Genomic DNA, 71910 nt, shown 5'->3' on the forward strand with positions numbered 1-71910 from the left:
TGTTAGAGTGTGTTTTCTCCGGCTTCCTCCTGTAGGTTAGGTTAATTGTTGACTCTAAATTGCCCGTAGGTGTTATGATGTATGGTTGTCTGTCTCATGTCAGCCCTGTGATAGTGTGGCGACCCCCGTGACCCTGAATAGGATAAGCGGTTACAGATAATGGATGGATGGAGTATAGGATGACGAGGGAAAAGAGAGCGCTCCAGATAGATAGATTGAGGAGGAAGCTCGGGAAGGACAATCGTTGAACCATCTCAACCACCCATGAAGCTATAAAATTTAATTTAATCCCCCTAAACAAAAAAAAAATCAAATACACAGATTGATAGAATAAAGGTTTATTTCTTTCCCTATACTGCAATCATCTGATAGGCACCATCTCCCTGATAGATCAACAATGTGTTGATTAGTCATACTTTTACTGTATCTATATCTATGTGTCAGCCCTGTGATAGTCTGGGGACCTGTCGAGGGTGTACCCCGCCTTCGCACAATGTCAGCTGGGATCAGCTCCAGCCCCCCGCTACCCTGAATAGGATAAGCGGTTACGGATAAAGAATGAATGAGTATTAAACATGAATTATTATTAGTTATTCTCAGACGGATATTGCTGTTTGACGTGTGTAGAGGTGCGTGTGTTTACAAAAGTGCGGCAGCGACACTGTCCTGGGTACTGAAACGGGGGCGATGGAGCCAGACACACAGAAGAACATGTCAGCCTGCTGCGCCGCAGCGAGAAGCGAAGCTTCGAATAACTTCGACTATTACTCACCGAAGCTTCGAAGCCCATCATCTATGGACAGCCCTAGATGTATATTGACTTACGGTGGACATGTAAAAATATTCCTTTTTTTGTGCCTATAACTTTACTTTATAACTAAAGTAGTTAATTTTACTGAATAGAGTGACAACTGGAGGCTGCAATTTAAAAGCAGCAAACAAACAAAATATGTTTTTATATAGAATTCATAATGTTATAATTGAAACAGGAGGCACATGGTTAATTTCCTCTGCTGCATTCTCACTTTTGTACAGCAGGGAGAGTCATTGCACATTTATTTCATGAGGGCTTCGCACTGCACTCTTTTATGCTATTTGTTTCAACTTGACAGAGAGAAGATCCAACAGTTCAAGACAGAGGAACGTCTTCTTTGACATCTGAAGAGCGACACAGTGAAAGTGAAATGTCTAGGTAAGTCTTATTTGACACTCTGACCCTGCGCATTGAACCCTTCTCGCTAGGCTTTGGAGTGTTTTCATGCTTGTTAGACCATATGTCTGTGCAGACATATCTGGCAAATACATGCATGCAAACACACAAGTCCATGCCTTTTTCCTCCTCATAAACACGCTATTCACACAAGCATGTGATCCCATGACGGGTCAGAGAGTGCGTACAGAATGGTGATAATCGCTCTCCTCGGGCTATATGTCTGGGGTCATCTTGATATGGACACAAACCATCAGAGGGCAGATGTTATGAGCAAAAGGAACACTTTCATCTCCTCTGTGAAATCTGTGTGTCCAATCTGGTAATGACACAGGGACACACTTTGCACACACTTAAAGGCAGGACACAGGAAGAAAGGAAATGTATCCTGGAACTGTCTGTCTATGGGTGACCCCGTCTCTCTTGACAGCATGCACAGCGGCTAATGGCTGTTCCCTTAGGATCCACCTATGACAAACCACTGACCAGTGTCATGTGACATGTTATTAGGGTATTTACTTAATGATGTGTTTCTTGCTGCTCTCAAAAAGACTTCCACACACTGAAAAGACCAAAATTAGAAGATTTAAATGAAATATCTTTTGCAAGAGGTGTCACGACAAGACGTCACTGTTGCATTCCAATCTTTTAAAGTGAAACAACTAATAACTTTCGAGCCCCTGGCTGATTATGAAGCCCCTTGACGTCCAGTTGGATTTATAGGGAAAAGGGGGGGAATGGGTTGCAAGGGGATTAGAGAACAAAAGGATCCTTCTCTGTCATCAAAGAGGATCTGCTCCCCAACTCATCCCCTGCTCTGTGGCGACAGCTTTTTATTTTTCGGGAGAGGGAGTGACGGCTGGAGAGAGGGAGGAGAGTTTAATGGTAGAGGATGCAGATTTCAAAGTAATCTTTAACTTTAAGCCCTGCAGTCCCTGTGAAATGAAGCCCTCTGCCCCAGACACAGTGTTGCCTATGGCTCCCAGTGGAAGCCTGCCACCCCTCCTTTTCATTCTCAAGCTTTTGTCACGGTGGCATTTAAGTGGCATTACTCACCGACTACTGGATGACCAAGTGAAGGAGTCCCTTTGAGGGACCTGAAAGAGATGGATTTTAACTCCCGAGACCGGTGTCGCCTCTTAAAACAACACTAAGTGGAGATAAATACCCACTGTGTTTTTGTGATTCAGATAAACTAAATGGAGACATCTTTCTTGAATCATAACTGATCTAATAACCCAAACAATTGATGTTAGTCTCATTATAATTTTTCTTAAACATAGGAAATGATGGGTGAGAAGAGAATGTGTTTTTGAGGCCTAATTTATATAAAACAAATCCACAGAAATTTAAATAACCATTCTTTTATTGCACACTTCCCTTTGAGAGTGATCTGGGCGTGGACCATAGTTGATATGTTCTTGCAGTTTATATCATTGTGAAAGGAAACTTAAGCCCATCATATGATTTAAGACCCCTAGATCTTCTGCTCTTCCATTGTCTCACTACTTTACAACATTTTGGCCCCCTACCCCAAAGTTATTTCTCTCATCATGTGAAGGCTCACGTCCCCTCAGGGTCACTGGCCTGGGATCCCCTGCTGATCTGGTCCACCACGGGGAGTCAGTGTAATCACACTCAGGTGGTTATAAGTAGGTTCTGTCATTGGCACAATAGGTCATGTTGTTAGTGGCACAAGAAGATTATAATAAATCAGTCACATAAATACAGTACACATACATTATACATTGGTAGCTTCCCAAAGCACCTTATGAAGCCTGTCATGTAAATAATTTCAGTGCAGGAATGAACACGTGTGGGAGGAGAGAAGGGGAGGATACCGCTGTAACGAGCAATCTTCCCATTATTCAAGTCTGCTAATGTTGCCATTAGCAAGACAAGTAAAAAGTGCTCTTTCAATGATTTTCAGTGTTTAAGCATTTGTCATGACATGCCTGTACAAACAGTTGCATTGTACTCAAGTGCATTCCCTTTAAAAGTAAACATAAAGACAAAAGGTGCATTCTGTGAGAAAAGCAAACAGTATGGGAAGGCATTGAAGCTTCACATATACTGTATCCAAACTAGGGCTGCAACTAATGGTTATTTTCATTGTCGATTAATCTGTTGATTGTTTTCTAGATTAATCAATGAGTTGTTTGGTCTATAAAATGTCAACCAGAAACCAGAAAAATATTCACATTTAAGAAGCTGGAATCAGAGAATGTTTTCCTTTTTTGTCTTTAAAAAAAACTATTAATCGATTATCAAAGTAGTTGTTTAATGGTTGACAAATAATCGATTAATCGAATAATCGTTGCAGCTCTAATCCAAACATATCGTATAGTTTACTTTTACTGTACTGTATATACTGTAAATATAGTTTAAATGTTTTATGGACTACATACATTAGATAGTAGCCAGGTTTTGCTTGAGCCACGATGCTCATACAATCATACCAAACTATAGGCCTTTTTCACAGCAGACATCTGGAGTCATATCAGACAAAAAGCACAGATAATAACAATAATGATGTCTCTGTTCTATTCAAGTGTCCCAGTAAGTCATGGCAGTATGATAGTGAGCCAGCACGCACAATACCGACGTTACACCGAAATCTGTGACCGCAGAGAGCCGGCAGCAACACATCGGGTCACCATTTCTTGCGGCTGTCGTCAGAAAATGTGACCCCACTGTACCTGTCTTTTACTTTCTTTTAGAGTTTTGTGAATATATCTTTAAATAAAAAATAGTTGTATGTTTTTTAACCATTTAGTTGTGTGCGTTTTCTGTCACTATTTGCCTCATTTATTATACAGGAACAGTGGGGGTCTCATTTTCTGACATTAGCCGTCAGAAATGGTGACCTCATATGTTGCTGGCTCTCTGCAGTCACAGATTTCGGTGTAATAGTGGAGCGGAATGTTTTTCTTAAGGAAATGCATGTAATTGGTCAATTTGAATGAGTGATGTAGAGTTATATGTTTTCTGGTATGCTTGATCTAATTTTTTACAGCTTTAACATCCTACAATAAGTTTTTTCTTACTTTCTGGACGTTCACTGAGTCTTTGCTTTGTGTTTTTCTCGGCTTGAGAGTCCACAGTTCCAGTTCTAGCACCTGGTGTTGGATATGGAGCTTTTCATATTCCTGCTTATCCGGTCTTTCAGGGAAGGAAACTTTGGACTACTGGTCCCCTACTCGACCAAGTAGATGAATTTCTATGAGAAACCATTGTTGGCAGGTCAATTTGGCCATCTTGGATTTTCAAGTGGCCAATCCTTCATATTTGCTAAGCGTCCCCTCGGGAATCATCATGCCACATTTGGTGCTTGTATCACTATTTGCACGATTTGATTGAAAAATGTATGTTATCCGCTCCACTATTACACCGAAATCTGTCACCGCAGAGAGCCAGCAACATATGAGGTCATCATTTCTGACGGCTATTGTTAATGAAAATGTGACCCCCACTGGTTCCTGTATCATAAATGAGGCAAATAGTGACAGAAAACACACACAACTAAATGGTTAAAAAACATAAAAGTATTTTTTAATTTAAAGATATATTCACAAAACTCTAAAAGAAAAGTAAAAGACAGGTACAGTGGGGGTCACATTTTATGACAACAGCCGCCAGAATGTGTTGCTGGCTCTCTGCGGTCACAGATTTCGGTGTAACATCGGTATTGTGCGTGCGGGCTCACTATCATACTGCCATGACTTACTGGGACACTTGAATAGAACAGAGACATCATTATTGTTATTATCTGTGCTTTTTGTCTGATATGACTCCAGATTTCTACTTTAGTATGATTGTATGAGCATCATTGCTCAAGCAAAACCTGGCTACTATCTACTGTATATGTAGTCCATTAACCATTTCAACTATATTAACAGTATATACAGTAGAGTAAAAGTAAATTATACAATACGTTTGGATTAGAGCGTCGACGATTAATCGATTAGTTGTCAACCATTAAATTAATCGCCAACTATTTTGATAATCGATTAATCAGTTCTTTTTTAAGGACAAAAAAGCAAAAATGTATTATCTATTTTATGATTTTTCCACTATCCGCTCCACTATAACACCAGGACCCTGAATTCATTCGTCCATGTTCACAAACAGTGACTAAAAGACATCTTTAAGGATGTCTATATAAGCACACTGAAATAAATAACCAGATTGCCCTTTAATGATACTGACCAGGCTATATAAGCTCTCTGCAGCCAGCCAGAGGATCACATAGAAGTGAGGGAACTGAAGTGGCTGGCTTCAGTTTCAGGTCTGTATTTCAACATGCACATTAACCAAGTGAGAATGAGCGAGAGCAGGGCGAGGACACTGGCGACAAACAGACAGACTGGTCCGACTGGCCACGTCGTGTGATTGAAGTTGTGCACAAAGATGAGGCCCAGAAACAAGAGCACCACCATGGAGAGGAAGGAGAAGATGGCGCACACGCAGCCGGTCATGAACGCAACTTGTTTGCAAGTCTGACAGCTGCTGTCGTTGCTCTCTCCGGAGGGAGCCGAAGAGGAAGAGACGGCTGGACCTGAATCTGTGTTTATGGATGAGTCCAGAGGCTTCTTTTTAAGCGGCAGCGACTCAGTCAGCTCGCTGTTGTCGGGCAGGTTGCGAACCCGGTACTCCGGCACCGGGGTTCGGTGGCGACACAGCGGGCAGCCGACTCTCCATCCTCGACCCTCCCGGAGGTGCAGCGCTTCGAGGCACTGCTGGCAGAAGGTGTGCGAGCAGGAGAGCACTTTGGGAAGGTGGAGGTCCAGGTCGAAGTAGTTGTAGCAGATTTTACACTCGTATTCGTCGCTGAGGAACGAGTCGGTGTCGTCAGGTGGAGCTGAAGAGCCACAGTCACCTCCTGCTGTGCTGAGCGCCTCCTCCGCCATGATCCGTCTAATTGGGCCACAGAAACAGCCTTATTATTCCACTATACAATGTATGTGACCAAGAGCATCACTATTTCCGGATGAGAAAAATGCCCGGATGGTAATAAAAACGTTGTAAAGTGAGAAAAAAAATATCTCCCGAGTCAGTCCTGTCAGCTGTCGTGGATCCATCCGGTTGTGCGATCACAGACTTGTTGCGTAACCGGCCCAAGACTGGGGACAGCCTTCATCACGATCTTATTACCTAAACTATAAAAAAAAAACAGTTTACCGCAAAAAACACCCTCAAATTGCTCAAATTGATTTTCCAATCCGGTCTGTGTCACCTGGTTGATTTGTCACAAGTGTGGGTCATGTGTATGAGGTGGATTTAATGCCCCTATTTAACCGTATAATTAGAATTTAGCGCCTGCAGCGACAGTAAAGAGCACCGTGTGTTTTTTGTGTCCCTTTGCTTTTCAGCACCACATGCAGTGGACAGCTCCGATCAGCAGTGACACCCTCAGCTGCAGCTTAAATACCATCAGAGATAGAATTCTGTGTTTGATGTCTGTGATTCGTGCTTAACTTTAACATAGGCAGGACAGGTATTTGCAAATGGTCTTTGCCTTTCATGCCATGAGGCCTCATCTTCCACACACTTTAAAAGTCACTTCACTTCCCGTAGCTCAGTAACCTCAGTCTGCCAGTTAAAACGTGATTCCACATCTATAAAAGACTATCTGACCAGCACACACAGACTTATTTATGTTAAAATCGTATCGGCATTAACGGCAAGATTTAGGAGACCCTGTGTTTGCCCCTGTTGCCAACGAGCCATTGCTCAGATACTACTGACAAAACAGTTTAATGTCTAGAAATTTTTTGACAACATCGGCAGCATCCATACCATAAATAAACCACTATCACATTACATCTATAAATATGGCTTTGTGGGCAATAAAAATGCACTCAGGGGTGGAATGTAACTAATTTACTCAAGCACTGTACTTAAAGCTGCAGTGGGTAGAAATGGAGCAAATATGATTTAAAAAAGTTATTTTTATAAAACGATAACTACATCCTGGCAGTAGTGCAGGAGACAGGTAATCTGAAAACAAATCATGTGCCTCTGTGTCCTCCGGTGCCCCTAATGGCATCTGCAAGATTTAACAGACCGGAGGAAAACAACCAATCAGAGCCGAGCTGGAGCCTGCCGTCTCTGAGCAGCTGTCAATCACTCGGGAACTCCGATCAAGCGGTCAAACTAGGCAGCGCTGATCAAATATGAATCAATATTCTGTTAGTGTAATGCCTATTTCTCGCCTCAAATGTTCTCAGAATCATCTTGTAGTGTATTGTTTAGCTGTAAAATGAGAGGTTGTGACCCAGCCGCCATGTTGAGATCAGTTGAGGAAATACCAAGCACCGCCCACCAGCCGGAGCACACTGTCTCATTTTACAGTTAAACAGTACACCACAAGATGCCAAAAACATTCTGCCTACTGCAGGTTTAAGCACAATTTTGATTTACTTGTACTTCACTACTCCACTACATTTTGGAGGCAAATATTGTACTTTTTAAGTTACTTTTCAGTAACCTGAAAAAAATCATGTGCCTGTGTGTCCTCCGGTGCTCCTAACGGCATCTGTAAGATTTCACAGACCAGGAGGAAAACAAGCAGTCAGCGCTGATCGGAGTTCTGCTGTCCATCTGCGTTCTATGAGAGCCGGCTGTCAATTACTCGCAAACTCCAACCAAACGGTCAAACTAGATAGCGCTGATCAAATACTGTTGAGCTGTCAAATGAGAAAGTTTGTGAGGCGGCAGCCATTGTTGAATCTGTTGAAGGTGAGCCAAGTTCCGGTCACATGACCGGAGCAAAGCCAATAGGAACGCTCTCTCTCTGAAATGACCTGTGTTTGTTCAAAGTCTCCCTTCACGGGCTAGATTTTTTAAAGACTGAAAACAGAGCCATGAGGAGGTGCAGAAGTCTAGTTATCTCTCAGAATACTTGGATTATAATCTGCTCAACGGTTATTATGGAATTTTTGCCCAATGATGCCAAAAATATACTGCCTACTGCCACTTTAAGTAAAAGATCTGAATACTTCTTCCACAACTGAATGTATTCTGAAATATTCTTGTGAAAACAGAAATAATCTTAAAAATGGATTTCGCTGCTGGAAAGTCAATCTGTGGTCAAGTAGTGTGACACCTTCCCCTTGTCAGACATCCTCTTCTCTTCTCTTCTCTTCTCTTCACTGACTGAGAATTAAAACCTTGTCTGCTAACTAGTCTGTGTACAAAAGTCTGCTGTAATAGCATAACTATGTCACACATGGAAGCACAAAGAGAGATTTTCTCTGTCTTTAAAGAATTTCATTGAGTCAGATTAGATAAATATCCCTGTAAAATTTGAGGTTGGTGGGTTTCATGGTGTCAGACAGACTCTAGCTGCAGGATTTGTCCCAGTAAACTGAGCTAACAGGTGCCCTCCTGTGGCTGAATTTATGCATGCATGTTGGTACAGTGATAGTAGCATATTATGTCTAACTGGATTACAGTCACATACAATTACATGCAATTCATTTTAACAGTGTAGTAGAACACTAATGAGTTACAGTTATTAACCCAAACAGAGTAATCGGATTAAAGATGCTTTTGAAGGTACTTGTTAAATTAGGCCTCCTTTAAAAAGTGAAAAATGTTGGTAATACAAATTATCATATGTTAATTGTGGAATTAATGTTAAATCTCAAGTCAAATAATTCACAAGCAATCAAATGTAATAATAGTATGGAAATTCTGGATGCCATAGGATGGAAATGTTTGATCAAATAATAACTGAATATCTGAAAAGAGAAACATAGCCAAGATGCCAAGATTTTTAAACACGTTGACTAAAATGTTTTCAAATAAGCTCCAAAAATGTTTATGTAATAGCTGTTTAATACTATGAAAACAATTCAATCTGTCAAGAGATATTTGATATGTTTTATTATGTTTTCTAATATATATATATATATATTTATAAAAAGACAAAACTTAAAGACATCAAATGTTTGATCCTTGAAATTATGTACTTGACCTGGCAAATTGCAAACATTTTCAGCAATGGACCGGCTTGTGTCATATGTATTTTGTGACTTCAAAGTAAAAAACATTTTGCATAAAACACAGCCATTTCCACATCACTTATCATACAGTATTTTTCTCAGTTGCATACGTACTCTTATACTGTACATAATGTTGTACTGGATATGTCTCACATCTAGAATATATTATTGCGCTTTATCAGAGTGGGGGAAGTGTGAAATCCACTTCAAGGTGTTGTCATAGTGTATTTGTAGGAAAAATAAGAATCTCACAGGAGGTAACGCTGTATATATTCATCATGGGACCATATTCACTATTTTCAATCCCTACTTGCTTGACATTACATGCAATTCATTTTAACAGTGTATAGTAACTGTTATGAGTTACAGTTATTAACCAAAACAGAGTAATCAAATGTAATCAGGTATGGAAATCCAGGATACCATAGGATGGAAATGTTTGATCAAATAAAATAAAAAACATAGCCAAGATGCTAAGATTTTTTTAAAAACGTTGACTAAAATCTTTTCAAATAAGCTCTAAAAAGGTTTACTTAATAGATGTTTAATGCTATGCAAACAGTTCAATCTGTCAAGAGATATTTGACATGTTTTTTTATGCTATGTTTTCTAATATATATTAAAAAATAGACAAAACCTAAGGACATAAAATGTTTGGTCCTTTAAAATATATACTTGAAATGGCAAATTGCAAACATTTTCAGCAAAGGACTGGCTTGTGTCATACGTATTTTGTGATTTTCAAAGCAAAAATATTTTGCATATTATGGCCACGGTGTTGTTTTTCACGGTTGCAAACTTACTCTTTACATAATATTGTACTGGATATGTCTCACATCTAAAAGATATTATTGCGTTTTATCAGAATGCATCTTTGAGTAAGTGTGAAATCCACTTCAAGGTGTCACAACGTCAAATACGATGTCTTTCTTCCCCCTACACACACCCTCATGCTGAAGTAAAGGCGTAGTGTATTTGTAGGGCAGATAAGAATCTCCCAGGAGGTAACGCTGTGTATGTTCATCATGTGACCACAAACTATTAGCTCACCATTTTCAATCCTCACTTGCTTGAACTATTAAAGTACATGCCCCGAGGCTGTATGGTTAACAAATGCTCCGCTTCTCTTTTCCTTTTCTCTCTCTCACCTGGGTGCACCTTGTGGCTCTTTGTTATGATAACTGCACTCAGTTTGAGTTCCCACTGAAGTGTTGTGGGTCATATGTATTTGATAAGATCAAACACATGAGGGGAAAACTGTGCCTCTTTTTGGAAGTGCCTTGTAACAGTAACATCCCAAGGCTACTAATCACAGAGTGGATTTCCTTATTCTGGAGAAGCAACGTTTTCCCAGATGCTTATCTAAATGTCGGCCCGGCCATTCTTCTAATCTGTTTCTCCTATTTTCACACAATGTCCGCTCTGTAGTCTTTGTGATGCAAAGCTCTTTTGAATTGTCACCGAACTGCTGCAGGCTAATAAAGACAAAACATCAAACATATACTGATGATATATCACAAGCACTGAAACTAAAATCAGATGTAGACCAATTTATTTTTGATAACCGCACTTCCTGGTCACCTCTGTCTAGTGTTAACATAAAACACAGTGTGTTGTGTTAAGATTTAATACATAAAGAACTGCAGAAGTGATCTTGTATGGCGTTTAGACAAAAACAATAAATGGAAAACTTGATTTCAACGAATACAGTGAGACCGCAGCTTTATTTAGAAACTGTGTCTGCACAACATGTGGCCAAGAAATAGCACAGTGCACTATTTTCCAAATCTGTGTTTAATATTGCAAAGAAAGAATTGGCAGAAGTGATAGTCGTGTGTCAAAGCCTGGACTATAGTTAGATCTCTGTGGGCGACTGCAGTATAGAAACAGACATTATGGCACATTATTCAAAATTCCCTCACAGCAGTGGCACGATTCTCCCAAGACCAATAAAGGTTAAGCACACGCTGTTTTACAGTTGACTGTTATTTTAACATACTAAAACCTCTATAAAAACCCAATGAATAATGCAAATAAATGAAGGTATCTGTCATTCTTGCTTGTCACAGCGGTACTTTTCCTGCTGCAGTTACAGCGTGTCTTTTACAGTTAGGAATGCATGACAATCGAAGCTTCTTAGTATAGATGTTTACCCATGGTCACATAATCACTGTGATGATTTGATTGCCTACAAACGTCTATTTGATCTGATGGTGTGTTGTTAATCGTGAATACTGAGCAGTATTGTAAGAGTCGCTCTGGAGAGAATGGAGATTTTTACAGCGCTCTAAATAGGCCGCAGTCTGATGTTGGACCTTATCGCTATAGGGCCAAAGATCAAAACTGTCTATGGGTTATCAGGCTTTTAGACTTACTTTATCTTTAGTGGACGCACATAATTATTCAGTTTTTTCTTTATGTGTACGGTTTCAGAAATACAGCCTCAAAAGCCCCTGGCTTATTCTGTGCGTATGCCTGGTAAATTCAACACTATTTATTTTTTTTTCCGGGGCCATTTTGTTCTTTATTTTCGATGCATTTCGTCCACCACCACCACGCCGCATTTCTGACTCAGCTTACCCCACTAATTGATTTGACATGGTAGATCCAATATCCTTTTCATGATAGTCAAACTTTAGTATGATAACTTTCTTTCCCTCCCTCCCCATTCCTTCTTTTATGGACATATAATGTTTCCACATGTTCTGTGTGTCCACTGCACCATGCTTTTTTTTTCTACATGAAGTCTTACAGGGTGGAATAAGAAAATATATTGGGCCACAGGCTGTGGGATACTGCAATGTCTCCTGCTATAATGTTGGGTCGAATTATAGTAAAAACATGGATAAACAAATGTCATCATCAATGTGCCCCGTCCACATTCGGAGTCACTTTTTAGCAAAATCTGTCACAACAATAGCACCAAAACAGCTGGCTTTGCTTATTCATATCTATTATATTATATATATTTATGAGGTTCCATTCATCCTCTAAATGAGGTTATGACAATAATCTTTTCTTGATCATTGTTATGTTTAGACAATAAGGGCAGCAAGTGTTGACAAATCTGATGGTGATCAATTAATATCCCTGCCATAATGTCAGCTTTGATGATGCATGAGTTTGTCTTCAAGAGGTCAGGACCAACCAGTTCACTCCTGGTATGCAGGTTGAGGCCTCTGAACACAATCAGCCAGTAGCCTATATGGTCTTATTCCTGGGGGGATAGGGAACAAAATGTATCGGTCTATTAAACACGCCTAATTATCATAATTATCACAAGTCTACAAGCTTGAGAAAAGTCAAATGATCCCTCATGTGGTTGTCTATAATCGACCATTTGCACGGATGTGTTACACTGCCGTGTGGCTGAGCCACGGGGCCCAGCAGCACCTATTGTTATACATCCACACAACTGTTAGATGACCGTGCAGAGCTGTAGCGTGGGGTGTGGTCGTGGAACTCGTGGTAAAAACATAGATCCTCCTCTCCGCATCCATGCTATCTCTCTCTCTCTCTCTCTCTCTCTCTCTCTCTCTCTCTCTCTCTCTCTCTCTCTCTCTCTCTCTCTCTCTCTCTCTCTCTCTCTCTCTCTCTCTCTCCTGACCTCCATTGTGTGTGTTGTTATGTCTTCCACTTTTGGTGGTTAAAGAAAAAATTAACCACTGTATGTTGCCCGAATGGACTTTTCAGTATATAAAATAAAGAACACCTTATGCAAACCAATCATATAAAAAAAAAAAATGAAATAGTTAGCATCATATTCAAGATTCAAGATGTTTATTGTCACGCCGGTTGTACAGGTACAACGTGTGAAATACTTTTTGCTGGGAAGCTCCATTAAAATAATAAGTTATATTACATTTACATTACAATTACATTACAATTATAAAAGGAAATACTTTGTACAAGGGTATATTAAGAACATATACAGGCATATTAAGAACATATATATTAAGAATATATACAGTATAAGATATATTTTTGTGTGAGAATGTTTCGAATGAATTATCTATTTAAAAGTCTGATGGCCTGGGGGATATATGCCATTCATGGTGCATTTACAAAAGTAACACATTATACAAAGCTTTTTCACTCATTCACAGCAACTGAATATACAGTACAACTGTTGCAATAACAACAAATGTGGTTGATCATTAATAGCTATAATAATAATAATAATAATAATAATAATAACAAAAATGTATGAGAAGAACTTCAGGATGTCATACTTTATTCTACAACACGGTTGATATGGGTCATTTAAATAACCGTTAAATGCTATTATAATATTCCCTGTTGCAGACTAATTAAAATTGAAGTCGATGGTGAACATTTTCCCACGTGCTGCTGCTGCTGCTGCTGCCTTTCTTCGCAAAAATGAGTTCGCATAGCGAGCACATGGGATGCGGCACATACTGTAGTTAATGGGGTGCTCAGTAGCTATTTCACATGGACATGCCTTCTCTCTGCTCTACAACAAATATAATTGGAAATAAAATCCTGACCGCTGATCTCTTTTAAGTCTAAAAAAATATATTAAAAAAAATATTTCATTCCATTTGTCATTTTTAAAGTAAATGTTTATAATAATAATAATAATAATAATAATGATAAACACATAGGCTAATAAAAACAACAACTTTAACTAACTACAACTGCAATTTGTGATAAAAATGTCAATAACAAGACTCTTTTTTCTTAATATGTTTAAATAAGGGAAATATTGAATATGCAGTAGCCCAAGTCTGTCCCTGTTTTTCATATTTTCTAACATGCGGTAGTAATTTGTTATTTTTTTTTATACTTTATGTAATTCAACATGCACTGTTTTCTTTACATCTTCGTACATCATTAAACTTTCCAATGTCCTGATACCTGCACCTATACAATGATTACAGGGCATCATACTGAATAATATAATCATATATATCTTCACCCAGGCAGTTATTTATTTAATCAAAGTTGTGCACTTTAGTGTAAAAGTTTCACGCAGCAGCAGCAGCAGAAGCTTGCGACACCATAATAAAGTGACCTCGTGAGGTCAATGCAGACAGAAGGGGAGCTCCCAGCTGTCCAATCAGAGAGCTCCTCCAGCCTCCCAACGTCCGGGTCTCTGACCAATCAGGAGGCTTAGCGCGGACTCAGAGGAGGACAGCGACCACAGATAAAATGTTTGACTTTCCATCCATCCTCTCAAAACCAAATCCTCCCAAATGCTCGCAGGACTTGTTAGAGACCTGCTCTTTGATTTAAAAAGTCTCACCTCAGCTCACATCAACTCACTGGATACCAGTCAGCAACACTTCATCGTCTTCTTCTTCTTGCAACCTGTTACTGAAGGAAAAAGCAGGCGTCCGTAGTGAAGTGCGAGATACACAAACAAAAAGGGTGTTTTGTGGGATTAAAAGCGACAAAGAAAAGGCAGCTTCGTTTCAAGTGTTACCTGACAGAGAGTCAGGGATCATGACAGCGCTTACAGGAGGTTTACAGAGGATGATGAGACCGACTCCCCACCAGAACTACCCGCGAGGAGGATACTCTCTGGAAGGTAAGACACCACCAGTTGCTGCTCACAACCGATTAACTTCTGCAATGCTGCAAAACTCAACTTCTGCAAAAAGTTTTAAACATGCAAATAATATTATTATTATTAACGACTTCTTTAATCTTGTATTATAGGATTCAAAAGTTTTAAATGTCATTTCACATAATGTGAAGAAAGACAGACAATTTATATGAAATTCAGTGGTAATTTTAAAGATGTTGATATGTGATTTAAATTCCAAGTTTTTTACTCTGTAAAATCTCATTTTTAAAAGTTTACAACCCCCACACTGTTTGGATGTGAAACACAATATAGGCTAAATAATAAAAACAAAGCAAAGCTGATTATATTACAACGTGAACACGTTTGACTTTAAGATCCTATCTTCTAAGTTAAATAATGTTTTGAATGTCATTTTTTAACAAAACAAAAGGATTAAGTCTGGTCTTTATTTTTCCAGTGTCAACAAGATGTGCTTTTTTTAATTTCAATTTAATTTATTTATTTTGTAATGTATTATCATGTCTCACACTATCACATTAATTGGGAGAGACATGATTGACAATGGTTGGAAAGAAAAAATATTTTTTCTCATGGCCACTTGCAGAAATGTTCTATTTCTTTTAAGACAAATTGATTTTTTTAAGGCTGAATATTTAGCCTCTTAGATGAAGGACATTCATTTTTAACAAATTAGGTATTTGATTTTCCATATTTGATTGCAAAGTGTAACTGCTTGTGCATGATATCCAACAGGTATTATCAGGATAAGTTGTTTCTCATCACTACAAATCATTTTTGAATATTTAAACCAAAAGGCAGCACACATTGTTTAGTCTACAAGTTATTGAGTGTTCAACTAACAACCTGACCTGCTGTGCAGTGTCCACTCCGTTGGGACAGGGTCGGGTCAACCAGCTCGGTGGTGTCTTCATAAACGGCAGACCTCTCCCCAACCACATCCGACATAAAATCGTGGAGATGGCGCATCACGGTGTCCGGCCGTGCGTCATCTCCCGTCAGCTGCGCGTCTCCCACGGCTGCGTCTCCAAGATCCTGTGCCGGTACCAGGAGACCGGCTCCATCAGGCCGGGGGCCATCGGAGGCAGCAAGCCAAAGGTGAGAGATGATGTTATGGTAATTTCACATAATGTGAAGAAAGACAGATTTGAAATTCAGTTCAATGCTGCAAAACTCAAATTCTGAAAAGTTTTAAACCTGCAAAAATATTATTATTATTAAAGACTTTAATCTTGTATTATAGGCTACAAGTTTCTAAACGTCATTTCACATAATGTTAAGAAAGACAGACAATTTATATGAATTTCAGTGGTAATTTTAGAGAAGAACCATGTTGATATGTGATTTAAAATTCCAACTTTTCTACTCTGTAAAATCTCATTTTAAAAGTTTACAACCCCCACACTGGATGTGAAACACATAGGCTAAATAAAAAAAGAAAGAAAAGCTGATTATATTACAACGTGAACAAGTTTGACTTTTAAGATCCTCTTCTAAGTTAAATAATGTTTTGAATTTCTGTATTTTGCATATTATGCATTTTAACAGTCTGGTATATTTTTTTGTACTTTGTATTTTTGCACTACTAACTTTTTTTTACTGCCTTTTTACTAACATGTTTTGCACTATGGAACTGTGATGTTGGAAACTTGAATTTCCTTCGGGATCAATAAAGTTACTATCTATCTATCTATCTATCTATCTATCTATCTATCTATCTATCTATCTATCTATCTATCTATCTATCTATCTATCTATCTATCTATCTATCTATCTATCCACCCAAACTCTTAAATGTGGCAACTTATAATCAAACTTTTTGGAGAGACCTTGAATCTATAAAAAAAAAGTGACAAACTCCTTCTTTCCTTCCCCCCATTGAAGCAAACCGCCTCTCCAGAGGTGGACAAGAAAATCGAAGAGTACAAGAGAGAAAACCCGGGCATGTTCAGCTGGGAGATCAGGGACAAGTTACTGAAAGATGGAGTCTGCGACAGGAACAATGTTCCCTCAGGTATAGGAGACACTTTCTGGAGCTGCAATGTATTGTGAAAATAATTGGCGTATATTTCATAATAAAAAACCTGTTATAATTAGACAAAATTAATTTTAATATTTTTATTTTAAATACATATTTAAATATAACATATTTTCAATATATTTTAAAAATATTAAATATATAACTATATTTAATATTATTATTTTATATCCTTTTTTCTAAGTGAGCGCCATCAGTCGCATCATGAGGTCTAAATTCGGCGGAGGCGGTGATGATGAAGAGGAGGATGATGAAGTGGTGAAGAGAGAGATGGAGGAAAACGAACCGCGGACAAAACACAGCATCGATGGCATTCTGGGAGACAGATGTAAGTTAGCATTATCATTTCATATAATCGCTGTGTGCTTTACAATGTAAAAAACGTGGCAAACTGAATGAACGACAGTTTTCCTGATCTGGTTGGTTGGATGGATGCTTTTTGATTGTCTGAATCAGCTTAGACAGAATTTTTTTTAAATAATAATAATGATAATAATAACAATAAAAAATAATAATAAAAATAACTGGCAACGCACTCATTTAAATAGTAATTATAAATATGTAATTAATCATAGAGGAATGATCACATCAACCTGCACAGAAAGTGTTTACGCACGCGTTTAGGCTTCTGAGATTTAACAAATGTGCACAGATTTTTTTGGGGGGGGATAATCAAACATTTGTCTAACTTCCAAGCCTGAGAAACTTTTTTTTTTTTTTTTTTTTTTTAATACACACAATCGGACACTTGAGGATGAACTTCATGGGACAAAGCATGCAGAGTCCATTGAGACTCACACCTCAGTTTGACGAGCACAAAAGCCAAACTCCAGTGAGCGGCTCAGTGGTGTACAAAAAGACGCCAGAGCCTTTCAAAATGGGGAAAGAAAAGGGAGAGAAAACTGCGCTGACAAAAGGCCGGGAGAAGACATTATGAACCCGCAATGAGCGATGAATTATTCAGGGACACCAATAGGCCTCGGTGCGACCTGCTTTATAGACTGCTCCAAAATAAAGTGCCAATTTGGGGGCTTTTTTTTACCCAAAACTGTTTATAGATTTGTCATTTAGTAAAAAAAACTTGAGGCAAACACCTGTTGATTTACGACCTGTTGGAGTCTGAGGAGTGTTGCTGCAGAAGGAGAGGTTGCTGTTGGAGACATAATAGTTAATTATTGATGACTAGACCTCTGGAAGCATGTGGTGGTGTTTTGGGAATATCATGGAATGACGCGCAGATTAATTCCTTATACACTGTAAACAATTGCTGTTAATTTACAGCAGGATTTCAAGAGTATTAACCTGTTATTGCTAAAAAAAACAGTGCTTTACTGTTAATACAAAAGAAAACCTGTTAAATTACGCTGATAGGCCGTTTTTTAACTGCATTCTTAAAAAAACAGCACTTTACTGCTGATCAACTGTCTAAAGTATCATCAGTAACAGTTCCATGCAGTATTTTTTTTTAATTCTGGGACCTGATCTGCACATGTGAGGCTTGTACATTGTACATGATTGTAAAATCAGTGAATTAGCTTTATTGTTCTTCACTCACATGTTGTTATGGTTTGCATTCTGTGCTTGTAGCCAGCTATAGACATACATTTTTGGAAAAGTGTCAACAAGTCTATTATAGCCTTTTCCCTAACAAGTGCCTTTAATTGTATTTTGTGTGACTATTCCTATGTCTGTAACCTGCTAAGTCTATTCATCTAGGCAAAAACAATGTTTATTAAAATGTATGTAAAAAGTACAACCTACATAGTGCATTAAAACAAATCAGTAAGATAATGTAAAAGAAAGGTGAAAAACAGCTATATAATGTATCTTTAAACAGTAAATTAACTGTAAAATACTGTGAAATTAATAAAAAAAAAACCAGTTCAAACTGTATTTTTCATTAACAGTACAAAGCTGTAAATTTCAGTGACAGTATAATAATGTTAATTTTACAGTAACATAAAGGCAACCCTGCTGCCAGTTCTTTACTGTTATTTTACTGGGAAATTCTTAAAAGTGTATCAATTGTTGTAAGTTTGTTTAGATTTTTGTTTTTCAATTTTAAGATATGATAACAGAAAAAGAAAAAGTTAACGCATTTAGGTGATTTTTTTGCCTGCAATGTGTTAAATCCACGCCATGGCCTCGCGTTATCAAATTGAACGGTACCGTTACTTTTACGCACGAAGCTCTTTTTGTCACAGTCTTTGCGCACTGAGCGTGACGCCTTCTTCAGCCAGTGAGCGCAGGGAAACCCCTTCTCTTCTCTTCTTCTCTCCACTAGATTAAATCCAAACCTTTTATTTCTCTCCACTTTCATCTCATGACAGAGTCCGCCCCTTTCCTTTCCGCCTAGGGCGCACACATTCATGCAGTATCTGCGGGCACTTCCCTCTCTCTCTCTTCCAGACTAGACGCAGCTCCAATTTACGGATCAGGCAGTTGACTTCTCTAAACTTTTAAAACTCATTACTGCAAAAAAAAAAAAAGTAAATAAATAATCAGATGAATCAATGAAGTAGGATGCATCCTGGCTTCTTAAATTAATCTGATTTGCTGCACCTTTTGTTGATCACCCTCTTTAAACTGTTTAATAGGCTAAGTCTGGAGGAGTGTGTTTGAATGAATGAATGAATGAATGAAATACTTTATTTCGAACATAAAATAAATAAAACAGATACAAAATAATAACAAACAAAACAAGAGTAATAGTGTCCGAAAAGGAGTAGGTAGAAGTAAAACTTCCACCCCTTTCTCACTTCTCCTCTAATAACTCATATATCATAGAATGGTAATATAATATAATATATAAACTATCCCAGATTTATTTACATCCCAAATTAAATATATGAACAGCATCCCAAGTTTATTTACAACCAACAAATCCATCCGGAGTTAAAAAGTAGATATAAACCAACCTTTAACACAACCCTTATCACAACTCTTCCTCAACCATGTACCTCCCAGAAATATCTTTTTTGTATAGCTTTTTAAAGTGTTTATATTTGTGCTCCGCTTCAACCCATCACCTAATAACCCATTCCACACATCCATCCCACAGACTGAAATACACATACTCTTCTTTGTTGTACGAACACAATGCTTTTTAAAATTAAATTTTCCTCTTAAATTATAACCCCCCTCCCTGTTTGATACAACAATGAGGGACATTTTTTTTTTTGAAATATCTTGTGATTATTACTTTTAGTCTGGTATGAATTTTGTGAAAGAAAACAAATAACATTTACATAAAATAGGTGACATCCTACATGCAAACAGCTCTGAGGCACTTTCCCCCCCATTGATATACAGAACAGCACTATTTCATTCTTGTGTCTCTTTGTGGAAGTAGTTGTTGTTTTTCCTCTTTTATAGCTCTTCATTAGAATGTGAAAAGGGTGGTTTTGGGGACTGAGAAGAGTGTCTTCTGGCCAAATATTGATTAAGTAGGTGTTTGCAGAGGCTATTGTTGTGGCGGAGAGAGGCCTGTTGCTCTCTGCCCCTTTCTCCTCCGCCACTATTGTTGGCTTTCCTTGAGTGCTAAGATCAAAGCTGACTCATTTAGATTTATTTGTCTGGGAAAAGGAGTGCTAAGGTTTGTTGAATAAAGTATATACTGGGCAGCCTCGGGTCTGCATGGCATTAGCAGGCTGGAGCATTGTGGGAAAAAGGATGCTTGCTGGGATGAATCTGATGCTAACTTGTTTACATCTCCTTTAACTGTTGAGTTATGGAGGTTTAAACAGCATGCATGGTTGAGCTGCAAGCTTGAGAAGAATTATTCCTGCCATTTATCACATTTGCACATAAAGCAGGAGTATATATCCAACTCTGGTATATCATTTTGATTGGATAATGCAACAGGGCCAAGAATTAGTTTTTTTTTTGCCGTGAGTGGCGGTGAATTAATAGATAGCATCCTCTATTTATTACTGTTAGCACTTTAGCCTCATTTAACTAATTAAAGTAACTAAAGTCATGAAAGAGGAGCAGCCACTCTCGCAGGATCCATTTATGGCAGTGGGGGTGAAAGGGAGAAAGAAGAAGAAGAAAAAAAGAAAGCTCAGAAATACAAACAGTCAAAGGGATAACTTTTCTTTAAAGGGAATCCTGCGGTGCCAAATTGAATGAGCCCAGTTCTTTCAAATCTGCCATGGTGAACGCAGTCAACATGTAATAATTGGTTTCATTGAGGTGCATTCCAACAATCTGCTGCCATTCTCCTGCCTCCATTGTCCGGAGGCAGGCAAATAGCCAGAGGGACAGGAGGAATCAAGTGCTGACAAAACATGAAAGATTTAGCTGCTTTTGTCAGAGGAGCTGAGTAGGACTTTGTTTGTGTAAATAAACTGGGTTACTGGCTCCCCGTGACTTTGGCATGGATTTCGAGTGAGGGAAAAGTAATAGGAGAGCAGAAAGATCATATTTGTGTTTTGAGAGTTTACCATATTTTGAAAGCATATAAAATGTGTTTGTAATATATTCCGAAGGGGGGAAAATGACGACGGTAGCAGACTTCCATCTGCACATCCGAGACATCTAATCCAATTTTAAAGTTTCATAACTTATATTCTCATGAGACATCTAAGAGTGTGTTTCTCTCACACACAGGGAGCAAAAGCATCCGAGCAGCAAAACCGAGAGATAGATAGTTGAATTTCTGCAACTTGTGTTGTCTATGTGAGGGGGTCTTTGATTTGCCATGGTGAATCGAGTTAAAGATTGGAGGTTTAGAGGAGGCGAAAGGCCTCGATGCGACCAGAGGAATGTCTGCTACAGCCACGTTTCCATTTTCCGCTCAGGGCTGGATAATGGAGAATTTTATGTGTGGGCTTCACTCTATGTTTTCCTGTGCTAATAAGTGCTTATAATGCTAGTTTAGCCCAGGAGACTGTTAGGGGAAAACAACCCAAAATAGATAGATCGATCTCTGTCACCCTTCTCAAATATAAATACTTTTACGTTCAGTGTTGGCATGACTTTCAAGGCTCCTTCTTTCTCTGAAAAAAGAAAGAAAAAATCCACACTGGCTGATCTGCAACTGAATGCAGACTCTATGCTTCATTAAAGCCTCTTTCTCTGTTGGCACCCTGCATTGTGATCCTCCAATATTAATTCAAAGGACAATTAATGAATGCAGGCCAACTTTGAAGTAATGGGCCGAGGTCCTGCCCCGAGCCGGCCCCTCGGCGCTGATGTACTCTCCTCATTCTCCCCACTAACCCCAGAGACACTGTGAAGTGACTGAAAGAGAAGCGGCGAGCAATGGAAGGTCAAGGAGAGGAGCCCCAGTAGAAAAAGGAGCTCTCTATTTCCTTGGAAGTATTAGCCAAGCAAAACTCTGTGATGGGGAGGATAAAGGAGTGTGAAGAGAAAAGGGTCGGGGGCTAGGGGACTCGGCAAAGAGGAGCACAATGGGATAGTTAATTGAGTAAAGCCAGACAGCGTTGTCAATCACTTAACTTTGTTTAGCCTCTAGTTTTTGTGGAGCTGTTTCGTCCAGCACATTGCACATTATGGACACGCCAGCACACCTCTGTTTCTGTTTTGATTAATGTCTTTTTTCCCCTCTCGGAACAAAGAAATCCACTAAAAAAAAGAACAGAAATTTAGGATGTAAGATATTTTGAAAATATAATGCATTTATTTCCTACATTTTGTCCAAGCACAGCGCAGGCATTAAAACGACAATAAAAGTAGAAAAATGTGCACGCAAAGCTCATAAAACCAATAGAAAATAAACCCTTTTAATGAATGACTGTAAGGTTTAAAAAGAAAGCATGGAATGTGAGGATGGCTTCTCTCTCTGTTGTGAAGTTTTGTAGCAGGGTCAGCGGTGAGGCCATCTTCAACCGCAGCGCTGTGCAGTAGGTGTGAAAAGGTCAGGGGGCTAACTTAGGGTCACTTCACTGTTAAAACTATCAGGCCCCAGGAAAAGGAGGTTACAATAATGTTTGGGAAAAGATGAAAACCGGCCGACTCCCTTAAGTCAGATCAGTGAATCAGCGGTATATAACCTTCACTTTAAAGGTCCCATATTATAAAAAAGTGAGATTTCCATGTTTTTTTATTATAAAGCAGGCTTAAGTCCTATATAAATACTGTGAAAGTATCGCAACACTCAATCCACAGGGAAATACACACAGCCCGTATTCAGAAACTCTGCTTTTGAAACAAGCTGTCAGGATTTCTGCCCATTCGTGATGTCACGAATATACAATATTTAAACCCTTGACACAATTTTAAACGTAAACATTCTTAATGTGTCCCAGTTTATTCCTGGTTGCAGTGTATGTGAATGTCATCAGCTGACAGGAAGTACACATGGACCCAAGCTGTTGCCTAGCAACGCAATTCTGTTGCAATTCCGTTGCAATTCCATCAAAATGCGCTAAAACGGAGAGTTTCAGACAGAGGGTAAATACAGGCATATTCAGGCTGACAGTATGAGGAAAATAAAGGTTTTTTTGAACACTACAGCATGTAAACATGTTCTAGTAGAAACACAAAATACAAGTATGATCTTGAAAATGGGCATAATATGGGACCTTTTAAGATGTATATTGGCTCTGATCTGTGGTGTAAATTCAAGTGCAGGTTTTTGCTTGTTTGGAGAGCTGGTTATTCTGAGTCTGTCTGGCCTAAACGAGGCCGGGCTGAGTCGGAGCTCTGCTGGTTAGTGTCTCCGTTTGACTGGAACGTGCGGCAGACTGGCCTGTTGCTTTGTCCCCGCGTGGGGTTTCTCTGCCGTTGCTTTGTCCGTGCCCCGAGGGTGGAAATGCCACCGTGAAACTGTCACCTAACTGCACCACGGTGGAACTAAATAATAACCACCGCACACTGGGCACAGATAATAGCCATGAAGGGCCATTTGTGGATTTTTTGTCACCTCACCAATATTAGACTGAGATACATCTTTCAAAGTCATATCGCCAGCTCCTTCTTTGTCCGTTAAGTGCCAACCTCCTGCGCTTATTCACTCCATTTTTTCTGTCCATCACATCATCATCGTTCTTTCTCTCTATCTACCCCCCCCCACCCCCTCTCTTTTCCCAGGCAGCTGCGGGATCCTGGGGGCTCTTTAGCAAGTCAAGTGAGCAGCCCACTCACTCCCATTTTTCCCTTAACTGTTAACCCCAGCTGAGCCCATAAGCTGTCAGTTAACTATTCTTTTCCTCCAGTGCATCTGCTCGATCTGGCTCTATGTGGCGTGCCACTATTTTATTCAGTGGCCCACTCGCACCATGCTCCGTGGCCTGAAAGGGCCAGATCTACTTCCCTGGGCAAATAACTAGTTCATTTGTCTCTTCTGCCCTTTGTTTTGTGTTGCGAACACATGTCACCAGCTCAATTACCTTCTCTATTAACAGCCCCTGGAGGAAGGGCTAGCCAGCCCCTACCAAGACGAGGCTATAAACTGCCCCATATGCTCCGCTTCTCTTTCCCTTTCTCACTTCATCCCATCCCCTTCCTTTCATTCTTTCTCCCAATCTCTTGCTTCTATCCCTTCCTTTAATACCTATTCTGATTCTCTCTTACACTTTCTGTCACTCCTTCCACCTCCATTCATTTTTTCACCATTTCATTTCAGTTGTGAATTTGTGTGCAAGTACATGGATGTGTGCGTCTGTGCATGTCTCTTCATATTAACATCACTTGAACGGATGGGAAGGGGGGGGTGAATGCTTGGCAAGGCGAGTCTTGGCTGATGTAGACTATGCAGTAAACAAGAGCAGTCTTTATTCTCGCAGTTGGAATCCTCACTTGGGTTTTTTTTTGGCCTGTTATAGAGGCAGAGTTGCTGGCGCAGGTGAAGCTAATGGGACTGGACGTTCCCGAAGTTCACATCTGTGACCCTCTTGAGTTTATCTTCCCGGCCTGTCAGTCTCCTCTCTTGATCAATAAATGGTTCTGTTTACGTCAAGTGGTCGGTCTGTAGCGCTGTCCGTTTCCTGCTGATCTTTGAGTGTGTGTACTTTATGTGTTAGATTTCATTTAAGAGTCTCTGATCAGGGAAAGGAACCTGTTGAATTCACTTGTTGCACTCCACAAAACTGTTGCTATACCCTCCAAACTATGTTAAATAAATCATCCACCATCTAATTCTAATCTACTATCTAAACTGGCTTGTTATTAGTTTATTAAACTACACATTACTGTGTTTTGAAATGTCTGTTTTATGGATAACTCCCCAATTTCCGCTTGAGGGATAATAATCTATCTTTCTATTAAGATTCTTGTCAGGGCCACAGCCAAACTGTGAGCGGCTATGGAGTATTTTCAGCTCCCTAGTGCTTTAGCTGCAGCGTAAAATTTGATTTGGGTGTTTAAGTAAGGAGGTCGAGGCCTCCCTTTGTGTGTTTTAGTATCCTCTTCTGAACGTTTGTCGCGGGGAATGTGTGGGAACAGCCCTCTCTTGAGTCCGCTTCTGCGTCGGCGTGCCTTAAAATCGATCCACGGCAGCCTTGTTTGAAGACGTCAAAGATGTGGATGCGGCGACGGGTGAGCACACAGAAAAGAGAGGAGCGGAGTGAATGGATGAGATGGAAGGGACAGGTCCTGCTTTTATGAATGACCAGCATCCCCCCACCCCCCGTTCTCCTTAGCTTGGCACCCCGCACCCCTTCCCCAGCATCTTCTTCAGGTGCCTTCAGCCTCCTCTCCGTGTCAACCTCTTCAACTCCCCCATCCCCCCGGCTCTCTGCCCCTCAGGCCCTGGAGGGAGGGGATGTAGGGGTGCTCCCCTGCTGTGCCCCTCCATGGCCCTTCTCTGGACCCCTTTGTGCCCCCCCCTTTCCCTCCCACCCCTTCATTCCCCCACTCAGCCCCTGGCCTTACAGCCCCCATCTCACCCTACAGCCCCCCCCTACACTCCCCTGCTGGGCAGGTGACAGACCCCTGAATGCGGGCCCGGGCGTCCCTGATGGCTCCTACAGATGGAGCGTGGTAATCGGTCCAACAGAGGCCTGCCACAGGCTTTTCCCTGCTAAGATACAAAGGCTTGGCTTCATCACTTCCAAAAAAAAAAAAAAGAAGACAGCGAGTGAGAGAGGAAGAGAGCAAAAGAGAAAGTGCGAGCCAGAGGATGACAAAAGCAACAATGTCATTTGCCATTAAGGGAGAGTCTGTGACGGAGTGTTTTCTCTGTAGTTACTAATAATAAAAACAGGGAGGGGAAAAAGAGAGGGAAAGACAGAAATAAAGGAGGAGAGATCCACCCCCACCCTGCAGTTAACATGAGTTACAGTGCCAATGGGGAGCTTTCTCCTCTGAGCAGTTTTATGAGCTCTCCTTCCCTCCCTCAGGAATCTTTTAGTTTCTGCGCCGTCATTGGTTCTTTTTTCTTTCTTTCTTTCTCTGCTCCTCCGTCATTAAAATGGTAATGACATTGCATGTTACTATTTCTCGTCTTCTGCTTCAGTGTTGTTTACGTGCTGATTAATGAAAAGTTTCACTCATAATCCATACAATATTGATGTTTAAAGTAGGAAAAGTATCAAGTGCTCATGCTGTGTGGCCTTCTCCTTATGCCTGTTGCGCTTATAAAATCTGGTCTCAAGCCACATCCTTAACCTAAACAAACCACATCCCAAACTCACTGTGCACGTTCCAGGAGTGTCTAAAGCATCCAGCCAATCCTCTGTGAGACTTTATGCCAGCGTGGCGCCCTCGGTTCAAATGTAATAAAGAGCTCTTCTCAGCATCAGAATCTTGTGTGCTGGCGGCCCGGAGCACAGCAGCATTCCCAGGGAGCAAATCCGTGTGTAATGCCTGGTCAGACACACACTGGCAACCGGCACAAACATTTCCTGCTTGGCTCCAGAGGCTCCAGAGGCAAGTGGAGATCCCTGCTACCTCCCCCCCTTCCATGTCTGACTTGGCACTTTTTTAATTAAAACTTTAAATCTGGAGGGCAGAAGGAGAATGAGCAGTCTGGGGGAAAACAGACGAGCTTCAGTCCTTCTGCTGAAGCCTTTTTCTGTTGCTTACACCTGTCTCTCTCCCTTATTTTCTCTCTCTTAGCTTAGGTGTTGGCTGCATATAGTCTGAGTGTCGAAAAGGTGCAGTGAACCTTCATCATGAGGTCCCTCTGGGGTGGATTTGGGAGTGGATTCCAACTCTTTCTGTCTTGTGTCCATCTGTGTTTGACACATTGTCATAGACTGCGTTCATTGAGTGAAAGCCCGTAGCCGAGACGCAGCAGATGCATGTTTGTGAGTGTGCGTATGACTGAGAAAGAGACGAGGGGATTGCAGACATGTAATGGCGGACAATGGCAGGCTGTCACGGTAGCTTGTGGAGCCTAATCATTAGTTAATAGATGGGTAACCTCCCCCCCGAAAGGCAGCAATAGTCCTCTGTCTCTAGTCTCAAGCCTTCATTGATTCCCTTCTTCTGCTGAATTAGATCCCAATGGTCCGTCTCCCAGTTACCCAGTCGCTCTCTCCTGCCCTCAACTGAACAAACAGATTAAGAAGCACCTGCGAAAAGGCCGCCTGCTCTTTACTATGGGACCCTATCGGCGTAGCGCACAGCATGGCTAAGACTGGGAGAGACACAGTGTCCCAGGGAATAGATGCCCCAGAGGGATCTAGTCCTCTTTAATCCATGTTCAAGCAGCCTCCGGCTTTTGATCCCTTCAGGAACCACTGAGGGGTTTAAGGGAGCAGGAATCTAAATTTGCTCTGTTGTACTCAGCATAACCTATTGTCTCAAATCTGTTCCATCTTAGAGGTTTTATTCTGCATCAGCCTAATTCCCCTGAATGTTTGTTTTGCAATTCCAGCCAGTCACTCAGACGAGGGCTCCGACGTGGACTCAGAGCCCGGCCTGCCTCTGAAGAGGAAGCAGCGTCGCAGTCGGACCACCTTCACAGCGGAGCAGCTGGAGGAGCTGGAGAGGGCCTTCGAACGTACGCACTACCCCGACATCTACACGCGGGAGGAGCTGGCTCAGCGGGCCAAACTGACGGAGGCTCGAGTTCAGGTTAGACACACTTGCACAGACGCACTCTTTCAACCTCAAAGTCACCGAGATTCCAATCTCGACAGCGGAGAAATGTGTCGATCTGTCATGGATATGTCTTGTGGGCGTTAAATTGCCTTGGGTTGTTGTCACACATTCCTTACAGCCATTAGACATGTGTCCCCCCCTCCCCCACCCACAACACCCTCGACCCCACGCCTGACCCCCTTCTCCATATGTACGGACACAGATAAACTCCGATACACTGCGCCCACTGTGTATGAAGACGGCTTACTATTTTTGTCAGACACTGTATAAAGAGGTCTGTATGTAAAGATCCTCCAAATAGATGCCTGACTTAGATAATGTGCTAATATAGGCTTTAACAGCTGTTACCCTCTGAACCCATTGACTTGCAGTAGCACACAAAGATGTAATGTTTGTGGTTTCACTGCACGCTCCAGATGTTAAGATCTCTATCAGTTCAGCTCCCTGTAATGGGTCAGACAGGCCTCGCACGCACACACACACACACACAAACACACACACACACACACAAGCACACACTCACACACAAGCACTCTCACATATACTGTACAGCCGTCAACTTTTGTGTTAACACATAAATTGTCTCTGTTCTTCTCTCAGGTGTGGTTCAGCAACAGGAGAGCCCGGTGGAGGAAACAAGCAGGAGCCAATCAACTGATGGCGTTCAACCACCTCATCCCCGGCGGTTTCCCTCCGTCAGCTATGTCCGGCCTGCAGCCCTATCAGCTGTCCGACAGCCCTTACACTCCCACTTCTTTAGGTCAAGGTGGGTTTACCTGAACGCACCCAAACATACTTAAAATATCTGCGTTAATGGAACAGTGTGTAACATTGGGATCTATTAGCATAAATGAAATATAATATTCATCAGAAACTATGTTTTCATTAGTGTTTATTACATGACTTCGTTGAATACTTGATTCTGATTGGTCAATTACGGCATTTTACGGTCTTCTGCTATGTATAACAGACCATTGTTATTGACGCTGCTCTGATTTTGGATAATGTACAGCTTTGCGTCAGGGTCCTGCATCACCTGTCGGGGATTATTTCGCAACAATTACCCACTTGTTGAACATTATTACTTACTTAATCACCTGAAACTAAGAATCATTGTGTTTCCGTTAGCTTAGATTCAGCCCTTCATATCTACATAGTGAGCGGGTCCTCTTCACAGAGTCCACTATGTTTCGGCATGTTTCTACAGTAGCCCAGAATGGACAAACCAAACACTGGCTATAGAGAGAGCCTTTTACATTTTTACGTTACCTGAAGGCCACCGTAGTTCTCCGACACGCTTCTAAAACTGCGGTAACATGAGCCGCAGAGTGCAAAATCGTGGTACGGCCAGCCGCCCTCTGACTTCCACTGCTCCTAAAGTAGTGTTGTTATTGTAAGGATCGCCTCTGAGCGAGACGAACGGCGTTGCCACGATTTTGCACTCGGCAGCTCACGTTACCGCAGTCTTGGAAAGGGAGGAGTGAGCGGAGGGGTACTCAGTTGGTTGCAATCTGCAACCATACCACTAGATGCTGCCAAATCCTACAAACTGTATCTGTAAAATATGTTTGCAAATTTGATGACACAGAATCTAGAATTATCTTATAACAGCAGCGAAAGTATTCTGGACGAAACCAAAATGGTATTTTTAAGTAGAATGTTTTATTCTCTGCAGCATCCGAGCAGCCCAGTACGGTCCACCGACCGCAGCCTCTGCCCCCCACCTCCGTGCACCAGAGTGGGCTCGGCTCGTCGGGCTCTCAGGATGGAAGCTCTGCGTACTGCCTGTCCTCTGGACGACACGGCTTCTCAGGATACTCGGACAGCTTTGTGGCCCAGACGGGACACGCCAATTCCATCAACCCCACCATCGCCAACAGCCTCTCACCACAGGTTTGTCTCTACATCCATTATTCTTAAAATACAACATAGAAACACACAAAGCTATGAATATCTGTTTACATACAAGTATACTCATATAAATTCTGTCTCAAACACACACACCTATCCACACACATATGTTATCATACCAGGAAACAGGACACTAATAGTTCTTCATGGCGTTTATGAGACGCGACATATGGAAGGATAATGATACACACAAACACACACCCTGTGCGACCCAGGAGGTGTCACCGGAGTGACATTGATGAAAACCTTGTTAGGCTAAGAAACACGGTAGCTTTTCATTTTTGTTTATCCTGATGGGTTGTTTGATGAATTGAAAATGTGGCAAACGTCAGTCTTTGGGGAGGGAAGAAGGGACCAGACATGAGGAAGGATGTACGGGTGTCGGACGATGACACAAATCAAAACTGAAAAGACAATTATGGTCGATTACACAGTCATCAGTGTCCATCAGTGGCTCCCTACCAGCCCAGAAGATGGACTAACAGGCGGAAAACGAGCTTTTAACCACCACAAAGGGTGGCCGGCCCACATGCAATGCATGCTGGGTACTAATTCCCATGAGAGAGAATCTCAGACTCCTGTCAGGCACTGATAAAAAACTGCCTCAGGCAGGTTTGTCACAATGCGAATGCCTGAGGATGTATATATATTGGAAAAAAGCAGATCTTTGTTGTGGCTGCCAGGGTGCACGGTCAGAAAGTGGTAGGTGGCACTATTGTGGCTCAGTATAATTGACTGCTTTGATATATGAGCTCTAGTTATAGACGAAAATTTGTTGTTTTCTCCTCAAGAACTAGCCACATTTTTCTTTAAAATCATTATTCTTTGGGGATTTTTATTTTCATTGGACGGATAAAAGTATAGAGATACAGGGGAGAGCGTAGATGACGTGTCAGCGGTTGATGGTTTTAACCTTAGCTAATTGAGCTAACTTGTAATTTGTTGAAACATAACTGGTATGCAAACCTGCCAGTAGCTGCCTTCCTGTAACTGAGCGCACGCTGTGGTGTGAGTTCACACACACCAACAGGGTCACGAGTGACTTTACCTCCAATAAAGAGGCCAAAGGTGCCGTGGCCTCATGGATGGTTTCAGCATTAACCTCAGTGGGCAGCTCCGTACAGAGTGGACGTCTCATCTTGCGTAGGGGACGGCGGCGGCAGGCCTGGAATGTTTTCTCAGTCTGGAATAGCAATCACATAATGTTCCAGTGTCTTAATTGATTGGAATGAAGTAATCTATCCCCTCATAACAAAGTGTGTAATTTATGCAAATGACTCACTTTGTTGGCTAATTTGTTTTAATTCATGTATTCATTGCAGCCGTTTGAATGTATATTGCGATACAGTTTTCTCTATTTCAGACGAGGATAGGAATTAATTCCCTGATTTTAACTTAATAAGAGGGAGGAAATGAGAATTGATTAAATTCTATGACATTGATGAAGACCTCTCTGCACTTGGAAAACTTTACAGCTTCAGTTTTCTCGAATAGCTCCACAGCTTTTGTGTTAAACCCTCCCTGGAATTGTCTGAGCTCCATAAAAGCTACTCTATCCACTACTGTATCCATCAGGAGATTCAGAGGTTCATTTAACTCCAGATATGGTCACCTTAGAGCGCCACGGGGTTTTGATATGGATAAGGTTGACTTTAGATAGGCGATATCGTTGTCTGAGCAGTTCTGTATTTGGAGCTTCAAGCTGGACCCAGTGGTTTCCCTGTGGTGCGGCGTTTCTGGCGTCTCACCACTGATCTGGTGCATACCAAAGGAACCCTTTCTCACCAGGCGAGCGAGTGGCCGGGATTTGCAACCCCCCGAGACCTAATCCCCGGAACAACCTCAAAACAGACACCATCGGGAACTGCTGCCGTTTCAGTTGCAGACAGAGAGCGCGCGAATGCATGAGCGTGTAGATAGACACAGGCATGCGCTCACAGACACATACCATAACATGTATGTGTGAGGTTGTAAGGTTATATGGCTAAAGCACCGCTCGATAACCAGCAAAAAATGGTTTCCATAAAAACCTTATATTTAAGTTTGTATTAGCAATAATCTAATTATATATTTCAAAACGAAATGTTCGGATGCTTTAAGCAAAGGATAGCTGTTTTAAAGCAGCATGAAGATTTATGGGTGACTGAATTGAATTTGTATTATCTGGAAACCACGCTCCTTACATCTATAAATACTCACATTTTTGATGGACTCTGTCTGCAACAGACGGTATATCACACATTCTTAGCAGTAGGAGGAGAGATAATGGTTTGGTGATGGGCTGCATTGATGTGTTCGTCAGATGTGTGAGGTCAGATCACTGACAGACCAACTGTAAATTATGTACATTAAAGACACCTGAGGTTGCCTCAGTATGTGTGCATGTGTGTGTGCCAGCTGGCTGTCAGTTGGGAAAGCCCTTGTTTTTACATCACTCCGACTTATTCTACGCCTTTTCATTCCATTTATTTTCAGTGTATTTGTTGTGTTTTTCGCTTGGCTTTAGATCTATTTTCTCCTACATGGACTGTAACGCTTTCCCCTGTAACTCTTGTCCGCTCTTTAACTTCACTTTTTATACATTTTTGTGACTTTGCTTCTCACGCAAACCTACATGCAGCTGTTCACGATGTATCACCGATACCCCCACACCGCTGACATCAGAGCAAAAAATGCTTATATTACACACGACCGTGCACACACACACACACACACACAGACACACACACACACACACCTACTGTTAAATACACAATTTCCACACGTTGGAGAGGTAGCTCTAACACACACATACACAAACACACCCCGCTCCTCGTTCCCACGTACCCTTTGGCCTCTTCACCCTGGCCTCACAAGGACACGGTGATTTTAGGGCATCAAGAGAAAGCGAGAGAGGGGAAAGACAGACGATAAGAAAAGAAACTCAATGCACCAGTGGACGCATAGAAATCTGTTTGAATTCTGCTTAACAAATTTATTGTTTAAATATTGTCCTTATATTATGGTCAGCCAAAATCTTACACTCTTTATTCTTTTCTATTAATTCCATTTGTAACACAATGCTAAAAGCCCACAAGTGTCATGATTAGGAAAAATACAAATATGCTCTAATTTGACAGGATAATTCTAACAGAAACCACTAGTGGGCTAAAGGATTGAACTCTTGAGCTACCATCAGCTTCCCCAATCAGTCAAGCAGAGTAAAGGGAAACCACATGTGTGAGGGAAGCCAGTAATAATGTATATCTGACAATGAACGAGGACTTTAGGCCACCTGAGTGGAAAAGTTGATTGAATGGTGTAACAAAAAAAATATTTTTTTTGAGTGAATACATTGGCTATGTATTTTTCATTTAGAAATGTATTGGTAAATTAAATGATAATGTTATGTTAATAATTTACTTTGTGATTTCTATTCTAATCACTAGGGGTGTAAGAAAATATTGAAAATATCATGTATCGTGATATTGTATTGATTCTCAAAAACACTATATGGATTTTTTACTTTATTTCATTTGCAAAGAGATGTGTCCTCTCTTAATAGTTCTATGATTTGGGATGTTACAGGGACTGTAATAAATGCACAGACAGATCCCACTGTTCTGATTTCATAAAAAGTAAACTTTTTTGATCAGATTTTATGCATATGACGGTGTGTTCTTTGTACGACAGTTTTCCTAAAATTAGATTTGAAATATTGCAATATATCGCCTTGCTTACAGTATTGCAATATATCGCAATATATTATTATTTAACTCCTGTGATATGTATCGTATCGCACATATCCTTGCCAATACACAGCTCTACTAATCACCCAGTTTCCCTCCATTTCTCCCCTCAGGTAATGGGCCTGTTGAACCCGGGTGGAGTGCCTCATCAGTCCCAGAGTGACTTTGCCCTCTCCCCGCTGACCGGAGGCCTGGAGCCTAGCGGCGGCATGGCTGCCAGTTGTCATGGCTCTCAGCGCTTGGAGGCTATACCTGGCCTGACCAGCATGCCCTCTCTGCCTAGCACCCAGTCTTACTGCCCACCTTCCTACACCACCCCAGCCTACGCCATGGACCACCATCCATCCTACCAGTATGGACAGTACAGTCAGAGCAAGGTATGCTTGAAATACATTAATTGTACGTGTCCACAGGGAGTGTTTTTAGACGTGAGGGATTGCCTCGCTTCCCAGCATTGGACGCTTGATGGGCTGCCACTCAGCACTAGGCACTAGTCACCTTATTGGACAAACGCTTTCACTCGTGGGTTGCTGCTCCCAGCTTTTGAACCGGAACCAACATGGCAGCTCGTTTGGAAACTTTTTTTCTCATATATTACGAAAAAATAGTTCACCGAAATGTGTTTCTGAAAATATTGTAGGCGAGAAATAAGCCATGCAGTTACTGAATCTGTAAGCTTAAACGTTTTTGGGGAGTTTCCAGAGGCGGCGAGTCGCGCCAGACGCCCCTGATTTGTATAAAGTAACCTAGACCTCAACTTTATGCAAATGAGGAGCGACCAACATGACGGTCCGTCTCTCAAAACGCAATGCTATATGCTACCAGCATGCATTTCCCGGCTGCTTACAATGACAATGAATGGGAAGCGTGGAAAGGACGGATCTTGTGGACACGCACCATAAGTGTTTACTTATCTGGTGTTTTCATACTGATTTAGGGTTTTCATTTCTATATTTAAATGAACTATAATTGATTAGAAGTCATGTCCCTCTATAAGCCCTGCTCTGGCTATGCTATTTAGTTTACAATTTCTAACTCACAACCCACGTTAATTGCGCGGACCGCTCTGATGAGCGAGCTTCTCAAATCACCCTGCGTTGTGCTGAAATTACATGTATGTTACGAGAGTGCGAGCGGCCAGGTTACCTCAGTTTACATTACCATCATCCCACGATCCACGTGGCCCGATGCGGAGGCATGTCCGGGTCTTATCCCCAACACACATTTTCACTCGCTTTCCTTTCATGACCCCGTATGATGAGCTCGCCCATCAAACCCTCAGCGTAGCGCACCTAGCCATGTAATGACCCCTGTGTAACAAAGATAGCCGCCTCAAATGAAAGGAGCCACTTCCTAAAGCGTGTTTGACAGGAGGGAGGGGAGAGTGCGGTGTGTTGCTGGGGCTGATCTGAGGTACACTACCACATGTTGACCGGCCCATCAGTGGCAACATCTTGATGTCATTAATTTAGCCGGTCCTGGGAGAGACCCACATGCAGCTTTTGGGGGTTTGGGGAAATGCGTGTGTCTGTGTGTATAGGCCTATGTGAGCGCAGGCATGTATATGTGTGTGTGTGAGTAAGGGGCTCTTTAACAGGGGGCGATTATGGCCCTTGGCAGGCCAGGATTAGAACCATGTGTCCCACTGGAGGTCAGATTTAGAGTTGTTATTGATCAGTGGAGCAGAGACACAGATCCAGGCTGAGGCTCAGTCTCAGGCTAGTTTTACCGACCACATTAGGTTCAAAGAATGTCTAAGGGAGATTCCCAAAGCTCTTCACCTGTTTTTAGAGTTTTATTATTTAACCTAGGACCCCAGTTTCCATTCTCACCTGCTCTCATGTGCTCTTAAACACCTCTTCCCTCTTTTCACAGTCCTGCCTGTCAACTTCACACCTCTCATTTAACTTCACATCTCACACTTTTTGCTATGTTAACCATCGGAGGATTTGAAGCTGAATAAAAATGTAAAGAGTCTCTCTAACCGTCCTTCTGTCTTCCCCTGCTTTCCTCAGGTGCCTTTCATTATATGAAGCCCCCAACATGGCCTGAACAGGAGGCTTCCCGGCCGGCCAGTCTGACATTCATCGCCAGAGAACACCCCCACCACGCTGCCTTTGCCAAACGTCCCCAGCCCCGAGGACAGCGAGAGAGAGAGAGAGAGAGAGAGAGAGAGAGAGAGAGAGAGAGAGAGAGAGAGAGAGAGAGAGAGAGAGAGAGAGAGAGAGAGGGTTGGGTGGGTGAAGGGGTTGAGGTGCTCTCCTCCAGCATGAGAACCAGTTGAGGTGGAGGTGTAGTGATGGCGATGGAGGGGGTTGACTGGAATAATTTGGACCAAAGGGCGCAGCCTCTCCTGTTACCTGGCAATCGCTTTGCTCGTGCGTCACGTCACGCTCCGAGGACCAAGCACGGCTCGTTGTCCACGCTTAAAGAGGAAAAGAAGAGGGGGGGGAAAGGGGAGTAAATACATTCAAGATTGTGTATTTGATTTTTGTAATAAGTGGCAGAGAGGTGGACTCGGGAAGGCCCCTGTGCTCCGGGGGCCCAACTTGATAGAGGAGGGTCGTATTCTCATGGTTATCAAAAGGCCGGATGATGATAACGCTCAGCCGCTACGTTCTTCTAAGGAAAATAATATTTACTGTACATCGATGCGATTCTCGTACGAGACTTTGGAGATGAAAGTATGACTACACTGGGAAAACCAGCAGAAAGGCATGAATGGAGGCGGAGTGGAGTCATAGTGAAACCACTGCAACCCAAAGAAAGTGCAATACATTCATACCTCATGTGATGTAAATTAACACGTATCAAATGTCCCCCCCTCAAAAAACAATATGCCCTCTCTTTTTAATGTCATTCATTTTGGGTCGTGTGCATTGATCAATCAGGGGAAATCATCAAGTGATGAAAAATAGCAAACGTAGTCGTGATGTCATTAAGCCAAAAAATTCTCTGCCAGTGAATACATTATTCAGTTTGACAGTTAATTTTTTTTATTTTTTTATTTTGCATGTGTTAAATTAGTTTTCACCAGGAACTTGCAAACATTAGTTCCATTTCTTATTTATTTAGTGTCGTTCAAGTGTTATGTCTCTTCTGTACGTTTTGTATTAAGTGCTCTTAAGTGCTTACACAGTGTTCATTATACATGTTTTTTTTCTCTCTTTTGTATAATTTACATTTACATTGGCGTAAGATGATTTTGTTGTAAGAAGTTTTGTGTACAATACAGCACTATTTACTATTTATAATAAACTATGTAAAAATGTAGAAAGTTGTGACTTTGAGTGTCATTTTACATTTAATTCCTGGGCTGTAGCTAGAAAAAAAAGAAAAAAAAAGGTTTAGACCTGGTAGGTATTTTATAAACTAATTTTATTTTTATTATTATTATTATTATTATTATTAATATTATTATTATTATTATTTAGCATTATTATTATATTTTTATACTATGTTTTATATTAACTTTTTTTAAATAAATATATATATATATTTTTTAGCATTTTTAGACTCAACATGTCTAAATAAGACTGAGGCCAATAAATAAATAAATAAAGGCCTTGACATTTATTCTCCAGAATTTTAAACCTTCAAATTAAATTAGAAAAAGTGTAGAATTGTACAGGAAACCGAATGAATGAAATATGAAAAATTAAAGTAATTAGAAGATTTGAGGCATTTTTTAATTTCTGTGATTTACTGTTAGTTAAACTAGAGAACGTTTCTTTTTTTCCTTTCTTTCCTATCATTTTAAACATACCAGCTGTTTCCTCCCTCCTATCTAAATCCGGATGAGCAGGATAGTGACAATACCTACCTACTCTCTGAGAGCTGCGCACCCCTCGTGCGCACTCCTTGAGCTCTAAATCATAAATATATCCCCTTTCATAAACACTCCTTTTGGACAAATTCCTGCTCCCTAGGGGCTCCTTCACACCCCTTAATGACTAAAGCAGAGCTGCTGTAAATTATAGAAGCACAGCGGCCCGTAGTCACACACCAGGACATCAGTCACCGCCATGGCTGTACAGGGTTCAGGAGGGTTTCGGCTCTCACTGCCAAACAGAAACGTAAACACTGTTCACTCAGTTGGCAGACTCCTCAAAAGGTTACAGATATCACCGGTGCATTTTTATCACTCCCTGGCGTTTTCTTTTCTCCTGGAGGTTTAGGGATCAGGTATGCAGCTGTCCATGTCATTCATGGTATATGTACAAAGTCTGTATGCATGAGACTACACTGTTTAAATCGTTTTTATGCATGTATTTGTGTGTTTGCATGTTTATGCTCAGTGTCCAACACCAACAGATAAGATCAAGGAAAGATCACATTTCACTATTTTCTTTAGTCTCTACAAACTTTTCTTTTTTTTTTTTTACAAGTGCTCAACTTGTAAGACACAATGAGTGAATAAGCCAAAGGGGTTGCTTTGGAGCGGAGTGTCAGTCAAGCAGCAACACACTGGAGACAACTTAACCTCTGACCCCAACACTCTTTGAAATGAGTAGACTACTTGACCGGAGCTGACAACAATCCAAGCGTCTCCGCAGCTTCCAAGACCCCAAATTGAAAGTGAAGGAAGGAGCACAAAGAGGACGGGCTGAAAAAAAAAAAAAGATAGGAGAAAAAAAAGAGTTAAAAGGGATCTTTAGAAAATACTTTGAGCCAGAATGTGTTATAGGAGAAGTGTAATCTTAGAGTGTATGACTGATTCACTTCTGATGAAAATGACAAACAAATCTGTGGACAAAATCATTCTCCAAAGGAGGTCATAGTTGTACTTTTATTATAGTTTGGCTCCATCCAAAGGGACAGAAAAGGAGTGGGCTTTATCTCTGAAATACCGCCTTATCAAGTCTCTTGAAGAGTGGGTGGATGACTCACAGCGTGCCTTTCCTAAAGTGGTGAGTGCCTGCCTCTCACACTTTCCATCTGAGGTCCTTTCTCAGTCACCCCGGTCCCTTTTCTGTCTTATGCTTATTTTTTAAATTCTCCGCTTAGTTTTCCACCTTTAAATTTGATATGAAGCGCATGAACCGGACCCTCCTGCTGTCTCTTCTCTCCAGATGCCATCAGATTCTAGAGGACGCTGGTATGGACATCAGTGGACAGCAAATCAACACGACCTCGGTGAGCCCTCTGTCCAGCACCAGCACCAGCCCGGCATCCACCACCTCCAGCTCCAGGGAGACTTACGACAACGCTTACTTTTACATCCTGATTGTCATGATCTTCTACTCCTTCCTTGCCATGGCGCTTTTCAAGTGCCTAGGCGGCGATGAGGAAGGAAAGGACCCCTACAAGGAGTTCATGAGTACTGGGCAGCCGTCAACACAAAAATTCAACACAGGCCACATGGTGGAGGACTTTTACTTTGAAGAGGAGAGCAGCTTGTGAGCCACAGGCTTTCTAAGGAGACGGAGGGAGGGGTATGAACGCATGGGGGGGATGTTTTGACAGTCACCAAGCCAGAAAAACGTCAATGCGGACTACTCAGGCAAGACCTGCTAGTGATTTCACAAAAAAAAACCTGTAGTAAGTTCATTTTTTCCCCTTCTCCCCCTTCCCATCTGACAATCAGAAAGCTCACGCAAGCAGGCAGGCAGAAGGAGACGGCTGCCTCTGATGATCTGAGAGAAGGGTGGAAACATGGAGAAGTGTGGGTCAATGGCAGGCCGGAATCTCCTCCTGTGAGGCCCAATCAGGATCAATAACACCGGGGCACACACACCACAGGGAACCAGGGATACCTCAGCAGACTGATGGTGTGGACAACATGGACACTGTGTGTGTGTGTGTGTGTGTGTGTGTGTGTGTGTGTGAGAGAGAGAGTATTGACCTGCCATTGGATTTTCCATTCTCTGAATTGACTTTAACTTAACTGAACACACTGAACAAATTAGACATGGGTTATACATTACTATTTTAATGCATTTACAAGTATTTATCTTAGACTTTGAATTTGATGTATAAAAGTGTTTATTTAAAGCTGCAGTGGGTAGAAATGGAGCAAATATGATTAAAAAAAAGTTATTTTTAATAAAAACGGTCACTATATCCTGACAATAGTGCATGAGACAGGTAATATGAAAAAAATCATGTGTTTCTGTGTCCTTTGGTGTCCTCCGGTGCTCCTAATGGCATCTGCAAGATTTCACAGACCGGAGGAAAACAACCAATCAGAGCCGAGCTGCAGCCTGCCGTCTCTGAGCAGCTGTCAATCACTCGCGAAATTCCAATCAAACGGTCAAATTAGGCAGCGCTGATCAAATATGAATCAATATTCTGGTACTGTAATGCCTATTTCTCGCCTCAAATGTTTTCAGAAACATCTTGTAGTGTACTGTTTAGCTGTAAAATGAGAAAGTTTATGACCCGGCAGCCATGTTGAGATCAGTTGAGGAAATACCAAGCACCGCCCACCAGCCGGAGCAAACTTTCTCATTTTACAGCCAAACAGTACACTACAAGATGTTTCTGAAAACATTTGAGGTGAGAAATAGGCATTACAGTAACAGAATATTGATTCATATTTGATCAGCGCTGCCTAGTTTGACCGTTTGATTAGAGTTCGCGAGTGATTGACAGCTGCCTCCGTTGAATGAACAGCCAATAGGAACGCGCTCTCTCTCTCTCTCTCTGAAATGACCTGTGATTGGCCAAAGTCTCCCGTCACAGGCTAGATTTTTTAAAGCCTGAAAACAGAGCCATGAGGAGGTGCAGAAGTCTAGTTTTCTCTCAGAACATGAATTACAATATGCTGAAAGGTTATTAAGGAGTTTTTCCCAATGATGCCAAAAATATCCTGCCTATACTGCAGGTTTAAATCTGGATATACAATATGAATTTGAATGTGTACTTTCACTTTAAAGTGTACAATAATTGCAGCACTTTAAACGGTATAGCCAACATATGTGCCTACAAAATGTAAATGCATGCAAACATGAAATAAAAATGCACATCTCACTCTCTCAAATTAGTTCTAATTACTAGGGCCAAAAAAGCTCCATGCAATAGCCGGGACCGAGCGACATTCCTTTGCCATTACATTGTAACTGATCTATGGAGAGTGGACGCGCAGCTCCAACCTCCCGGTGACCCCGTATATGATCTAAGTTTACAAAGCTGTGGCGAAACGTGAACCCGAGACTCACTCTGTAGAATTAACTTCAATTGCGCAGCGGGATGGTAGGAGAGGAGTTTACAGAGAACACACGCTTCTGATTTGCACCACACGTCGCTAACGTTATACCTTTGAGAAGTGGGAGGACGCTTTAGGTTAGCAGCTGGACAGGTACACTGTGATGCACACAGATGCATCAAAGAAAGAAAGAAAGGGAGGAAAAGAGAGAAACACAGTTGCATTTTTGCATTAAATTAAAACATCCGGGGTCAAATGTGCGTCTGGCCTGACAATGCTGGTCTAATTTGAACTATCCGCTCCTAGAGGTTGTGCCGGTCCCCGAGGCCATGTGGCCCTGTTTCTTCTTCTTCCTTCATAATTAAATTTTTGCCTCATCCTCCCCTTGAAGTGCTGGGGTCACCACGTGTAGAGATCCGACCCAGCCAAACACCACTGCCTTGATGTTTCCTCTAAACAGTTAACTCTGACCAGATAGTGATGACTGAATAATAATAATGGGTATAGACTATAAGTGAGATCTGAGAGGAAACTTATTTTTTTTAAGCTCTCATTAATCATTAAAGTGATCTGGCTTTTAATTGTGTTAACATGTTTTTTCTGTCTTTATCTGATTCCCTGGATTTTAAACTGTGTTTTTAACTTGTTTCTGTTTTAATATGATTCAATTTCCACATATATTCACATATGTCTCTATGCTTGTATAGCCTATATATATATTTATCTGTGTGAAGCACTCTGGTGCTCTTGCTTTTTAAAGTGTTATATGAATGAAATAAACTTGAAATTTAAAAACAATAATTTGAAATAATGGATCATAATAATTAAATATTTTTTCCAATTTCATACATTTCATGTTATATATAGCCTATTGTTGGACAGAATTCAAGGAGGAATTATCAGATATAATAATATAAAAGATATTTTCGAGGCAGAAGTGATTTTATTAATTTATGCATGCAATACATTTGTGATTTAACCAATAAAACCACAGTTAGACTTAAAGCAGCAGTGGGTAGAATTAGAAAAAAATATGATTAAAAAAGGTTATAAAATGGTCACTATATTCTGACAGTAGTGCATGAGACCGGTAATCTGAAAAAAAAATCATGTTCCTCTGTGTCCTCCGGTGCTCCTAATGTCATCTGCAAGATTTCACAGACCGGAGGAAAACAACCAATCAGAGCCGAGTTGGAGCCTGCCGTCTCTGAGCAGCTGTCAATCACTCGCGAACTGCGGTCAAACGGTCAAACTACGCAGCGCTGATCAAATATGAATCAATATTCTGTTACTGTAATGCCTATTTCTCGCCTCAAATGTTTTCAGAAACATCTTGTAGTGCACTGTTTAGCTGTAAAATGAGAAAGTTTGTGACCCGGCAGCCATGTTGAGATCAGTTGAGGAAATACCAAGCACCGCCCCTCAGCCGGAGCACAGCCAATAGGAACGCCCAATAGCAACACTCTCTGTCTCTGAAATGACCTGTGATTGACCAAAGTCTCCCGTCACAGGCTAGATTTTCTAAAGCCTGAAAACAGAGCCATGAGGAGGTGCAGAGGTCTAGTTTTCTCTCAGAACACTTGAATTACGATATCCTGAAAGGTTATTATGGAATTTTGGCCCAATGATGCTAAAAACATTCTGCCTACTGCAGGTTTAATTATTGTTTTATTGTTAATTATCTGTTGATCATGATGATCATATTTTAGAGGAAAAGTGATTTTATTAATTTATGCATGTAATTTATTTGTGATTAAGCCACTAAAACCATCGCTTTACAGATAGATTAGTTAATTTGTGCATCAGACTTGCAACATTGTAAATCACATCTTGACAGCACGTGATGTTACGTCAGTAAAACAATATGACAGTATATGAAAACCACAGAAATGTAGACTACTTTAGTCATCAGTATATTGACAGCACAGACTCCTGACAAAACCACATTGCTGTTGGTTGAAAGCTGCATCTGAACTATATTTAGTTCATGCCGCTAGAGAGGCTGTCTGAATCCGGTCCAAACCTTCCTGCCTCAACAGATCAAAGGGCCTGCAGACAAATTACTACAGGACACTATAGTAAATAAGAAACCAGCTGGAAAATAATTAAAACAAGAGATACAATATAATGATAATATAGTAATAGTAATATACCTCACCCACATGGGGATGGAGGATTGCTGCCCCAGCACCTCTCCCTCCTGCCCCCAATTCATCCCCTTGGCCACACAGATGATCCACCGGATGGAATTCAGTCAGATGGGTTTGATGTGTCTCATCTTCAAGGTGCAGCTTCCACGGCTCTGCTGGAGAAGGGCTTGGGCCTGGATACAAACTGAGAAAACACACACACACTGAATACATAAGGAAACAGTGGCCTATATATGAAGGATGGTCTCTTGTGATAATGTAACTTCGTGATGCTTATTTGCAAATTGCATGTTGCGACTTACACTAGATACAACTTCTAAAAACCACATCTTCATTTTCTCCTTATGGGTTAAAACAGAGACTTTTAGGTGAACAATCTCTGTTTTGACATCTGAAGAGAGAAAGGTGCCAAAGAAAATATATCTTACCTTTGAAAACTGTTAACTACTTCATTGAGTTACACAAATATCTGTCTCACTGACTGTACCTGAGCTGATGGTGGTCCTGCATGGAGTCTGGCCTTTGGTCAGAATCTGTGCATATGCCGCCATCTGCTGTTAAAGATGTAACACTACTAGAGTCGTACTGTGTTGCCCTGCTGTCAATACAGTACAAGGAAACTGTCAAAACACTGAGGTGTTATTGAGCATTCAGACGTTTGGCAGCAACATAACTAAGGATTGTTGTTGACTCAGACCCTGAATAACAATAATTTTCGGCAGCCAGAATAGATGTATTTTAGCAAATGTGGTTTTATGAAATTTACCTACCTACCTACTCTACCTGTAGTAGTAAAGACTGTACACGCTGAAGTCCTGCTGTCATCTCTTGGTGTATCTTAAGTGCAAAATGCTGTAGTAGAGGAGACTGTTGATACTGTGGTTTTGCTGCCATCTACTTGTAGAGATGTTGTACTGCTTTTTGTTGTGCTGGATCCATTTGTCAGTGCACTAATAAAAGCTGTTACAACAACACAGATATTTCCTTAAACTGACTTATACACTGAATGCTTATTGTGCGGCGGGTGGGTCACATTATGCCTAGACCACTGTCAGAGTCGATCATTTATTAATATCATATGTGTGTCACACGTGTATTGTGCGAGATCTCTACTGGTAAGCATGGACCAAGGAAGAGACACATGGGTCGAGGGCACTGGCTGGGGTTGCAATACACTAAAACATAAGACCACATAAAAAAAGGATATATATATTTATTATAATTAAATGTAAAAATAAAACTAGCCTCTTTAAATGTGTTTGTATATATTTCTATTTGTTCTATTTACCACCCAATTGTTGATTTTTTGTCTCTTAGTTTGAGTTCTCATACTGTTGTTAAACGTTGATAAAATACCAGTTACAAATTTCAAACATTGTAAATTGAAGCTGTATATCATTTACCGACAGGCCTTGTTTTTTGTTGGATTTATCATTAAACAAGATGGCATGCCATGACACTGACTTATTAATATAAATGCTTTATTCAAGTGTTGAGAGTTAAACGCGATGACGTTTAACAGACTTATCAGGAGCAGGAATTACAGTGCAAACCAATCCATGACTGAATGGCGAGAGTGCCAACAGTAGTACATATAAACCATGTTGTTGTTGTTGGGGTTGTTACATTTTTTATTTTTTTGATGATTTTTTTCCTGTTTTACTGATCGGTAATGAGTCACACTGTTTTTGTAGTTAAACTTGAATGTCCAGTTACTTGACTAATGCTGCCCCATTGCAGAGTGTTGCCATGACTCAAAGTAGAAAATCTCCCATGTAAAACATTCAAACACCAAATGTCAGCAACGTTTAAATAACCATTTATTGCACATTACATTGTTTTTTTTTTTACCAATATTATCAGATAGTGACACATATTCCATCTGGAGTCATAATGGCATGTGTATGCCAAAGCACCCATGTAATCAGTGCATTATACTGACATTTATGCACAGCTAAAGACTATCACCTTTGAATAAATAGCATGCATGGGAATATCTATGTCTGATACGCACAAATAATGTTATTGAGTAAAACAAAATGACACCCACTTTAAAAAAAAATCTTATTAGGCCAAAGCTTAACACAATAACACAAGCAGCAAAATACAGTGGCATTTTCTAATAAAAGACAGAAAGAAGAAAAAGGGCAGTATTTTGGGCGGTAATGCACCAGGATGCCAACCGATGCCAACCGCCATTAAACCTAAACAAGAAGAAGAGATGAATAAAAAGAAAACAAACAACCAAAAAAAAATCCCAATTGGAATATGTTACACAATTAAAATACATTCAAGTCTGAAAAAACTGTCTGAAATAAAAAGTCTGAAAACTGTCTGAAAAAAAAAGTTTGATAAATGCTGGAAAAAAAATATCTGAAATTTCTTTTTTGAAAAATGTTGGAAAAAAAGTCTGAAAAAATATCCGTAAAAAAAAGTCTGAAAAGGTAAAAAAGAAAGAAAAAAAAAAGTCTGAAAAATGTCTGAAAAATGTCCCAAAATGTTGAAAAAGAAAAGTCTCAAGGTTAAAAAAAAAAAAAATAAATAAAAAAATTCTGAGAAAAGAAAATCCGTAAAAAGAAATTCGGAAAAATGTCTGAAAAAAGTCTGAAAAAAACAATTAAAAAAAATGCTGGAAAAAAAGACTGAAAAATGTCCCAAAAAAAATGTCTGAAAGAAATGTCTAAAAAAAAGTTTGAAAAATGTTGGAAAAGAAAATTCTGAAAAAGGTCAATGTCTGAAAAAAGGTAAAAAAAAAGAGAAAAAAGTCTGAAAAAAATGCTTGAAAAAAAGACTGAAAAATGTCTGAAAAAAAGTTTGAAAAATGTTGGAAAAGAAAAGTCTGAAAAAGGTCAATGTCTGAAAAAGGTAAAAAAAAGAGAAAAAAGTCTGAAAAAACTGTCTGAAATAAATAGTATGAAAAATGTCTGAAAAAAAAAGTTTGAAAAATACTGGAAAAAAAGACTGAAAAATATCTGAAATTGTTTTGTTGAAAAATGTTGGAAAAAAAAGTATGAAAAAATGTCCGTAAAAAAAAAAGTCTGAAAAATGTCTGAAAAAGGTAAAAAAGACAAAAAAAAAAAAGAATTCTGAAAAATGTCCCAAAAAAAGTCTGAAAAATGTCTGAAAAAAATGTCTGAAAAATGTCTGAAAGAAATGTCTAAAAAAAAGTTTGAAATGTTGGAAAAGAAAAGTCTATACAATGTCTGAAAAAGGTAAAAAAAAAAAGAAAAAAGTCTGAAAAAAATGCTTGAAAAAAAGTTTGAAAAACGTTGGAAAAAAAAGTCTGAAAAAACTGTCTGAAATAAATAGTATGAAAAATGTGTGAAAAAAAAGCTTGAAAAATACTGGAAAAAAAAACTCTGAAAAATATCTGAAATTGTTTTTTGAAAAATGTTGGAAAAAAAAGTCTGAAAAAATGTCCGTAAAAAAAAAAGTCTGAAAAATTTCTGAAAAAGGTAAAAAAGACAAAAAAAAAAAAAAAAGTTTGAAGAATGTCCCAAAGAAGTCTGAAAAATATCTGAAAAATGTCTGAAAGAAATGTCTAAAAAAAGTTTGAAAAATGTTTGAAAAGAAAAGTCTAAACAATGTCTGAAAAAAAAGTCTGAAAAAAAAATTTGAAAAATGTTGGAAAAAAAAGTCTGAAAAAATTTCCGTAAAAAAAAAGTCTGAAAAATGTCTGAAAAAGGTAAAAAAGAAAAGAAAAAAAAAGTTTGAAGAATGTCCCAAAGAAGTCTGAAAAATGTCTGAAAAATGTCTGAAAAAAAGTTTGAAAAATGCAGGAAAAGAAAAGTCTAAACAATGTCTGAAAAAGGTAAAATAAAAAAAAGTCTGAAAAAAACAATTTGAAAAAAGGTTGAAAAAAAGACTCTGAAAAAAAAGTTTGAAAAATGTTGGAAAAAAAAGGCTGAAAAAATTTCCGTAAAAAAAAAGTCTGAAAAAGGCTGACAGTGTCTAAAATGAGCGCTTAGTTTCAGAATTATTTAACTGGCCCCTGTGGTTTAAATGGGCCAGAACCACCACTGCCAGTATAATTAAACATTTGGCTCATCGTCCTCCCTTGAAGTGCGGGAATACAATTTGCAGACAATATCTAGCCAAACAGCACTGCCTCGATCTGTTTTCGGCTGCTCAGCCTGCTCTAATAGTTAACTCTCAACAGATAGTACTGAATAAATATGTGGTTTTATGTCATTTTATTACCTAAGTTTACGTTTGTTCTTGATGACAAACTGTGCTTTGAATCCCATGTTGATGCTACCTCAAAAAAGGTCCAGCAAGGTCTTTTTTTTTATAGAAAAATTAACTCTTTTAACGTTTCTTCTGAGATGATGTCTGTCTTTTACAGATGTTCTATAAATTAGGTTTGGGCTTGGTTTGGAAATCTAAATCTGTCCAACAACAATAGACTTGGAAGTCTTGCTAAAATAGTCAGTAGATTTCAGGGAGGCGTCAGGCTATATGCTCCTGGACAATTTTAACACTACAGGTCCTTACAAGGGCTGCCACTATATTGGACTGCCAGGACAATCCGCTCCTAAAGGAGTTTAAGCTTTTGCCCTCAGGACGTTATTTCAGGGCACCCGATAGGAGAACTAAAAGACTCCACGTCTCCTTCATCCCAAAGTGCTATTAATATGTCCGATAGCATAGCACTCTGGCTGCACTCTTTGCACTTCCCTTACACTTGCACACTTGCACATTTGCACTACTGTATATGAGTACTTGGTACGAATTTCTATTTCCCTACTCTAGCTCTGTGTTTTATTGTGTTGATGTGTCGTTGATGTTGTCTTTTTGTATTTTGTTTTTATGTGAACCCTGGCTGAAAAACAATAGAGACAATATAGATAACCTAAAGGCAATGATAGTTTATTTAGTTTAAACAGATGATAGTGTTGTTTCTGAGAGTTGTGCAGCCTGTTGTCACACTGATGCATCCAAACTGATGTTTTCACTGGCTGAAACATACTATAGGCCCTAGTAACAGGAGAGACCTCGGAGACCAGGTCCAAAGCACACTGGAGCAAACGAATTTAAGGCAATCAACTTTATAAGAAGACTAATGTTTCGACGCCAACTGTGTCTTCATCAGAGTCAAACTGATCAAATCCTCCATCAAAACCTCCCCTAGTTGGGAACTGATTCAGCATGGGCTGGGAAAATGGGGAGGGAACAATAAGCTGCATGTAGGCAGGGTAAACAATCAAACATCATATAATGATAAAAAGAGAGAAGTAGAAGTAAATTAATAAATAGCTGTTTGTGTCTTTTCATCAGTGACATCCATGTACATATATCGAAAATGATTAAAATAATAAATAACATGTATCACAACGTATAGGCTCTTTCTCAGGGGGGATTGATGTGTCTGATAGTCGAAGTGCAGCCCTCACAATTCTGCTGGAGAAGTATCTGCGATACAAACTGTGAGAGAGAGAAGACACTCGCTGATTAGGTGAGCGCTAGAGGTGTGTTTAATATTGTTATTTTGTGACATGATGTGTATTTGAAGGTGGTTTGTACTTACATTAGATAAAGCCTCTAACATCACATCGTTTTCCTCATTCTGGGATAAAACAGAAACTTTTAGGCAAAAGGTCAGTATTTGGGCATCTGTAGAAAGAAAGGTGCAAATAAAAATTTATTTTTACCATTCAAACTGTTCACTAGCATAACTGAAGTACAGAAGTCCATGTGGCTGACTCATTGTACCTTTGCTTGAGGTAACAGTGGATCCAGATTTGCCCCCATCTGCTGGTAAAGATACGACACTACTGGTATCCGGAGTTGTACTGGTATCTGTCAGTGTTGTCCCTGCTATGAGGACAAGGAGACATGCCAAAGGAGGTGACTCTAACTGAAGGTCATTTGTAGGGTGATGCAAACAGCCAGAAGATTTGCCAATACATTTTCAGCAGTGACATAAAGAATGAATGTATTTCTTTAAATGTGAGATCATAATAATGAACAACCTGTAGCTGTGGAGACTGTGGACGCTGAAGTTGCGAGGCCATCTAATGGTGTAGATGCAGTACTGCTGTTTTTTTGGCTGGTTGTTGTTGTTGTTGTTGTTGTGGGTAACGCTATGGACACCGAGTTTGTGCTCACATCTGATGCAGTAGTGCTGGTTGTTGTACTGGGTGCTGTTGTTGAAGAGACCGCGGATGACGACGACGGGGGGATATCTGTGGGTGTAGATGTACTGTTTGTACTCGTAGTGTCAGAGGCTGTGGACGCTGAAGTTGTGAGGCCATCTAATGGTGTAGATGCAGTACTGCTGCTTTTTTGGCTGGTTGTTGTTGTTGTTGTTGTGGGTAACGCTATGGACACCGAGTTTGTGCTCACATCTGATGCAGTAGTGCTGGTTGTTGTACTGGGTGCTGTTGTTGAAGAGACCGCGGATGACGACGACGGGGGGATATCTGTGGGTGTAGATGTACTGTTTGTACTCGTAGTGTCAGAGGCTGTGGACGCTGAAGTTGTGAGGCCATCTAATGGTGTAGATGCAGTACTGCTGCTTTTTTGGCTGGTTGTTGTTGTTGTTGTTGTGGGTAACGCTATGGACACCGAGTTTGTGCTCACATCTGATGCAGTAGTGCTGGTTGTTGTACTGGGTGCTGTTGTTGAAGAGACCGCGGATGACGACGACGGGGGGATATCTGTGGGTGTAGATGTACTGTTTGTACTCGTAGTGTCAGAGGCTGTGGACACTGAAGTTGTGAGGCCATCTAATGGTGTAGATGCAGTACTGCTGCTTTTTTGGCTGGTTGTTGTTGTTGTTGTTGTGGGTAACGCTATGGACACCGAGTTTGTGCTCACATCTGATGCAGTAGTGCTGGTTGTTGTACTGGGTGCTGTTGTTGAAGAGACCGCGGATGACGACGACGGGGGGATATCTGTCGGTGTAGATGTACTGTTTGTACTCGTAGTGTCAGAGGCTGTGGACGCTGAAGTTGTGAGGCCATCTAATGGTGTAGATGCAGTACTGCTGCTTTTTTGGCTGGTTGTTGTTGTTGTTGTTGTTGTTGTGGGTAACGCTATGGACACCGAGTTTGTGCTCACATCTGATGCAGTAGTGCTGCTTGTTGTACTGGGTGCTGTTGTTGAAGAGACTGCGGATGACGACGACGGGGGGATATCTGTCGGTGTAGATGTACTGTTTGTACTCGTAGTGTCAGAGGCTGTGGACGCTGAAGTTGTGAGGCCATCTAATGGTGTAGATGCAGTACTGCTGCTTTTTTGGCTGGTTGTTGTTGTTGTTGTTGTGGGTAACGCTATGGACACCGAGTTTGTGCTCACATCTGATGCAGTAGTGCTGCTTGTTGTACTGGGTGCTGTTGTTGAAGAGACTGCAGATGACGACGATGGGGGGATATCTGTGGGTGTAGATGTACTGCTTGTACTGGTTGTGTCAGAGGCTGTGGATGTTGAAGTTGTGCTGATATTTGCGAGCATAGAGGTAGTACTGCTGTTTGTTGTGCTGTGTGCTGTAGCAGTAGAGTCTGCGAAGACTGACGTTGTGTTCATATGTGCTAGCGTAGGAGAGGTATTGTTATTTGTTGTGCTGGGTGCTGTTGTTGCTGAGACTGATAAAGTTGTGCTGTTATCTACTGGTGTAGATATGCTACTGTTTGTTGTGCTCGTTGGTGTTGTGTCAGAGGATATGGACGCTGAAGTTGTGCTGATATTTGTACAGGTGCTGTTTACTCCTGGAGAAGTGGAGTCTATAGATGATGTGATGCTGACATCTACTGGTGTAGATATGCTACTGTTTGTTGTGCCGGATGCTGTCGTTGCAGAAGCTGATAACGTTGTGCTGTTATCTGCAGGTGTAGATATACCATCGTTTGTTTGGCTGCTTGCTGTAGTAGCAGACACTACGGAGGCTGAGGTTGTGCTCACGTTCAATAGTGCAGATGTTGCATTGGGTGCTGCTGTTGTTGACAAGACTGTGGATGACGAAGTCATGACGATGTTTGTCAGTGTCGATGTACTACTGCTGCTTGTTGTGCTTGTGGTGCTTGTTGTGCTTGTTGTGCTGGGTGTGGTTGTTGTGCTTGTTGTGCTGGGTGTGGTTGTTGTGCTTGTTGTGCTGGGTGTGGTTGTTGTGGTTGTTGTGCTGGGTGTGGTTGTTGTGCTTGTTGTGCTGGGTGTGGTTGTTGTGCTTGTTGTGCTTGTTGTGCTGGGTGTGGTTGTTGTGCTTGTTGTGCTGGGTGTGGTTGTTGTGCTTGTTGTGCTGGGTGTGGTTGGCGGCGCAGAGGCTGCAGTCAGGAGGAAGAAAGATTTGCACTATAAATTTTAAACCACTTCTCAAATCCTAAACCGACATAACAGTGTACTTTTCAGTTTTTTTGTTTTCACCCCCACTCACATTGCGTGCAGGTTGCCCTGTAGTCAGAACAGCAGTCGTTAGATTGCAGACAGGCCGCGTCACAGAAACACCCCCTGGAACAGGCGTTGTTTGTACCAGGGCAACACAGCACGGGTGGACCTGCACAGCCTGGAGCACACACACAATAAACAAGATCAACATTGTACCGATTTTATAGCTGTTATTTCACTGTGTTATTTCAAGATCACTCTGGTGTGTTACAAAATCCTGATTGTCTAAACAACTAAGTAATCAAGCAGATGACTAGTAGCACAGCTTGTGCTAGCAAGTAGTGTAGATATAATAGTAGGCCTGGGACGATACACCTGTCTCCCGATTTGATACTATCACGATACTTGGGTGCCGATTCGATATGTATTGCGATTTGAAGTATTGCGATCGATATTACGTTTTATTGCGATTTTGGTTAACTTTTTTTAACACTAGACCATGGGGAAAAGTTTAATCATACACTTCTAGGGACTTTTACTTTGGAAAATATCTAAATTGATACAGTAAAAGTGTTTGATTTTCAGCATGTAATGTTTTATATTTTTGGTGAATATAATCCAATCAATCTTATTTCTATATATGTATTTTGTATATACAGTACAGTTTATTAACACCTTATTTTGAAAACTGGACAAAGTCAAACGCGTGTACTTCCGCTAACCTTGCCAAGTCCGTCTCTAGCTCTGCCGTCAGCTCCGTTCTCTTTAAACATCCATGGTCAGCTCCATCGGGGCCGTTTGAATGCATTTAACCTAAATGTCAGTACATGGGTGCTCTAGAGTCGTAGCGTCGGCTGATTTGACCACAGAGATGATAGTGACGGCTTGACCGCACGTTTCCGCAATACGATAACGTTTTGCGGTAACGTGCAGCTTTAGCCATGATGTCTAGCTCTGCTTTTCCTGGCAATGTGTGAAACCCAAAGTGTTTCCATACTTTACTATATGTGTAGTGTTTACCACGTTTAAACGGATATGACGTCACGCTTCTTAGACTACAACAATAAAAGCGGTAACTTCCTTCTACCTCCGCATAGACTCAAATGAAGCAAATATATCGATTCTGGCATTAAAAAAAATACATTTTAAAATCGTAAAAAAGAATAATCTTGATACATAATAATAGTAGTTGGAGCTAAGAGTCCCTAAATTAGGGCTCTGAGATATTGTGTGGCTGCCTGGCAGAGCTGTTAGAGCCCAGGGAAAGGTTGGCAAGGATCACTCCAAGGTGGACTCAGAGTGGTGTAAATATTTGATGCATGGGTGGATGCAGTTGAGAAATAGATGTTGATGATTATTGTGGGGTTGAGATGGAGACAGAATATGTTACACTGGATTAATGGGAGCAGAGAGCACCTTGTGTGAGGTGGTGTTGTGGATATATTACCTGTTGGAGCTGGTTGAGCTAGAAAATTAAAAGGGACAATGACATGTCATTTCATTGGAATGCAAGAAAAACAAACATTTGAGTTGAGTATTTGCCAGAAATGAAAAGAGAAGGAAACTGGCATGGGTGTCACAGTGAACTGTTTGGTACAACAAACAATGTTGTTCAGTCTTCCTTGTTAGATGGTTTTCAGATAACCAGATCAACTCAAATTCCCCTGTCACAGCTAGAGAACAGTCTATTAACAGGTTTGACAGAGTATCAGGGCAGACTCTTCTTAGTGAAAGCGGTGCAATTGACCTTTTTTGCCAATATTCTCCACATGTATTAAGGCTTTTCCTTTAATTTGTCACTGTATAAATAGCAGTTTTCCTAATAATGGTGTCACTTACCCTCATCAAGACCTTACCAAACCTTTACATAAAACATTTACATAATTAAGCCTCTTTTCTTAATTTAGAGAAAAACTGAATTAGTAATTTGTTATTCTTTGTGCCTATTTATGTTCTAATTTTCACACTGAGGTCAGTCCAATTAGCACTGATAAATGACCTCTCACCAACATCTAATATGATAACAGGTGGATGCTGTTTACTCACTACTTTAATTGCTTATGACCTATAAATCGAGTCAGTGACTTTGCTAAAAATAAAAGTAAGCACCCAAGGACAATGACCTGATCCAGCAGGAGCTTATTTATTTATTTATTTTTAATTCACAGCAGTACTACACATGTGAGACACACTCAATTATTTACCATTATTTTTTTTTTAATAAAACAATCATCTTAGTAATATAGTATTCAAATTATTTAAACATTTGGCAATAGATTAACTTTTTATAATCAGGTCAAAGAACAATAAAATAAAGCACATTATTAAAATAAGTGTTTATCAACATAATTTTAACTGTGAATCCTAAATGTTCAGTTAAACACGTTTTTGTAGAGCTGCAACGATTAATTGATTAGTTGTCAACTATTAATCGATCGCCTACCTAATGTTATAGCTGACCAGACGAAGGTCTCTCCATGAATCAATGCTGATTCTAGTGTTGGCTTTTCCTGCTTCAGCCTCCCGACCGCAGCCGGAGGGAACATGGGAGACACCGGAGTTTTGGTCGGAGACGATAACGTTTCTCGCTGCGGAGCCCCGTCACTTCACAAGACACGGGAATCCTCTGTTGGTCTGGAGGGGATGCAGCATTTATTTCTGCACAAACGTCCACTGTACATTTACTAGATATTCTCAGAGCTAAACTAACTCTCCTGCAGTGTGGAGTGTTAAGTGCGTGAGTGAAGGCAAGCCGGCAGAGGAGCAGAGTACAGCAGAGACTCCGGCCATGGAGACCAAAGCTACGGTCTCCCCCATGTCCTCTGACCGCGGCCAACAACGTTTTGCAAGACGGGCTTCACTAGATATAACTTTGCAGTTTTGGTGCTTCTGTGTAGTTTGTGTTGGAGTCTTGTCTGAACGGCGTAGCCACACGCGAGCGCGCATGGAACGCCGACCCGGATTGATTTATACGTGTAAGAAGTTACAAACAGTCTCTTTTAAATGTGAATATTTTCTGGTTTCTTTACTCCTCTATGACAGTAAACTGAACTTCTTTGAGTTGTGAACAAAACAAGACGTTTGAGGATGTCATCGTGGGCTTTGGGAAACACCAATCAACATTTTTCACCATTTTCTGACATTTTATAAACCAAACAACTAATCAATTGATCGACAAAATAATCGACAGATTAATCATCAATGAAAATAATCGTTAGTTGCAGCCCTACATTTTTATATAATGAGATAATTATGCCATGACATTACTTTATTAAACCTTTTATTAAATGCGATAATGTTTAACTCACCATCATAAAGAGGTAGAAACCCCAACAGGAGGAAGAAGTACAACCGATCCATGACTCTGTGTGACTGCTGAGTTTAACCAAAGCTTATTTATACAGGTGCACTCCTGATAAGAATCATCCTATTGTCTGCCAGAAAAAAAAAAAAATACCTTTTCGTCTCAGAATAATATATCATGTTACAGAAGTAATACTTTTTCTTTCTGTAATGATACACAGTCAGACTGTAGAAATGTCAAGAATGCCGTTGTAGCTACACATGAGACTGAAAGACTAGACTAATGGCGACACACGTGTAACCACAGTGCATGTTTATTAGAACAGTGAAGATTCAATAGAAAACCACCAACATTCACATGCACATTATGACCTGAGTGCATTTTCTAATCATTTATTGCACATTGAGTTTCTCTTTCAACATCATCGGATAGTGATAAATAATCATTATTTTTCCTACAGTATATGCACAGCTCTAAGAACATCACCTGAGTATAATTGGCAATGACACAAAAAGTCTGATATAATGTCACAAGAGTACACAGATTTCTTGGAAAATGCGAAGATGTTAGAGATTTTAGAGACTTTTTAAAAATAGACTTTAAAGCTTGACATCAGATTCTTGAAACAATTCAACATCCCAGAATGATGTGGGTGCAGCAGGGAAGTTTATTTACTATGATATACTTGGTGTATAAAAGCAAAAAGTCATCATCGTTGTGTATTTATTGTCCCGAAGAGCTGGTGGTAAAGAAAGCTGGACATCATTGCCCATGTGTTCATGCCAAGTCATGTTTGGCAGCTTTTTGGGAGAGGATGTTTTCTAAAGGAAAAAATGAAATCTGCATTAATTCTGTCTGTTTTCTTGTACAGTCCACAGTGATGTTTCTACTGGTGGTTAAAAGCTCCGCAGGGTATTTTTAAGTGCCATGTCTCATCCTTACATCCATCTGATATTCACACTCTCCAGCTGTCTCCAAACTCTTGAACGTCCCTGGCCTTGCTACCATCTGGCTTCATCCAGTCATTTCGTTTTTGACCGTCAAAGTTCCCGCACAGACCCCCCACCTTCCTTTTATATATGCGTGGTAGAATGATCTCTGCAGAAACAACATCAACAATACAATGTTACATAATTCAGTGCCTCTTCCAGAGAAAATAACTCGTTCATTGACATGGGAATAAATGATGAATTGTGATTTAATGATTTGTTGATGAATCCTACAAATCTCAGGACTACTGCTAATTCTGTTATTATCACTTGTTTAATGAGGGGAGGATGAGTTACCTGCGTTGCCGTGTCCATCAAACTCCACTGAGAGGCCAAAGTCGGTCTTCAGGTAGATGCGAGAGGAATGCTCCCAGATCTTTAGACCAGCAGTCGGTGAGGCGGGAGTATCAGTTCTCTTTCCATCCACCTGGGGGGGAAACAGCGAGGCAATGTCAATGCAATCTATCATATTTAAGTAGACTTGTCTGATCTAGTATTCATTCTTCTATGATTGTGTATATTGTGTGCAGGGATTCACAAAACATAAATTTTTAGCCATGCTATCAGCGCGTCTCTATGGCTGTTCAGACTGAACTATTGGATGGATTACCATGAAATTTGGTACAGACATTCATGGTCCACACAAGAAGAATCTCACTGCCTTTGTTGATCCCCTGACTTTTACTCGAGCGCCAACATGAGGTCGGCATTTTATTTACTTTTAGTTAAATGTCTCCACAAATACTAGATGGAGTGTCAGGAAATCTGGTAGAGACATTCTCCGTCAAGATGAATTCTAATAACTCACTTTTCAACTAGCCCCTCTCATTTGGTCAAAATTGTAATTTGTAATTTTTGACCAAATACCTGCAACACTAACGACATTCTCATGAGCCTCAGCTGTACTTTGTGTTCAGTGCTAATTGGCACACTAAACTGACATGGTAACATGATAGACGTTATACCTTATCAATATCAGGATGTTAGCAATATCATTGTGAGCATGTTTACATAGTGATGTTAGCATTTAGCTCAAAGGTCCACCGTGCGTAAGTACAACCTCACAGGACCGGAAGCATGGCTGCAGACTGTTAGTCTGCGTTCCAAATCGCATGCTTTATTTTTACTTTTCCTACGTACTGCAGCCATCCTTTTAAAGTACGTACTGTTGCATGCAGATTGCATACAACTGGGACACAATGTGCCTTGAACTTTGACCCTCTTGCTTATATATCTACTGGGCAGAGGATTGTGGGTCAGAATGACCATAAAAGCGTGCTGGTTTGCATACTGCAAAATGCAACCGGATGAAGTAGGACATCCTGGTATTTTTTGGCATAGTGCATTTGATATATGTACTAAGACTTACTAAATCTTCTTCTGGCATATTAATAGTATGGTATTATGGGTACTGTACGCACAATTAGTATAGCTTGACTATATTTAAAAATCTCCGATATTGTTAGTTAATGTTCTAGTGGTGATATGGAAAACATTGTTTTCACTCTTCCAAAAGTAACTCTGACCTTGGAAATGTCCGTTGTTTTTTTTTTGGATTATGTATTCTGACTCCTTTGAAGAAATAATGATATTCTTAATTGTATGAAACATTTAAATTAGAAAATATAAGCTATAGCAATTCAAAAAATGTTACTGCTTGAATATGCTCAAGCTATGAAATACCACTGTTCTTTGGATACTGAATACAATATACTGTGTGCAGGCCTTCTTAAAATTACATGACTCCTGAAAAATATGTCAATAGTGCAGCTTTTCTACAGGCTCTGTCTCTCTCTCTGTTTCTTTGTCTCTGTTTCTCTGTCTCTGTCTCTCTCTCTCATACACACACAAACATGTGTAAAGTGCCAATAGGGAAATAACATATGACAGAGCATAATTTAGCACACATCATCTGCCTCACTGCTATCGTAACACCTCGCAGAGAAAATATGAAGGAGCACTGGTTATTTCCCTCAGCGCTTTCACAAATGTCTGTGGGTGGGCAAAAATATGATGATATTATCCCATGAACAAAACATTGGGGCTGCTGGAAGGGAGCCACAGGAAAATGAGATGGAGGCAGCGTGTTGTTAAAAACGCCCTTAATACTTACGAGCAGCCTCCGATTCTTCTTGAATAGAAGAGTGTGATTGTACACTCTGATTTTAAGCACTTTTAAGTGGTAGTGTTTCTTATCCTCGTCACTGTCGTCGTCATGTTCGCTATCATCATCTTCATCATCGTCATCTTCTTCACTGTCTCTGCGGTCCTCTTCACTGCTACTGTCATCATGTACGCTATTGATGCCCTCGATGTAGACAGGTGGAATGTTATTTGGCAAGTTATTGGTCCGAACCAGCACATATGAGTGCTCCCCCTCAAAGTCGTGCTTCATTTTATCAAAGGTTCTGTACTCAGGGTCTTCACTGATCGTGCACTCATCGAAGCCTGTGGAGCAACAAGTGTAGAGCAATTCAGAAATGAGTGAACAACATGGTTTTGATACATCACAGAGTTACAGTATATGTTGACATTTACAGCACCTGTAGACTGGCAGTAATAATCGCCCTCCTGGTTTTGAAGGCAGACGGCATTCCCATCGCACTCATCTTGGTCATCACAGTCAATCTTCCCTACGCCATCGTCTTTCTCGCATTCACATTTCTGACTGCAGTGATCGGTGTACCACTCTTCATTGAACTGACAAGAAAGAGAGAGTTATCATACTGCTAGGACATCAATGTCCACATGCGCCATTTTTGGCAATAATGCACAGGCTTCCAGAAAGTAGTCGTGACTTGTAAGTATTTGACGCTGTATATGACTTCTGTCACTCACACTATGTTTGGTGCCATTCCTGTCCACACATCCACAGTGTTGGATAGGCACACAACTCCTCCGTTTCTTCACAAAGCCTTCATCACATACACATCCCGCCTCGCAACCCACATTGTCACCGCAGCGTGGTGGGCCATTCAGGTTTGAACAAGTTGGACTGCAGGCAGGGACACAAATGGTGTAATGACTGTTCTCTGGGCAGGAGGGTGCTAGAGAGACAGAGTGGTAGAGACACTTAGTCATAAACTTAGAGTGTCTTAGCTCACCATGAGTTTTGCCACTGGTGTCTTTCATATGAAGTGTACATTATGGGAAACTCATTCCATGTTTTTTTTGTTTCTTATAGGGAAATAAAAACTTCCAACTTACTTGGTACACGCGTAGTTGGTGGTTGTGGTGTGGCTGTTGTTGTAGGCTGAGGTCTACCTGTTGTAGAATGTGGTTTGATGGTTGTTGTGGGTTGTGGTCCAGCTGTCGTTGTTGGTTTTGGTCCAGCTGTCGTTGTGGGTTGTGGTCCAGCTGTTGGTGTGGGTTGTGGTCCAGCTGTCGTTGTAGGTTGTGGTCCAGCTGTCGTTGTAGGTCTTGGTCCAGCTGTAGTTGTGGGTTGTGGTCCAGCTGTCGTTGTGGGTTGTGGTCCAGCTGTCGTTGTAGGTCTTGGTCCAGCTGCAGTTGTGGGTTGTGGTCCAGTTGTCGTTGTGGGTCGTGGTCCAGCTGCAGTTGTGGATTGTGGTCCAGCTGTCGTTGTGGGTCGTGGTCCAGCTGCAATTGTGGATTGTGGTCCAGCTGTCGTTGTTGGTTTTGGTCCAGCTGTCGTTGTTGGTTTTGGTCCAGCTGTCGTTGTTGGTTTTGGTCCAGCTGTCGTTGTGGGTTGTGGTCCAGCTGTCGTTGTGGGTTGTGGTCCAGCTGTCGTTGTAGGTCTTGGTCCAGCTGCAGTTGTGGGTTGTGGTCCAGCTGTCGTTGTGGGTCGTGGTCCAGCTGCAGTTGTGGATTGTGGTCCAGCTGTCGTTGTGGGTCGTGGTCCAGCTGCAGTTGTGGATTGTGGTCCAGCTGTCGTTGTTGGTTTTGGTCCAGCTGTCGTTGTGGGTTGTGGTCCAGCTGTTGGTGTGGGTTGTGGTCCAGCTGTCGTTGTGGGTTGTGGTCCAGCTGTCGTTGTAGGTCTTGGTCCAGCTGCAGTTGTGGGTTGTGGTCCAGCTGTCGTTGCGGGTCGTGGTCCAGCTGCAGTTGTGGATTGTGGTCCAGCTGTCGTTGTGGGTCGTGGTCCAGCTGCAGTTGTGGATTGTGGTCCAGCTGTCGTTGTGGGTCGTGGTCCAGCTGCAGTTGTGGATTGTGGTCCAGCTGTCGTTGTGGGTCGTGGTCCAGCTGCAGTTGTGGATTGTGGTCCAGCTGTTTGTGTGGTTTGTGATCCAGCTGTAGGTTCATGACTTTCTGTTGTGTGGGGTTGGGGTCTAGCTGTGGTTTTGGGTTTATTAGATGTAGTTGGTTGCTCTGGTCTTGCTGTTGTTTGGCCTCCTTCTGTAGTTTCAAGTTCTGGTTGCTCTGAAGTTTCAACTCCTGGGTGCTCTGTTGTTGGTGGGTAGGGTCTAGCTGTGCTTGGGTGTTCATTCGATGTAGCTGGTTGCTCTTGTATGGCTGTCGTTTGGGGTCCTTCTGTAAATTCAGGATCTGGTTGCTCTGAAGTTTCAAATCCTGGATGCTCTGTTGTTGTTGGGTAGGGTCTAGCTGTGGTAGGGGGTCCAGTTGTTATTGGTGTTTTTGGGGTCACAGTTGTTGCTGCTGCTGTTGTGGCAGTCATGGTTGTTGTAGAAGGAGTTGTCGATGGTGGCTGTGGTTTTGATGAAGTTGATGTTTGTGGTTGTGTAGCAGTTGAGCTGTTCGCTGGAGGAAGCTCTGGATTGAAGGTTGTGGGAGCTGGGATTGTTGGTCCAGCTACATCTGTAACTTCATTTTACAATCAAGTCAGTCACATTTTCAGTTAAGACGTGTGTGAACTACACTGAATATCAGTAGGACAGAGTTACCTGTGCAGTGGCCACGATGAAGTGATACATCATCAATGGCAACATCAGACTGATCATTGGAACCTCTTCGCCCCTCAAATATGATCTAAAATTAAGTACACAGGTTACTAAAGCCAATCATACTCATTTATTGTCGCAGGTAGTACACTATTAGTGTTTTGCTCTGCAAGTTTTGAACATTAGACAGGTTAGGAGAAGAAACATTTCACCTGGAAAGTTCCACTTGTTGTCAAGTCCACCTGAGCCAGGTGCCACATATTTCCTTGGTCATTTCTCTTCCACAAAACGGCATCGGCTAATCCGTCCTGGAGCAGGTAAACATGGAGGCCCATTGTATCCGCTGAGCCGTACATATGGTACCAGAACTGCAGACACTGAGGACCGGAGTCAGAACACTCAGAGCTGATGAGACGAGCCGTGTCTCCATATGACGCACTGTTGGCTTCGATGTAAAGATAGTGGCCATCTGGTTAAGGACATAAGAGTTAGCTAAGTTAAAGTAATGCACAGTTTTCTTAGATAATTTTATACAGGGTTTCTGCCAGTGTATTGCAAGCCTAGTGGCCCGCCAGGCCTAAGATGAGTCCTTGCTTAGTATTGGAGTATTGCGTCTGAAGGCTCATTACCTCCCGTGGTGTGATCTGAAGAAGGCCCAGTCATCATAGTAGGAGTGGAGCCACTATGCCTTGTCCAATCAAAAACATCCGTAAGAGGTTGACTCCACTGACATAGATCTTGTCCGAAATTGCAGTTGAGTTGGCAAACTGGAAACAAAAGTCATACATATTTTGAAATCACTGGAAATCCCCAAAACTATGTGGAAAAAATAAATGATCTAAGTCCCGACACCAGGGTTGTACAAGTGCTGCTGTGGAATTAGCACTGTACCTGAGTGTGATGGTGGTATGTTATCTAGAGCTTCAGTGACATTGTCCTTATTAATGAAGTTGGTTGTTGCTTCCACAACGGGAGGTGTGGTGATATTTGGTACAGGTGGCTGAGCTGTAACATTGACCAGAGGAGGCTCTGGCGCTACAGTGGTTGGCACAGGGACACTTGGACGAGCTGTGTTTCCACCAGGTTTAGGAAGATTTGTTGCCACAACACCACTCTGGTCTGCAACAGTTTAAGAAAGGTTAATAACTGCATATTTTTAATACATTTCCAAGCTACCTAGCCTTATGATAAATAACATGTTTTAAAAGTTTAGTGGTACTTATTCAGTGTCCATGTTTCTTACCAGAGCATCGGCCATGATAAAGCTTTACATCATCTATTGCCACATCAGACTCTTCGTTGGAGCCTCTCCGCCCCTCAATGATGATCTGAGTAAGAAATAAAAGTTTGGTCATTATTTGTAAGATGACTATTATAGTTAATATTTTATCATTACAACATAATTGGCTGACACTCTTTGAATCATCTGAGTGCCTGGTGGAAGTTGTCTGACCTGGAAAGCTCCAGTTGTTGTGATGTCCACCTGAGCCAGGTGCCACATATTTCCTTGGTCATTTCTTCTCCAAAAAACAGCATCGGCTAACCCTTCCTGGAGCAGGTAAACATGGAGGCCCATTGTATCTGCTGAGCCGTACATATGATACCAGAACTGCAGACACTGAGGACCAGAGTCCGAACACTCGGAGCTGATGAGACGAGCCGTGTCTCCATATGTCACACTGCTGGCCTCGATGTAAAGATAGTGACCATCTAGAAAAGAGGAATGAGGAAACAAGAGGAATCACTTTACATAGTGAAACAGATTATTTCCTTAACTCTTTATAGTGTGTCACCTATTACATAAAGAAGGAGTATATTACCACCAGTGTGGTCAGCAGAGGGCCCAGTCATCAGGGTGGGGGTGGAACCACTTTGCCATATCCAGTCAAAAGCATCTGTGATCATCTGATTCCAGCTACAAAGGTTGCTGTTGAAGCTACAGTCCATTTTGCAGACTATGAGGGAAACATTTGCAAAAAATTAACATGAACTACGTATTGAGGCCCTTATGCAACTTCCTAAAAATTTAGACAATCTGTAACTTCAATTACCATTAGAAATTACACAGTCACTAGACATAAATGTTAATCTGTAACCGCACTTCAGCTTTCTGATGCAGAAACAAGTGGCCCATAAAATATAGCTTCCTGTGTACTTACCCGGGTGTGAGGGGACGACTTCCGTAGTTATGGAAGGAGGCACAGTTCCACTAGCCAGGTCAGGGAAGCTACCTAAAGGATGTGATTATTGACATTGAGATATTAAAGATATTATTATAACTTCAATACAATTTAGAAGGTTTTGTTCCCCTTTTAGTTAGTGGTGAATGTCACCTGAGCATGAGCCAAAGTGGATGGAAATGTCATCGATGGCCACATCTGATTGAGCATTAGAGCCTCGAATTCCCTCCACTATGATCTGAAAGAGGTAATAGGAAAATATAATGTTTCACTATATACAATAAGATCATCTTTTAGGCCCATGTATTGTCTGTATATAGTGTCAGACTTACTTGGAATGGACCAGTCACTTTGATGTCAATATTTCCTTGATGCCATTCTGGTCCCTGGTTGTTCATCCTAGACCAGAGCTTGGTAACTTTATTGTCTTTGAGCAGGTAGATATTGAGGGCCATGGCTGTGGCAGAACCATACACATGGTACCAGAAGTGCAGGCATAGTGGACCATTATAATGACACATCGAGCTCCACAGACGAGCCGAATCTCCATGGGTTACACTATCTCCCTCAATATACATGTAGAAACCAGCTAGAAAAACGTTGAAAAATAGCACAATAAACATGAATAATGAAATACCAGTGCAGACACACAACAGATGTGGTGGTGTGGCCTGATATTGTCTTTTACCTCCAGTGGTGTGGTCTTGGTTTGGGCCAGTTGAGCTTGATGGAGTGGGTCCTGAATGTCTTGTCCAATCAAAACTGTCCTGTACGAGCTGCTCCCACCCACACAGATTATTTTCAAAGTCACAGTTTATGGGGCAGACTATGAAAAATCATATAAACACAATGGAAAGGATAAATACTATGAGCTTTTATGCGTAGGAATATTACAGTATGAAAAATACAATTTTATTTGAAAATAAATTACCCTAAAAAAAATATTATTTCATCCAATCTCTAGCTAATTTCACCAAGGTCATTTAAATGTATTTAAATACATTTATACATTAAAACGTCTGTACAGGTTTTGGAGGCAAGCATAGTAAAACACAATGGTTGGTTTTGAAACGATTAATTATAAGCTGGATCATGCCACTGATTATCCAAACCGATAAACCTTCCCAACCCTGAATGCTCTTACGAGTCTGATCTGGTGTTGGAGTGGCAGGAGTTGGAGGTGTTGGAAGAGTTGTAGTGGTTGGGGGGTCAGCTGAAATGGGGACAACAACAAAACAAAACGCCGAACAAACAAACAAAGAAAGAAACAAAAAAAGGGAATGAGTTCTCCATCTTATCCTTTTTGGAGATATTTTGCGTTAGGCAACCCCCTTCACATTTTAACCACCTACTGCAACTAATATAAATGACAAATCAAAGAAACAAAAACGCCTCAGACATGGCTCTAGGTATTTGCCTAGTTTGCTAATGCAACGGGCCTGTGCCAAATTCCGTGCAATGAAAAGCAGCAGCAGAGATTTTTGAAGCTATTACTGGGAAAGAAAATCAGCAAGTAAGAAATACAAGACATATAATGACTTTATCTAATCTTTAGTGCCAATAGATCACCAAATTTTATTTTGATAAAACATTCTATCAATCTAGTCACAACCAAATATTATTACACATACTCACAGAGTAACCATCCTATGATAATCATCCTCATGACTCAAACACTCACCACAGGCTGTGTCCGTCTGCCAGTGGGGCAGCTCCACTCCTGCAACCTGGCATGCTGCTGCATAGGACTTGAGAGATTCACATTGGGTGTGTTGGTCACCACTCGTGGCGCAGTAGTCATACACACAACTACTGAGGTAGATGCTTGGGTGAACGGGTTCATGGCAGGGCTTGAAGACATCTCTTAGTAGGGTGTCACACTCGTTGTAGGCCTCGTTCTCCTCATCATAATCACAGAGTCTGGGATCATTTGGATGGGAGACACATCTGGAAGAGAAAGTTTAGACAGTGAAATAAAGATATAGACATCTGAGTTTATTGTTCCACTTCAAAATAAGGTTTATTAATGTGTGATAATTCATGTAATAATACATCATAATTCTTGAACAACTTGTTTCAATGCATAAATAAATAAAAATAAATGTTGGGTTTGCCAGGTTGTGAGCTTGGTGTAGGCTATATCTCTCTTTGTGTACATGTGTTCAGCTAGCAATCTGGCACAGTGGTTTGAGCTAAATGTCATCAGTATGTTAACATGATGATGTTTAGCAGGTATAATGTTTTCCGTATTCACCATCTTAGTCTAGCATGTTACAGTTAGCATGCTGTCATTTGCTAATTAGCACTAAACCCTAAGTACAGCTGAGGCTGATGGGAATATAATTAGCGCCACGCTGCTAGCGTGGCTAAATAAAACCTTTCTTTTCACCGGCTGTGAAAATGGTGTGTTTTTTTTTCATTTTGCCGGTATTAGAATGTCTTTGCATCCATTTAGCCCACAGACTGTATATAAAAAGCGGACGTAGTCACCATGACATCACCCACTGGTTCGTGGACTGTTGTTTTGAAGCCTCGAGTTTGGCGTTTTGGCTGTCACCATGTTGGTTTTTGGCAACCAGAAGTGACACGAGAGGGTGGAGCTAAGTACAACCGAACGCTGAATAAGACATTTTTAGGCGACCAAAAAGGTTATAATTAACTTTCATGAACTAAAAACACACTCTGAAAGGGTTTAAGTTGTAAGACAAAAACACGGACAACTCCCAGACCGGACAACGCCGTGGTAGCGACCTGTCAATCACAAGGTAGCCACGCCCTAAAGCATACCCTGCCTTATTGTCTATTTGACTCTAAATGGGACCATAATTTACTAAATGCATGTATTGAAGAAGACTTGAAACTAGCGAGTAGTAGGGTCATTTTCTCATAGACTTCTATACAATCAGACTTCTTTTTGCAACCAGAGGAGTCGCCCCCTGCTGGCTATTAGAAAGAATGCATGTTTAAGGCACTGCCACATTGGCTTCACTTTTCAGACCCGGAGGTTGCCCACTAATTTAGCCAAATTTGTACAAAACAATTGTGCAGATACTCTTTATAGTACAATAGCTTACTCATTATTGCCTGGCACCTTCCAGCTGTCGCCAAACTCAAATGGCCCGGTAGAATTTTGGCCTCCTGGTGTTACAAAGTCATCGTCCTGGCGTTCAGAGTAGGTGCCACACAGTCCACACAGTTCATACTTGTAGCGCTCATCCACCTGCAGGAAGAGTCTGTTCTGCGCGTCTATCATCATTCTGAGGCCAAAGGTCGTCTCCAAGACAATATAATTTTTCTTCAGGTTGACCCACACTGAGCCGTATGCATCACTGGTGGAAAAGGGAAGTTTGACTCGGCTACTATTCACCTAAAGAGGGGACAATCCATTATTTGTAATGAGATTATTCTTGTGATTTTATTTAGAATGTCTTGCATAAATACGGAGCACTATTGTTTTTTTCCTACTGTGATATTTAGCTACAGATTAGCTACAAATACTTGCTGTTTGGGGCAAAGTCAAGTGGGTCAGCTATTAGTATCTGTGTTCTTGTAAGACACAGATGACGAACGAGTTACTTACCCCAATGACCTGACACACATAAAATAACTGAACTCTATAAACATGGGTGTGCTGATTAGCCACAGTCATTAATGAATTACAGTAGATAATACAGAACAATGACACTCCTAATCCAGTAAACGGGCCACTTGCCAGTCCCGAGACACATTTGCACAACAGCTTCTGCTACATTCATGCGCTATAAAAGAGCTGTCTGATATGTAGAGAATTACAAGGAGTGTTCATGCTTACATAGACCTCTCCACTCTGATTCAGGGTGACGTATAGATCGTCAACCTGAAGAGTCACAGCGTCCAGCTTGGATCGGGTGAAGTTCTGATCGGGAGGATGCGTGTTGTGTCCGATCACAGTGAACTGGACTGAGCTTTCCTCTCCGCACGTGGTCGTCAGCGTGTAACTGCAGCCCCCTTGAAAGTTGTACGCCATCCCGTCGAAGGTGATGTAGTGCGGATCGCCGTACACGCTGCAGGTGGCGGGTTTGAAAGGGAAGCAGCCTTTGACCCCATCCTTGACCTTACAAACCTCATTGTCTACGCACTGCATTGCGTTGCACTGCACGTTATCGTTACCCATGCACTGACACTGCTGCTCGCACTCTCCCTCCGAGAATGTCGCTCCGTTCTGCAGGCAAAAGGGAGTTGTGTGAATAACTTCTAGCACTAGGTGAATATGAAATTGTTCCCTGTTCATCTACCTCACTTACCTCGTAGTGATTTCCATTATACCAGCATCCACAGTCCTCTGCTGGGACACACTTTCCCCCACTGAGTTTTAAGCCAGAGTTACACTCGCATCTTTCCTCACAGCTTTCACAGGAGCCAACTATATCCAAACTGGAGCACACCTCGGGACAGCCATCAGCGCACGAGTTGTAGTGGCTGTTCTCAGGACACTGAAGGGCTGAGAAGGGAGGAAAGGGCATGAACTTAACTGTTATTGTGTTATTACGGTCATTATTTACCACTATTTCCCTTATTTTAATAACAGGGTAGAGAAATGAAAGCAGGAAGCAATAAAAGAAACATACGGCAGAATGTGGAGTTCCTCCATAAGGGTACGATGACTCCAGCCTCCTGACAGATATCAGTGTAGACCTGTAATGTCTCACACAGTACCTCAGGGTCGCCATGAGTGGCGCACATGCCGACTACACAGCCCCTGAAGTAGCTCTCTGCCCCCAGGACTGCTAGGCAGCCAGCGAAGGGCCCAGTGACGGAGAGGAGGCCTCCACAGTGCAGCTCGCTGGCATACTCAGCCATCTCCAGAGGGTCACACTGATGAGGTACCAGAATGGTCTCACAGGAGGAGGTGGTTTGCCCAGTCTGCCAGCTTTCAGCTAAAGCTGTAGCGTCTTGGGCATTTGTTCCATCTGGCTTTCTGAAGTCATCCTCTCTGAGGTGGTTAAAGTTTCCACACAAGCCACAGACTTCATCAGAGTAAGTGGACGGCAGGGCGACGTGGACTGCACCAGCGTTGTCATACGAGACAGACAGACCAAAGCTGGTTCCCAGTTCGACAGCAGCGGGGTTGCTCTTGATGTTGATCATGCCACTCCCGAGTCTCAACGGAAGCTTCTTCCAGACCCCATTAACCTGAAGAACAGTACAAGATTTAGACTTCCTTACCGGCTCTCATATGGACTTACTGTATCTGACAGTTTGCATAAAAAGCGGCAGATAAGGCACATAAGTTCCAGGACATCATGACACTGAACTGTGCACTTTACAGAAAAACTCAGTTTATCAGTAGAATGGGCTGCAGATACGGGAAACTGCTCGATTCAGTGCATTACTGAACTCAACACTCATTACAGCATAATGGCAAGGTGCCATAAAACTGAAGTTGTACAGACAGTACTTTAGTAATTATGCCTTTTAGAGGGATGGGAATACTGTACGTTTAAAGGAAAAAATACTGTCTCCTTTAGCTATGAAAAATGAAAAATGCTCATATTGTTCTCAAATGTGATGTCACTCTGATAACCCTAGCCGAGTAATCTGAACACAAACTATTAGACTGCCAAAAATTAGTTAATTGCCGCATGGTTGTAGTTTCTAAAGCAGAAGCTAAAAAACATTAAATAAGCCTTATTTAGATGTTTGGGCTCAGAAATATTTTTTTATGAACACAAGAGAAAAACTGGTCTCCCTTTGTAGGACGGTATGACATTTTAGCTTTTGGGGAGAATTGTTCACACGTAGTGGAAACCGCTTATAGTGATCAAAAAGCTTGGGACGAAATCATTCCTGTCATTCCTATTGTTTAAATAATTTGCTTTTATTAATCAAGTAGTCCGCTTACAGTGTTCAGTTTAGGTATTTTCATATATGACAACATATGAAAAAACATTTTAAAACTACATTAGACTGACGTTAATTACATTTTTGTTTTGTTTTTTACTTTACTCCCGTGATACTTTGCCTCACGGACTGTCTGTTTTCCAACTGGATACCTGAAGCTGGTGCTGTGTGCACATTGAAATCGTGACGGGAAAAAGAAAGTAATTTTTTCCGAATGAAAAATGAATGTGCACGGGGAAAAGCACCTGTGGTTGAAGCCGCCCTCGTCAAGTGTAATGCCCCCAAAGTGAAACTCTGCCGATCCTAAACCGGCTCTGCCGCACCGCAGCACGGGCAGCACATGCAGATGAACGGTGCCCGCCTCCCTCCATGCCGCTCACCGGGTGAGCAAGCGAGGAGTCCGGGCAAAGGGGCACCGGTCGTCTGCATGTGCTGCCCGCGTTGTGGTCACACAGAGCCGGCTAAAAACAGCAATGCCTCACCTTTGGTTAGGGAAAAGGCAGAAGAATGGGCAGCAAACCAGTAAATTGTGAAGCGGTCTGCTTCATATTCATGTAATAATTATACAAATATCAGTTATATGGTTATCTACATGAGAAATACAGAACAACAAAAATAATGTTGTTATAATAATCATCTGCTTATAGTGATCAATTTTGACCCGGACAGATGTGTTCACTATAAGTAGTATCCACTGTATTAGCAGATGCTACAGGCATCACCTTCCTAAATTTCTATTCCTGTTGTAAAGTGACTCACCACAACCCGGTGTGTCTGCCTTTTCAGCAGCGACAGTCTGAAGTTCCCCATGTCCACATTGACCTGCTTAACAGTTGGCAGCGATGAGTTCCAGTTCTGCTCATTGACCACTTCCACACTGAACATGGGCAGGGCCTTGGAGGGCGAGCAGGTCTTAGCCAGCGTGTAGGTGCAAGGGGCCATGAAGCGGAACAGCACTCCGTCAAAAGTGCTGCAGTCTGTGTGACTGTGTATAGTGCACATCCCGGAGGCGGAAGTCCCACTGGAGTTTCCTGTTTGAGGGCCGCAGATTTGGCCCTCAGGGCACTGAGCGGGCGAGCAGGAGAGCTGGCCACCAGAACAGAAGCAGCGGGTGGACTCATCTGTCCAGAACACTGTGTCAGATTCACACTGGGCTCCTGTGGGGGATGTGACCGACACTTTATAATCACAACACCATCTGGCTAGGAATAACTGATTAGTAACATTGATTAATTATTATGTTTAGTGTTAATATTATATGGAATATTCTTAATTATCTCAGTTATCCAACCTATTATTAGTACAGGTGATACTTCATCATTAATCAAAAGAATAAATAACATTCTTACTGCCTTACTAAATTTGTGAACTTCTGACACATGATAAGTTAACGTTTTTTGTTTTTTTTAAACATCTTTAAGCTTTAAAAAGGGTTTTGTGAAATATAATCTTTTGCAGTTTCACTGACAGTAATCTGACAAGTGTTATGACAGTATCGGTTTATGTGCTGCATAAACATTGTTATCACCATGTATACTTAAATATAGCATGATTTTTTTATTGAAGAAACCAAAAGTAGGCTGTTCTTATATTATTATTATTTAAGTAAAAGAAGAATATTTACCACATGAGCCTCTCCGTACACCTATCCGGTTAAACTGTCCCTCCATGGATACGGCTTTGACTACAACCTGATATAAAAGCAGATTATCACTTTAAATATAAACGATACTATATTTGAATTTAACAAATCAATTTGATTAGGTATGTGGTTATATGCCATTTTACCTGAGTCCCTGGTTCGATGATGTTCAAGGGGACAAACACTTGTCTCCAGGCATCGCTGGGGAGGGCAGGTAAGGTCCAGATTTCTGTCAGACCGACGCTGCTATTCAGCAGAACGCCAAGTTCTGACCCGTTAGCTGCAACCGGGGCTAAGTACCAAAACTCTAGACAGGCCTCGCCCTCCGGCCCCAGTGGACCACTCTCTAAAATAGTCTCTACATCATCCTCTGGAGGTGAAAAGGACAACAAGAAAAATGTAATACACTAAAATCTGTCATTCACATTATAAAAAGTGAGCAAACTCATTTATTTAAATTGTTCCAATATAGCACTTTCAGTACAAATTCAATGACAATGACCACTCCATTCTGTTTAAATCACACCGTATAAATGGTGAAATATATTTTTAACTACGTGGGGGTTAGGAATGAGCTTTTATGTCATATCATAATTTTAATCACATCAGAAATATCAAACCATTCCCTCGTCTTTGTTATTGCAATAAAAAACAAGAAGCACATCTGTTGTGGTGCAATTATCATTAAATGCAAAATAGCAGTTTAGAGTGTTTTGTGCCAAATTTGAACCTTAAGTGCGGGCCCTCTACTTTGATTGCCCCTGGGAGAGCACCAGGCTATAAAAGATTATTAGCCTGCTTCAGATCAATTTGTGATACGCAGCGAGGCACAGACGCAGTCACAACCTGCCTGTAGATTACAACAGAACTGTGGACCGACGTTCCAAATCCCCCTCGTAGGGGTGGGACAAAATTAAAGGTTGCTACAGACAAGTTATCTCTTAGTGTCAACGGGAACTCTTAACTTAACTGAACTGAGCTGTAACCTTGCTTGATGACTTTAAAAAACATATTTGGCTTTCAATTTCATTATTAGATTTAATTAACATTGCACATTGCTGTGCTATTTTGCGGTAATCATGTGTACCTGTTCTTTGTTGGGTCCAGTCACAAATCAGATTACTGTGTCCATCATAGAAACACTGTGTAACATATTCTATGAAAGAAAAAAAGGGTAAAATATAGTATTATGTACAGTATGTATCTCTGTTCATTTATTTCTGTTTATTTAAATTCTTGTTGTGACAAATTTGTATTCAGGAAATTGTGGTGATTATAGAGTATAAATCTTAGTAATTGTAAAACTTCATACCTGAATTTGGCCTCCAGTCTGGTAAAGTAACTAATGAAAAGTCATTTTCAGCCCTGAAATAAATCAAAATCAAACAAATATGCCATAAATTAATAAAATATCTGATTGACTAAAAAACAAAAGTTAAACACAAATCAAAATCCCATTTGCTTTCCACTTCATGAAATTAATGTTATCAGTATAACAATATTTCAAGTAACACATCAGCTAAAAATCGACAGTTAAAAGCTGAATTATCTTGACACCCACCTGCACTGAGTCCCTGTGAGAGTTACAAAGAGTAGAGTCACTGTGACCAACAAATCTGTGTGGATGCCTCCAAGCATGGCTGAGCCCTTAATGGCAGCCTCCCAGCTGCTCTCCCGTTGCTAATACTCTCTCTCTCTTTGATGAGTTGAAGAATGAATGAGGAGCAGTAACTGTTGTGGAGCCTCTCTGTGGAAATGCCGTTTATGTGACCCTTTAACTGTCAGCACACAGAGGTGTGGGACCACTTGTGTACTTCTCAGGACAGAGCGGCGTGTTTTTCTGCATTTATAGCCTCCCCCCCCCCACCTAACCAGGTAACCTCAGCAGTGGGTGGAGAAAGAGGAGTGGTGGACAGGAAAAAGTGGTTGGCTGTCTGTGTGGCGAACAAAGTTACAGTAAATAGT

The 71910-nt window shown here is 41.1% G+C and overlaps 3 protein-coding genes and 1 long non-coding RNA gene across 5 annotated transcripts; 1 reads left to right on the plus strand and 3 right to left on the minus strand.

Annotated features, from left to right (window-relative positions):
- Window positions 1-5454: 5454 nt before the first annotated feature.
- On the minus strand, window positions 5455-6120 carry LOC141776600 (RING finger protein 228-like). The gene has a single exon (XM_074650307.1). The coding sequence runs from the start codon at window positions 6118-6120 to the stop codon at window positions 5455-5457; it is 666 nt and encodes a 221-aa protein (XP_074506408.1).
- A 6718-nt stretch (window positions 6121-12838) lies between these two features.
- On the plus strand, window positions 12839-36755 carry LOC141777146 (paired box protein Pax-3-like). Its single transcript, XM_074651133.1, has 9 exons — window positions 12839-14770; window positions 15651-15886; window positions 16673-16802; window positions 17011-17154; window positions 27613-27812; window positions 28440-28605; window positions 29515-29732; window positions 33592-33855; window positions 35494-36755. Exons 1-9 carry the CDS (start codon window positions 14686-14688, stop codon window positions 35509-35511), a joined length of 1461 nt encoding a protein of 486 aa, XP_074507234.1. The 5' UTR covers window positions 12839-14685; the 3' UTR covers window positions 35512-36755.
- Window positions 36756-47767: 11012 nt separating this feature from the next.
- LOC141777161 (uncharacterized) lies at window positions 47768-49154 on the minus strand. Its single transcript, XR_012595861.1, has 4 exons — window positions 48748-49154; window positions 48488-48592; window positions 48303-48388; window positions 47768-48199 (listed from the first exon to the last, which is right to left on the minus strand). It is a non-coding gene; the product is annotated as an uncharacterized LOC141777161 (long non-coding RNA).
- Window positions 49155-54696: 5542 nt separating this feature from the next.
- LOC141777139 (uncharacterized) lies at window positions 54697-71771 on the minus strand. 2 transcript variants are annotated; one of them, XM_074651121.1, is made up of 30 exons: window positions 71507-71771; window positions 71258-71310; window positions 71033-71101; window positions 70092-70315; window positions 69928-69994; window positions 69063-69460; window positions 67031-67595; window positions 66707-66903; window positions 66235-66624; window positions 65498-65790; window positions 64105-64370; window positions 63568-63636; window positions 63112-63249; window positions 62756-63012; window positions 62577-62661; window positions 62403-62474; window positions 62064-62198; window positions 61697-61953; window positions 61487-61571; window positions 61135-61362; window positions 60873-61010; window positions 60456-60712; window positions 60247-60331; window positions 58945-60166; window positions 58598-58680; window positions 58229-58437; window positions 57934-58090; window positions 57504-57838; window positions 55688-55817; window positions 54697-55499 (listed from the first exon to the last, which is right to left on the minus strand). In XM_074651121.1, the coding sequence occupies exons 1-30, from the start codon at window positions 71581-71583 to the stop codon at window positions 55357-55359; spliced, it is 6684 nt and encodes a 2227-aa protein (XP_074507222.1). In that variant the 5' UTR covers window positions 71584-71771; the 3' UTR covers window positions 54697-55356. The 2 variants fall into 2 exon arrangements, with proteins under 2 accessions (XP_074507222.1, XP_074507223.1); XM_074651122.1 differs by lacking the exon at window positions 63568-63636.
- Between the last annotated feature and the right edge of the window lie 139 nt (window positions 71772-71910).

The sequence above is a fragment of the Sebastes fasciatus genome, chromosome 11, assembly GCF_043250625.1.
Source record: "Sebastes fasciatus isolate fSebFas1 chromosome 11, fSebFas1.pri, whole genome shotgun sequence".
Taxonomy (NCBI): Eukaryota; Metazoa; Chordata; class Actinopteri; order Perciformes; family Sebastidae; genus Sebastes; species Sebastes fasciatus.

Coding starts and splice junctions, on each gene's coding strand:
- LOC141776600 (XM_074650307.1), bottom strand. CDS start 6,120: ATGGCGGAGGAGGCGCTCAGCACAGCAGGAGGTGACTGTGGCTCTTCA.
- LOC141777146 (XM_074651133.1), top strand. CDS start 14,686: ATGACAGCGCTTACAGGAGGTTTACAGAGGATGATGAGACCGACTCCC. Junction 17,155..27,612: donor TGGCATTCTGGGAGACAGAT/GTAAGTTAGCAT, acceptor TTGCAATTCCAG/CCAGTCACTCAGACGAGGGC. Junction 29,733..33,591: donor CCAACAGCCTCTCACCACAG/GTTTGTCTCTAC, acceptor TTCTCCCCTCAG/GTAATGGGCCTGTTGAACCC.
- LOC141777139 (XM_074651121.1), bottom strand. CDS start 71,583: ATGCTTGGAGGCATCCACACAGATTTGTTGGTCACAGTGACTCTACTC. Junction 61,363..61,486: donor TTATCATGGCCGATGCTCTG/GTAAGAAACATG, acceptor AAACTGTTGCAG/ACCAGAGTGGTGTTGTGGCA. Junction 60,167..60,246: donor TCATCGTGGCCACTGCACAG/GTAACTCTGTCC, acceptor TGTAAAATGAAG/TTACAGATGTAGCTGGACCA.